The following is a 71168-nucleotide window of genomic DNA, read 5'->3' on the forward strand; positions in this document are numbered from 1 at the left end:
GTGGCATAGCTGGGTTTCCATTAGCAAGTGCTGGAGCTGAAGTCTGGGCTCTGTGGTCACACGTTGTTTTTTTTCATCAATCAAACCAGAAAATTCTAAGGCCACATCTTGTCCATGTTTGCTCCACACACACAAGCATGTGACTCTTTATTATACATGTACATATTGGATCACAGCATGTTCCTGCATTCAGTTCTCCGCTAGTAGGTCCTGCGGTGCTCAACCGAAAGGAAAGAGGACAGAACAAGCAACCCCAGAGAAAGAGTTCCAGTGATCGATCAGGCAATTCAAAGGTGCCACACAGAGGGCAGTCACACTAGATGACAACTAAGTGGACACAGTCAATAACAGTGAAAGTAAAACAAGACCTGTAATGGAGCAGCTATTGAGTGACTCAGTTAGGGATCTGTCGGGAACACATCTCACATTCTTTTCTCTGTTTTTCACTCTGCTTACCTGCTAATTCTATCACAGATGCCTTTGTGTTACACCCTTCGGTAGTTCTCTGTGCTTCCTTGTCCATTCAGAGAATCCACCCTAGCTAGTACAAATAGGTTAGAGTCCAAATTACCGGTGATGCACAATGATTTGGGAATCACATCGGAATCGGCAGAGAACTGCTTAATAAAAACAGTATCAGACCATTGATTCGATTTTTCAAACTGATATTTGACACAGAGCAGAACGTTTGGTGTTGAAGAATCACTGGCCTCTTTTCCACTGCAGGGCTGACCGGTCATGAGCACAGAGGGTAGACCTAACCGTTCCAGTGACTTTCCCACCTGGATGCCAGGCTAGAGGTCTGCACTCCATTGGATTCTCATGGGACCTGCCACAATGTCTTGAAGCGCAAGACTAGTTTTCAGTTTTGTGCAAAGGAGCGGGTGGGAAACCAGCCTACTACAGGCGGGAGCAGGACAAAGCGCATATGAAGGGAAACACTGAAAATTATTGGATAGCCTAAATAACGTACAATGAATACTAAATTATATATATAAACAGTATAAAAGGACAGCAGCTGTAGAAATGTACTGCTTTGTAAAGTGTTTAGTGTTGTGCTGTATGTCATTCTATTCAGTAGTGTGTGCCTGGACTGTGACTGTATTTAGAACATTCTTCTGCCTATTCACGCTCATCTCTACATGGTCATGTGTGTCACACCTGTCACCTGTCATGTATAGGCTGAGCCTAAGCTTGGCATCGGTCCTGCTATAAAACTGCATCAGCCCAGTGTCTTACGGGCTGGCTAGGTGTCTGGTACCGGCGCGCAACCGAATAAACTTCAGTTCTCCAGATATCAGGCTGGTCCCCTGGTTAAGTTAGGGGTGGATTCTTCACAGTAAAACAGCTAAAATGAATGAAGAGTGAAGCCAGTTGTGCTCTCTTGGCCTCCTGGCTACAGATGGCTTAGACGGCTGCGCCACTCAGGAGCCATTAAAACACCTGTTCTGAGGATAACGCTCATATCTGAGAGTGCAAATTTGAATGTCTGGTGTTGAAGTGACATTTTAAAAAAATCTAATTGTTCTGTGGTGCTTTGCGTTGTACCTGCTGGACGATGCTGATGAGAACGAATGCTTGCAAGTTAGTCAGCCACAGATTCAAACCACTGCAGTACAGGCTCAGCTTCAATAACTGATGCTGAAATAACACCAGTTTAGACGATGAATCTGGGAGCAGGTTGACTTCATCTCTGCTGTGAATATGGTTTCTAGAATTAGTTTTAGGTTGGTCTACATATAGAATTTGTCATTTCTTAAACATTTACATCCGTACTGAACATCCTGAACATCTATGTACAGTCAGTTTGTTTTTGCCATCCTCTGTGCGCTTCTACATTCTTCATTGTACTACTGAGCTTTTTAGTCTGTTATCAGAAGCACTAGAGATGCCACCTGGTGCTGATAGTTTGACAGATGTAGCAACAGTAACTAAAGGAGGCTGCACTTTTTTTCTAAACCAAATGATCCTTTCTCCCAGTCACTGCTTCTTCACATCCAGCTGTAAATAGCAGGCTTATCGAACCTCCGCCTGCATGGTTTAACATTGTGAATATGGAAGGTCGCCAGCCTTCAGCCATGCTTTGGGAAGTCTCAGTACACGCAACAGGAGACTAGTTAGTGCGTCTTGGCAGCTCCCTCCAACCCAGATGAAAGGCTAGTTTGACTTGGCTGAAGCACATCACACAAAACATGAAAACATTTGAACTTTGTGTGACCCCGTGCGTCTGCCACAGCGGAAAACAGAGCACACTATGACGGACGTCTGTGTTGCACATCCCATCGGAAATAATGCATTTGAAGCGGAGCGTATTCTGCAAAACATCTGCATGTGTTACGATACAAGCTCGTAACAATAGAAGAACCCTTTGTGGTGCTATATAGCAAACCTTTCAAAAAGGTTCTATAAAGAACCTTCTACAGCAGATTCTCCGTCAATCTTAAGAACCTTTTTAAGATGAAAAGAACCATTTAATCATGCAAATCAGTTCCCAAATCAGTTCCCAAACGCTTATTGAGTGTTAAAGGAAAGATGATGTAACACAGTGGGAAACACGCCCCTGTCCCAACTTCTCTGGAACGTGTTGCAGGCATCAAATTCAAAATGAGTGAATATTTGCAAAAAACAATAAAGTTTATCTGTTTGAACATTAAATATCTCGTCTTTGTAGTGGATTCAATTGATCATAGGTTGAAAAGGATTTGCAGATCATCGTATTCTGTTTTTATTTGTTTTACACAACGTCCCAACTTCACTGGAATTGGGGTTGTATGTTTCATATAATTTTGTCATATTCCAGTTGCTTTTATATTCTCGTATCATTTTATTTTATATAATTTATCATCCTTTTTTGACTTAGAGTCTTCTGTGAAGCATTTTGAGCTGCACTAATGATTATTATTAGTAGTAATAGTAGTAGGAAAAGAAAAGAAACTGTTCTAATTCAAAGGACAACCAGCAGGAATCCAGTTCACTTGTTACTTCTGCTAAACCAAACACTTGCACATTGAAGCCAGTTGCCAACAGTAATGAAAAACATCAGCTATCTATGAAAACAATCATAAATTAATGTGCCCCATAATCTTCTTCTCCCATAAATGATTCTGAAACACCCAAAGCAGCACAGCACTCCCACGGACTGAGATAAGGACATGCTGGTACTGACGGACTCTAATGTAATCAAGCCTGTATAAAATGAACACCTCTGCTCTGAAGTACTTTATTAATGTTGAATACATTGCATATTGCATAAAACCATGTTAAATGCAGATGTGGCCACTGTACTGTTCTCTATTGACGTCCCTTCAGGACAAAACGAACTAGCCTACATGTCTCTATTCATCTGTAAAGAGTGTGTCGGTTCTGCGCTGACAGAAGACTTGATCACTGAATGTTTCTGCTGTTTATTCTGTGGCTGACAGAGTCTCTGTAATTCTACTTTTCACTCCCACAGCCCTTTTCATATCAATGCCAGGTTTTTCTCTCTGGAAGGCCCAATCGCAAGTAGATTTGAAAGCCTTCTATTCCAAGACCGTTTAAAGTAGCAATGCAGGCCGACGCATCCTCATGATCCGGCAGACGTTCTTAGAAATGTCACCTCGTTCACACGGCGAACAGGCCGAGGCGTGCAGTCGCGTGCTGCATGAATACAATTAGATCTTATTGACGTTTTGTATTCACCACAAAAATGTACTACCAGTGAAGATCTGGCAAATCTTTCACTTACAAGACTGGCGTAAAATAAGCCATGTAGGAATGAAGTTCTGTAGCTTCCTTTTAAAATATATAAGAATAAATGTGGTGTCTCCACACTTTGCACTTTATTACAGCTTCCATCCTTTTGCTTTTATTACAGCTTCCACTTTTTCCCACAGTTCAGTCTTAGAAGTTGGCTAATCGTTCTCTTCTGCAGTGTGTTTGCCAATATTTTAAACAAAATATTGTTTAAATATTTTAATATGTTTATTTTCAGCTAAAAAATACATGTTAAAACCTACATTAAATCAAGTGATAGTCTCAAATAGATTTTTTTTATTACCCCCCTCTCTTTCTTTCTCTCTCTCTCTCTCTTTCTCTCTCTCTCTCTTTATCTCTCTCTCTCTATCTTTGCTTGTCTCTTTTGCATCTCACTGATTACTGTAAAAGCACACATTAAATATACGTTATAAAAGGCTGTCTGTACCAAACCCCAGATAACAGGAGAGGCAGCTACTCATACAGTTAATGAGACATACAGTCTAATGCACCTGCTGATTCCTTATTATACAGCAGTTCCGGCCACGCAAGCTGATTGATTGAGAGGCGCTCTAACCAGGTCTTTCACAAACACTGTATCACTCCAGGCAGCAGGGTGGCTTGGTGGGTAGCGCTGTCGCCTCACAGCAAGGAGGGTTCGATTCCCCGGCCGGGCAATCGGGGTCCTCTCTGTGTGGAGAACATGGAGGCATGTTCTCCCCGTGTCTGCGTGGGTTTCCTCCGGGTTCTCCTGTTTCCTCCCACAGTCCAAAGACATGAAGTCAGGCCGATTGGACATGCTAAATTGCCCCTGGGTGTGAGTGACTGTCTGTGTCTGTCTGCCCTGCGATGGACTGGTGACCTGTCCAGGGTGTATCCTGACTTCCGCCCGAAGACTGCTGGGATAGGCTCCAGCACCCCCCGCGACCCTGACAGAGAAGCGGCTTAGAAAATGGATGGATGGATGGATGTATCACTCCACTGAGATGCCGTTGCTAAGCAACGACTCTGACAGCTGTAGGAGACGCTCGAGCCATTTGAACATTTTCACTTCTTACTTTACCACAAACAGAAAACGGACGCTGTTAAGACCACATCTGACCGACAGCCGATTTGGTCCGACTCTGAAGACGAGACGACACTAAATTCCCAAACTGTCGTCACCACTGAGCAGCTTTTCAGTCGGCAGCTGTGACAGAAGAACAGCTGAACAACCTGCAATCAGCCAGAAATGAACCCAACACCATTCGCCAGACGTGTCTGATCTTCAGAGTCGGACCGAATCAGCCTGAGCCATAAAACTGACCCAATAAAAAACAAAGAAGCTGCTCAGTGGAGACGACAGTAGAACACAAGAGGTCCTGTGTTATCGCCAATAACATCACGGCTGTGATGATCTACAGCGATCAAATCACAGCCGTGATGTTATTTCACAATAACACACTCCCTCTTGTGGTCTATTGCTTATATAATATACCATCAATATGCTAGTTAACAGTGAACTGTCTCATGCCAGTTGTACTCTGTTATGAGCACATAACACAACACAACATTAATTTCTCATCTAATCACCAATATAGCCGACTGCGGAGCCTGTAGCATAACCTGAGCAGTTACAGGAACCAGACTAAAGCATGCTGATAAAGCCAGCAACATTAAGAGCAGCCCAAACAAAAAATGAAATACAGGGTTTGCATTTTATCATCTTAATGCGTTAATTGTGCTCATAAACTCTAAGCTAGATACGTTTGTACCATTGCAATGTTATAAGTTAGCCTAAAGCATGTGTGGTGCACCTAAATATCATAACAAGTCAAAGTTACTCTGGTTCTCTGGGTGGCATAGTGGCTTGAACAGAGCGGGCAGTTAAGTCTATGGCCAAGCCGCAGCTGTTCTGGGGTCAGCTGAGAAGCAGTCATTGCTCACTGGGAAGTTATGTCGCTTCTTTCCCTTCTGAAAACCTTTCCGAATCTTTCTGAAACTACCGAGGTCCGGACCCCGATGTCCTCATAGCCAGTTACAGCCATGTCAATGCTAGTGAGGTCTGGACTATGGAGTGGTCAATTCAATCGTTCTGAGAACAGCAGCAGCTTCTTTGTTTGATATGTACATCTTGATCTTCTCAGCAGTGTTGCTGGATTGTTATCGTGCTATAGAATTAATTTATTCCTAATCAAATGTTTTCCAGAGTTTGTTGCACGATGTATGACAATTTTGTTTATCAGCATTTGTGCCGCCTTCAAAAACAAATCAGCAACTCAAGATGATGTTATACATTTTCAAACTTGCACTGATGATCCTCCACCATGCTTGACTGGCCGCAGTAGACGTAGTTAGGAGAGTCATTTCTTGGACCCCATACTCACTGCCTTCTGCTACTTCTTCTAAGATCTCAGATTTAGACTTACCAGTCCATGACACCTTATCCAACACCTCAGATTCAGTTTCAGCGTTGAAGTGCAGTCGTTATTTTTTGTGTATTTTGTTTTTGCAATATTGGCTTCTTGACAGCTACGAAACCATAATGAATGGCTCTCCAGTGGTTCTTGATCATGTAACTAACAGGCTGGTCAATATAAGCATTTCCACCACGTACCAATAGACAATATGATAGAGTATCATTTGCCTTCAAAACAGATCTGAGTACAACACCCGCCCCCCCAGACCCCCCCCATGCCAAACAGTGCCAAACAGTTTTGCAGAGGGGCAAATTCAGTAGTTTCATTTGTAACTGTCTTACATTTTTAAATGTTATTTATTTTGTGGAAGGCCTTGTGTGTGTTTTTAACTTATTTATTCAAAGAATAGGAGTCAAATCAAGCCAGAGTTGTAGCACTTTATTGATGCCTAAAATCACACACAGCCACAAATAGAATATATATTTTACAATATTTACAATATTTAAATAATGAGCACAGGAGCACTCTTAGGAAACATAGGACGGGCATCACTAGATGGACATTCTGTAAGTGGACATTCAGCTCTGTTTACATAAATGACCTTCTGTAAGGGCACATTCAGCTCAATCACATTAATGACCCTCTATATGGACATTCAGCTCTTTTTATATTAATGTCATTCTATATGTGGACTTTGAGCTCAGTCCCATTAATGACCTTCTATAAGTGGACATTCAGCTCAATGACGTTACTGAGCTGAATGTCCACTTATAGAAGGTCAATCACATTAATGACCTTCTATAAGTGGACATTCAGTTCAATCATGTTAATGACCTTCTATAAGTGAACATTCAGCTCAATCACGTTAATGACCTTCTATAAATGGACATTCAGCTCAATCACGTTAATGACCTTTTATAAATGGACATTCAGCTCAATCACGTTAATGACCTTCTATAAATGGACATTCAGCTCAATCATGTTAATGACCTTCTATAAATGGACATTCAGCTCAATCACGTTAATGACCTTTTATAAATGGACATTCAGCTCAATCACATTAATGACCTTCTATAAATGGACATTCAGCTCAATCACGTTAATGACCTTCTATAAGTGGACATTCAGTTCAATCACGTTAATGACCTTTTATAAGTGGACATTCAGCTCAATCACATTAATGACCTTCTATAAATGGACATTCAGCTCAATCACGTTAATGACCTTTTATAAATGGACATTCAGCTCAATCACATTAATGACCTTCTATAAATGGACATTCAGCTCAATCACGTTAATGACCTTTTATAAATGGACATTCAGCTCAATCACGTTAATGACCTTCTATAAATGGACATTCAGCTCAATCACATTAATGACCTTCTATAAATGGACATTCAGCTCAATCACGTTAATGACCTTCTATAAGTGGACATTCAGTTCAATCACGTTAATGACCTTTTATAAGTGGACATTCAGCTCAATCACGTTAATGACCTTCTATAAATGGACATTCAGCTCAATCACATTAATGACCTTCTATAAATGGACATTCAGCTCAATCATGTTAATGACCTTCTATAAATGGACATTCAGCTCAGTCCCATGACCTTCTATAAATGGACATTCAGCTCAATCACATTAATGACCTTCTATAAATGGACATTCAGCTCAATCACGTTAATGACCTTTTATAAATGGACATTCAGCTCAATCACATTAATGACCTTCTATAAATGGACATTCAGCTCAATCATGTTAATGACTTTCTATAAATGGACATTCAGCTCAATCACATTAATGACCTTTTATAAATGGACATTCAGCTCAATCACATTAATGACCTTTTATAAATGGACATTCAGCTCAATCACATTAATGACCTTCTATAAATGGACATTCAGCTCAATCATGTTAATGACTTTCTATAAATGGACATTCAGCTCAATCACATTAATGACCTTTTATAAATGGACATTCTGCTTAATCACATTAATGACCTATAAATGGACATTCAGCTCAATCACGTTAATGACCTTTTATAAATGGACATTCAGCTCAATCACGTTAATGACCTTCTATAAATGGACATTCAGCTCAATCACATTAATGACCTACTATAAGTGGACACTCAGCTCTTTTTATATTAATGTCATTCTATAAGTGGACACTCAGCTCAGATCATTAATAACAATCTATATGCAAATATTCAGCTCTGTCTGCGTTAATGACCTTCTGTAAGTGGACATTCAGGTCAGTTCGCTCAGATTTAGCATTCACATTAGACGAAAGCAAAAACTACTACTTGTTCTACTTGTATACTAAATGTATATTCATACTCAGCAAAGTCCAGCTGGACACAAACAACCACTGTAAGAGTAAATTAACACTGGCTACATGAAGCAAATAGTACATTAAACATGACTGCCATTCATTTATTACAGCGTTGCACATTGGTCAGTACAAAGTAACACCTGTTAAACCACTGGAACCGAAACATACTGATGTAAACAGCAACTCTAGCAATAATAGTTAATATTTTACATGATGCACTTAGACAATGATGCGACTCCAAGTTGTCAGAATGAAGCCCAAACTCAGTGTAATGGCTGTTCACACTATGGGTCATACTTTCCCTTTGACTAGCAGGAGTAAACCAGGTGACAGTCCAGAGCCGCTACACCCACATTTTTTCGTTTTACCTACAGTCAGAGAGGCTTTTGAAGCTCAGGTAGACAGAACTGAGAATAGTGGCCTCTTCAGGCACCGAGAACTTCCTCTCTTTGCGTGTGAGACAGAGACAGTGTTCGGGGAGCTCTCTGCTGAACAGCAGGTAGATGCAGGGGTTGGCGCAGCTGTTCAGACTCGCCAGCAGCATCAGGATGGTGAACGGAGCAGCTGCAATTCAAAACACAGTGACATCAGGGGTCATTTCAGATTTCTCTCTGCCTTCATTCTTCCTCTGGAAGTGCATGAGGATGAACCGCTGTCGCTTCTCATGCATAAACAAATCAAGTTCGACATTAAATATAGCTGCTTGCAAAATTTGAAATAAGTCAACACATTATCTACAGCAAGCATGTCAAACTGGGGACCTTTCAGGCCAAAGTGCTGCACAGATTAGTGTTTACCCTCGTCTTACACTCTAAATTCAGTTCATGAAAGCCTCGGTAATTAGCTGGTGCATTTAATGAGTAGTGTGGTGAAATCTGCAGTGTTTTGGCCCACAAGGACCAGAGCCTGACGCATGTCCTCTACAGAGAGCACACATCTGCACGTTTTAATACACATTTAGTTTATTTGAATTTGCATATGGAAATGTACTATTTACATATAAAATGTGGCTTTTGCAAAAGTTTTATATTGTATTTTTTATTATATTTATTTCCAGTATGTCAAACTCAGCAAATGAATAGAAACTGTATTTAAATTGGTAAAGAATCGCCATATTTAAGCGTTCCCTTTAGAGGACATACTCACTTATTTTCACTTAAAAATGAACAAATAGACAAATCATTTAGATTTCATGCAGTCATGTTTTTGCCCTATTTTCAAGTTAGATCTGAAAACTATTTTTTTCTATCTATCGATCTATCGATCTACAGGGGTTGGACAATGAAACTGAAACACCTGGTTTTAGACCACAGTAATTTATTAGTATGGTGTAGGGCCTCCTTTTGCGGCCAGTACAGCGTCAATTCGTCTTGGGAATGACATATACAAGTCCTGCACAACGGACTTGCAGGATAGTGGCCAGGTCACTACGTGATGCTGGTGGGGGAAAACCTGACTCGCTCCTCCAAAACACCCCAAAGTGGCTCAATAATATTTAGATCTGGTGACCGTGCAGGCCATGGGAGATGTTCAACCTCACTTTCATGGTCATCAAACCAATCTTTCACCAGTCTTGCTGTGTGTATTGGTGCATCGTCATCCTGATACACGGCACCGCCTTCAGGATACAATGCTTGAACCATTGGATGCACATGGTCCTCCAGAATGGTTCGGTAGTCCTTGGCAACTTGGTAACTCTCCCGGATGTGGGGAAAACAGTAAAGGTGGACTCATCAGAGAACAATACGTTTCACATTGTCCACAGCCCAAGATTTGAAACCATCGAAACCGTCGTCTGGCATTGGCACGAGTGACCAAAGGTTTGGCTATAGCAGCCCGGCCGTGTATATTGACCCTGTGGGGCTCCCGACGGACAGTTTTGGAAACAGGAGAGTTGAGGTGCACATTTAATTCTGCCGTGGTTTTGTTTTTTGGATGTAATCCCGGTTAGCACTGAGCATCCCTTTCAGACAGCTTCCTCTTGCGTCCACAGTTAATCCTGCTGGATGTGGTTCGTCCTTCTTGGTGGTGTGCTGACATTACCCTGGATACCGTGGCTCTTGATACATCACAAAGACTTGCTGTCTTGGTCACAGATGCACCAGCAAGACGTGCACCAACAATTTGTCCTCTTTTGAACTCTGGTACGTCACCCATAATACTGTGTGCATTGCAATATTTTGAGCAAAACTGTGCTGTTACCCTGCTAATTGAACCTTCACAATTAATGAAGATTGGCCACCAGGCTGGTCCAATTTAGCCATGAAACCTCCCACACTAAAATGACAGGTGTTTCAGTTTCAAAGTCCAACCCCTGTATCTATCTATCTATCTATCTATCTATCTATCTATCTATCTATCTATCTATCTATCTATCTATCTATCTATCTATCTATCTATCTGTCTATCTATCTGTCTGTCTGTCACCTGTCTGTCTGTCTGTCTATCTATCTATCTATCTATCTATCTATCTATCTATCTATCTATCTATCTATCTATCTGTCTATCTATCTGTCTGTCTGTCTGTCTGTCTGTCTGTCTGTCTATCTATCTATCTATCTCTCTATCTGTCTGTCTGTCTGTCTATCTATCTATCTATCTATCTATCTATCTATCTATCTATCTGTCTGTCTGTCTGTCTGTCTGTCTGTCTGTCTGTCTGTCATCTGTCTGTCTGTCTGTCTGTCTGTCTATCTATCTCTCTATCTGTCTGTCTGTCTGTCTGTCACCTGTCTGTCTGTCTGTCTATCTATCTATCTATCTATCTATCTATCTATCTATCTGTCTGTCTGTCTGTCTGTCTGTCTGTCTGTCTGTCTATCTATCTATCTATCTATCTATCTATCTATCTATCTATCTGTCTGTCTGTCTGTCTGTCTGTCTATCTATCTATCTCTCTATCTGTCTGTCTGTCTGTCTGTCTGTCTGTCTATCTATCTATCTATCTGTCTGTCTGTCTGTCTGTCTGTCTGTCTGTCTGTCTGTCTGTCATCTGTCTGTCTGTCTGTCTGTCTATCTATCTCTCTATCTGTCTGTCTGTCTGTCTGTCACCTGTCTGTCTGTCTGTCTATCTATCTATCTATCTATCTATCTATCTATCTATCTATCTATCTATCTATCTATCTGTCTATCTGTCTGTCTATCTGTCATCTGTCTGTCTATCTATCTATCTATCTATCTGTCTGTCTGTCTGTCTGTCCGTCCATCTATCTATCTATCTATCTGTCTGTCTGTCTGTCTGTCTGTCTGTCTATCTATCTATCTATCTATCTATCTATCTATCTGTCTGTCTGTCTGTCTGTCTGTCTGTCATCTGTCTGTCTATCTATCTATCTATCTATCTATCTATCTATCTATCTATCTATCTATCTATCTATCTATCTATCTGTCTGTCCATCTGTCTATCTATCTATCTATCTATCTATCTATCTGTCTGTCTGTCTGTCTGTCTGTCTGTCTGTCTGTCTGTCTGTGCTCTTGCTTGGCTGGAATGATTGCAGTGATTGGAGATTAGACTGGGTGCCACTGCTTCTGTGCTGAACTGACACAGTCAGAAGTCAGTCAGTCAGATATTAAGTCAGCGGTAAGACAGATGACTGTGTTGTCTGAACTCAGATTGATTAGCGCACAGTAAAGACAGGGAGCGCTTGATTAAACGAGTAGAGCCCAGCACAGAGATTTAACATGAATGAACTCCAACGATCAAAAATTAAGCAGATTACCATTTAGAGTAAAGGCACTTTCTGCAGTAAGTATGCTATCTGTTATTATAATCCATTGTTGGTTATTTAAAACAAACATTACATTTATTTACACTTATACATTTAATATATTTGTGTAGACAAAGAAAAACTCTGTTTGGTGTACAAGCACTGCCACTGAGGTGGGACCCCTGAGAGTACATCTTCAGTAGGCCTGGCTTGCAAACATGATTCCAAGCTTTTTATTTTACATTCTCTGTTTAAAAAAGTGATGAAAGGGTGCAAACGTTGGCCTCTCCCCTCCTCAGGGAGAGTGAATGCAGTGTCGTCTGTCTGTCTATCTATCTATCTCTCTATCTATCTGTCTGTCTGTCTGTCTCCCCTCCTCAGGGAGAGTGAATGCAGTGTACTTGTACGACTCATTCAATGTGCACAGTTGGACCTTAAGGACATTGGTATGTCTTTGACATGTACGTTTGTACCTTGCTAGACCGAAATGTAGCTGGACAGGATCCTTTTTTTTCTGACAGTGTAATGTAAATACATTTTAGTAAAACATGCAGTCGTATATTAAAGTTTGGACGCCCCTCGTCAAATCGCATATTTCCGAGTGAAAATAAGTGAACACAGTTCTCTACAGTGAGCAAATTTAAATATTCTCCACAAATTTTAGTGCAACATTTAGAGTTATTTTCCGAATTTAACATATTGGAAAAACTAAGACATAAAAGTATATTTTTGTGTTTATTCTTTCCCTCCAGTCTGATCCATTCTAAACTACAGAGTAAATGTGCAATAAAATGTACATAAAAAGTGTCCTCTCTGTAGAAGGTGTTCACTTATTTACACTAAGAAAATCAACAAACGTTCTGGACTCTAAATATTTCACAGCAAGGCCAGTGCAGGTGGATGCAGGGGTGTGGCTAGATCTTTTCAAATGGGGTGGCCAGGTAAGCCCCACAGAATTTACTGGGGTGGCAGAAAAACAAAACTAAATAAATCAGCTTTACACTGTTAGAAATGAAGGTTCTGTGCAGGTACAGTTTTCATTCATCAAGGTACAAACAGTGTAGATGTTCCCTCAAAGCTCCAGCAGTGGTTCTAAGGTCTGATTGTGGAGCTTGAATCAGTTCCTCCAGGTGAAAAGTTGGTATTTGTTCCTTTTCATAACCGAATGTTTTAAAACAGAGCAGTAGAGTAAAAGCCTGGAGGCGAGGCGGGGTGTGTGGAGTCAGTCCAGCTTAGAACAGAACATCTCATTATGGTTCAGTTCTGTTCCCTGACTAAAGGCACTGAGATGGAGCCTTGAGGGAACCACCCCAGTGGCAAGAGGGGAACTGCCCCAGTGACAGTTTAGCACCTTTTTGAGAGAGTACTGCAGTAAATTAAGTAAAAGCTGACGTAAATAGTGACACCTTGTATTTTCTCAGTACATAATTACACTTGTTCATCATTTCCACATGAATAAAATGTTACATCAACACAATGATCACCGAACGTAAACCTAAAGAGAAAACTCGGTTGGTGAACGATATGAAATGTTAATGTGTTTGAATCATTCATGGGTTTGAACAGATTAAATTAAATCACTTTATTGTATATTAACTTTAAGAAAAACATTTGGTCCCACTTTATATTAAGTGATCATCAGTAGTTTCAGTGTTGTTTTATATCACTGCTGTCGGAACCAAACATCGTTTTTCAGTTTTTGACACATTTTGAAAATGCCTGTTGTTCTTTACATTGTGTGTAAATTTTGGGATGAATGGACCAAAACAAACGGCCCAATGTACCTGGAAATAATTCTGGGTTCCATTGGCTTCCATTAAAAGTAGAGTAGGTTTTATCCTTCTCCTGTAAAGTTACCGTTTTGGAGATATGAGGTTTTGTTCCGACAGCAGCGCTATACAACAGATAGATAGATAGATAGATAGATAGATAGATAGATAGATAGATAGATAGATAGATAGATAGATAGATAGATAGATTCAACTTTATTGTCATTACTCAGTACAAGTACATGGCAACGAAATGCAGTTAGCATCTACCAGAAGTGCAAATAGTAGCAATAGTGCAAAAAGACACTGTGCAATAAATAGACATAGTGCAACATTACTGTATATAGAATAAATTACTATTATAGATATGCAAAAATAGATTATAGGTGTGTAGATACATACATGAACATGTTGGAGATGTACACTGTATTGAATAACTGTTGCGATGTGTTATTTACATGGCAGTAGAATGTTAAATTTGTGCGATGGTAATAATAATGAATAAAACAACAGCTCTGATTGGTGAGTGTAGTATGAAAGGCAGTGTTCATAGTCCGCTGTGTGCAGTATGAGTGGTAGTGATATCAGTGAGGTGTGGAGTTCAGCAGAGCGATTGTGGAGGGAAAGAAGCTGGACCTGAGCCGACTGGTTCTGGCCCGGATGCTCCTGTATCTCCTCCCGGATGGAACAACACTGTAACTACTGATGATTTAGCCAGTGTTACAGATGGATTACAGCTTATGTAATTACACAGGTGTGTCTTCTACCCAGGAACTTTGCTGTAGTGCAGTGTTCACTGTAAACTGAGTGGACGGCTCCTGTGTTGTTGTTATGTAGGTACTGGGTAATAATAGAGGGGTAATATAGACGTTGCTTTGGGGGGGAAATGCAACACATTAAATTAATGTTATGTACGTTATATTTTAATGTAAGGGGGCGTCTGCTGTACCGTCAACATTACAGACTGGCTTACAGCTGAAACTGGTTACAGTGTCACAGCACTAGCAACATAAACACTCCCTAAATGTTAGGACAGCTGGCCGATACAGTGTAAGTAATGTCTTAATGTAAGTTATTACATATTTCATTCTACTGCTGAACAAAGCTGCTGTTCCAGTCTGATTACAGATGTAATTACATGTGTTATTACACCCTGTGTTTTTACATGAGAGGGAATCAACTGTTACAGCTATTAAGATAAACTTGTGTAATTACATGAGGTTAATGTCTGTAATTCATCTGCAACAGTGACCAAATGATTAGTAGTTACATGGTTGTTGCATCTGTTGTTCACATGTAACTACACAGTTATGAGAGATGCTATAAAGTGGGACCAAACAGTTCATATAGACAGACTAGACGTTATGAATTTATTCTGCCCTCGCTACAGGTCATACAGTGTCTAATGATTAGAAATCTCACCACACGGCCCCGGATGAGAGAGCCTACCACAGGGCGTGCGTGTTTTCAGCTGTAAGACGGGATCTGTGGGCACGATAAACGTTTAGAACTGACGGCCTTTATCTGACCGTTCAATACCTGCTTCAAAATGAGCTCACTGAGCAGCTGCTGGTGGGAGCCAGTGCACGTTCACTCACCGGCTTACCCTGCAAATGAACCTACAGCCGTAAAATATGGTTCTTCAAGGGTTCTTTAGTGAATGGAATGGTTCTATATAGAACCGTGAACATTCAAAAAATAATTCACGATCTTAAATGGTTCTTTGCTTCTTTGGTCTGACGAAGAACGTGTAGTATATGGTTCTATATAGCACCAGAAAGGGTTCTGCTATTGTTACAGTGTCAAGCTTGTAGAAGAAAAAGAACCTTGATGGTGCTATATAGAACCATTTTCAAAAGGGTTCTATATAGAACCACACACAACTCTCAAAGCAACCTTTGCATGATTATGTTCTTTGCATGGTTAAATGGTTCTTCAGAAAGGGTTCTGCTGTTGTAATGATGTCAAGCTTATGGTCAAAAAGAACCTTTTTGGTGCTACATCGAACCATTTTCAAAAGGGTTCTGTATAGAACCACATACAACACTCAAAGAAACCTTTGCATGGTTAAATGGTTCTTCAGACTGATGGAGAATGTGTCGTATACGGTTCTGCTATTGTTACGATGTAACAAACGAACCCTTTTCAAGAAGGTTCTTTATAGAACCTTATACAACACATTCCCCATCCATCTGAAGAGCCGTTTCACCGTGCAGAGAACCTTTTAAGAATATTTTTCTTTAAGTGTTATTGGTTCTATGTAGAACCACTGTCTAGACTGAAGAACCTTTAAAGAACCATCTTTTTAGGAGTGTATGATGCTATTAAATGCAGCCTCATCAGGCGCTTATAACTGACTGATAAACACCCTGGAGGCAGATTTTCACCATAAGGTGTAACTGATGCTTTACTGGTGGCTGACCGTCATAAGTAAATGCTTTAAATATCTGTGGTGACCAGAAAGGTGAACCCTGACCACCCCCTGCCCCCTGGTAATGGTCCCTGACCACCCCCTGCCCCCTGGTGACGATCTCTGACCACCCCCTGCCCCCTGGAGACGATCCCTGACCGCCTCCTGCCCCCTTGAGACGATCCCTGACAACCCCCTGGCGATGATCCCTGACCACCCCCTGGCGACAATCCCTGACCACCCCCTGCCCCCTTGAGGCGATCCCTGACAACCCCCTGCCCCTGATCCCTGACCACCCCCTGCCCCCTTGAGACGATCCCTGACCACCCCCTGCCCCCTGGCAACTGACTTTCATTTCATGCTGCAGCGATCCTGTTATGTTTCCATCCACTTACACTCAGTGGGCGCCTCGCTGTCCCACACTGACCACAGCTGCACGGTGAAGAAGGGCGCCCAGCAGAGCACGTAGGCGAGCACGATGACCACGCTCATCCTCACGGTCTTGACGCGCGCCTTGGAGATGCCAGACGCGCGTGGCTGAGTCTCGAGGCACCGCGCCTGGCCGCTGGCCCTCACGGCGCGGCAGATGCGTACCTGGCACGCGAGCACGGCGCCCACGGGCACCACGAAGACGGCGAGCGCCGTCCACGTGACGTAGGCGCGCAGTCCCCACGGCTCCGCGAACTCGGCCCAGCAGTCGAAGACGCCCGGCGCCACCTGCACGCGCGAAAAGATGAAGACCTGCGGCAGTCCGCCGGCCAGCGCCACGCACCACGCCGCGCACACGGGCGCCGAGCAGCGCGCGCGCACGCCACGCCGCAGCCTCGCCATGGGGTCGCACACGGCGCGGTAGCGGTCCACCGTCATGGCCACGATCATGTAGGCGGACGCGAACATGCCCACCACCTGCAGGTACTTCACGAGGCGGCACACGGGGTCCGGCCCCACGAAGCGGTCCGTGATGTCCCACACGAGCTGCGGGCACACCTGGAAGAAGGCCACGGTCAGGTCGGCCACGCACAGGTGCAGCACGAACACGCGCATGCGAGTCAAACGCTCGCGCCTCCGCAGCAGCAGCAGCAGGAGAGCGGAGTTGAGCAGCGCGGCGGTGACGAAGATGAGACCCAGGAGCGCGATCTCCACGCGCGCGAGCTGCTCGTCCCTCGGGTCGTCGGTCGCGCGCAGCTCCGGGCTGCTGAGGTTGCTGAGGTTCAGAGCGAGGAGAGACATTCTGGTCAGGGAGCAGGGCGCGCGGGACTGCGGACGCTTCGGGTCATTCTTCAGTCTTAGCGCGCAAACAGAGGTCCGCTTAGACTGAGTCTGACCGCTGGCACGGCGCAGGGCGGCCTCTGAACCATCACCTGAAAGCCGGTGAAGTTGGAGGGTTTGGCTCGTTTATAGGCTCCTGCGCGCGGTAGGAGGGACCACTCTCCCCCCAGTGCGCCACTACCTGTGAGAATGAACTTCCAGCCAATCGCAGTGCGAGAGGGCGGGGCTTGTAGAACATCGGGTGGGAGGCAAAATAATACACACAAGGAATCGGTGCTGATGAGTCACTGTCCAAACCAGACACGCTCACAGACTGGTCACAAACTGGTGTAGAGGGGTCTTAAAGATGAGGACCATGTGTGCCACCCCTTTGCTGTAGTTTTTATTATTAAGAGACCCTTTTTAATCCCACAACGGGGAAATTTCACCTCTGCATTTAACCCATCCGTGAAGTGAAACACCACATACACACACTAGGGGGCAGTGAGCACACTTGCCTGGAGCGGCGGGCAGCCCTATCCACGGCGCCCGGGGAGCAGTTGGGGGTTAGGTGTCTTGCTCATGGACACCTCAGTCACGTACTGTCGGCTCTGGGGATGGTCATGAATGTAGTGCAGACACATTTAGTCCCCGTTCCATTTGTTTTTACCCCACCCCTTGTTTTCGAGTGTCACCCTAACCCCTTGGAACGGAGTTATTTTTTATTAAATAAAAATAAAAGAGCATCACTTCATTAACAGCTACTAGCGCCGTTCTGTAGGCGACCCTGCCCGTCTGCAGGGACAGCAGAGGAGGGGAAAGTTCAGCTCCTCACTGCTGGGCTTTAGTTACATTTAGGGATCAGACGCCTTCAAAGAGGGGGGCAGTTATTTATTATCACCCCCCCTAATTCTTCAGTGATATGAAGCTGAAGTCAGAGATTCTCCAGATTCTTGTTCGAATTTTCCTGTTCCACCTTAAATGGAGCAGCAGTTACACTTCCAGCATCAGAACTGCTGCACTATTTAAGGTGGAACGGGAAAGTTAGCTAACTAGCTACAGAGACGTTAACATGCTTTTAGCGATTTTTTTGTGCTTTTTATGAAGAAAACGACCATAATACACTGAAATGACATTAAACTAAGCTAAAACAATGGTTATCGTAATTTTTAATAGAGAAAATCCTCACATTTGTGGGTTTTTATGGTTTCTTTTTCAGCCAGTTTTCCCTTTTTTTCTCCGTTTGGAGTGTCCCTATGAAAAACCTGCGTTTGGAGGGGCCATGTAGCCCCAACACTTCGCCCTGCCCCTCTATCTCAGCGAAAAGAGGACACCCTAACCCTAGATGCAGAACAGAGGGCTAAGGGCTAAGGGGTAGGGGCAAGGGGTGAAATGGGATTGGGCCTTGGGGTGGGAGGGGTACAGTAAAGGGTGTCAGGTTGTTGCAATTATGCAAATATATGTGGTTTTATATTTCTACTGTTCACAGTGAGGTTTAAGGCTGTCAGATTACAATGAACTGAAGATCACAGAGAACCCCGTTAGGCTCTCAAACAATATTTTACAGACAGATGAGTCAGAGATAAACACCCACCAGCATGACAGAGAAATGAAAGTGTGGATAAAAGAAGATGATATTTTCCTTCTGCCTCGAGCGAGGCAGCGTCTGTTACTGGCTTACCCGTCTTGGTGATGAATGTAGTTCCAGATTTCAGTGGCTTTAGAGGTGCTCAGACATTCAGTTTGCTTGCTGACTAGAACATTGCTGTCCAAAGTGGCCTGTGAGGACATCTGCCAGAAAGCTACCCTAACCTATTCATATGCTACAGGGTGATTCGAAAAGATCCATCCGATTTCTAAATGATTTATTTCCTTCGTCTATCATTACAAAGCAGTGAGCTGTAAACGGGTTAAATGAGCATAAAGTTTATTATGTAGTTCTACAAGGTCTCAGTCTGAACCTCCTCCAGCTGGACGGACGACATCAACACCACAGTCAGACTCATCCCAGACTGGACTGAGCGTGTCGGGCGTCGCCGCTCTCACGGCTCTTTCAGTGGGATTTCGGAGATCATCCAGTGCTGTGGAACCAGCGCCGAACGCTCTGAGCTGCTGGAGCTTCACTGCTGATGAAAATCCCGCTGCTCAGTTCTGACGGATTCACTCTGATTGACGTGGAGAACGCAGAACGTTCTGCTCAGGGGTCTCAGCTCCTCTCAGACTGAAGGAGCCAGTCAGAAACTCTATTAAAGAATTTTAAAGTTTTCGTCATAATGTATTTATAAAAGTAGTAAGTGACAAAATAGTATAATTTTATAAAATATATTAAAGTTGAAGCCCTCAAGACAAAACGATTGCGCACCCCTAGACTAGAAAATACCCCCCAGATCTTTGAACGATGCTTTCACAATACAGCAAGATCAAGATACAACACTGTTAGGCAACCATAGAGATCATTAAAGGGAAAAATGGAAGTGTCAATCAAATCAAGTTCCTAATTTAGGTGGAAAAATGACTAAACTTAAATAAAATAAGGAAAAGGCTCGGCAAAGGATCCTGAAAAATACTGACAGTGGTAGATCGAAGGCTGGAGGTCTAGAGGCTAAGCTACTGCAAAGTACTCTGAGCAGTGATTACAAGCCTGAAATGATAAAGTAGGAGATCATGATGAGAATGACAGCGTCCTGTGACCATTGATGAAGGACTAGAGGATGACCAACACAAACTGTGAGGCTACAGATTAACGTTTACATTCACAAGGTAGGAGTGTCTAATAGAGTGGACAGCGACTGGACTCCAGCAGCACTGTTGGGTCTGATCCACTCGTACAAGTTCAACATGCAATAACACACACGGTCACTGCAGTGCTGAGAATGACCCACCACCCAAATAATACCTGCTCTGTGGTGGTCTTCTGGGGGTCCTCACCACTAATGGATATCATGAAGTAGGAGGATAAACTATGCTGAGAAACAGATGGACTACAGTCTGTAAATGTAGAATTACAAGATAAGCGTTCCAATAAAGCGGCCAGTGATTGTACACACCAGCTTTTAGTCCATCTGTCCCAATACTTCAGCAGATCAACCACGGAACATTAAAGCACCAAAACTTTAAGGGACATTAAGGGAGGGGAGAGAACTCTGTTTGAAGCTAGAAGGCCAGACCCCCATAACTGCGGCAGGACTGACATAGAATAGACAATTACTGGGAAAAACTTCATCACAGGAAACAAAAAGTAGATGGGAATTTCATATGGCATTATTTTTGAAGGGGGAGGGGTTTCAGGCATGATCCTCCCCTCAAACTTCAGCTATTCCATAACTCCATTAAACGCAGATGCCCACAAACACCTGCCTCTGAAAAATAAAACATACTGTACATTTTATTAATGTATAAATGGTTTCAAATGAATTTATTAAATGGTTATAAATTAGAGTAACCATAAACACCTTAAAAGTCATTAATAAGCAGTTATAACACAAATAATAAAGGCAACAGTGGCCGGTTGGTTACTTATCTGTCTTCTCCATCAGACAGCATCAAACCTTTCAGCTGCAGCTATTATTTCATATTCATCAGGCAGAACAGCCCATTGCCGCCTTAGCTATTATAACTGCTTATTAATGATTAAAATGTTTAAGATGAAAGCGTTTCTGACCTAATCATGCACCAAATGATCTTTTCTTTCAGTCTACTTTCAGTTTTCAGTCGCCTTTCTCCTGTTATTTTGTTTTAAATTGTCTCACTATGTTATTTTCCATGTGTTTTGTTTTCCCTCACTTTGTTATGATTGCTTTTGTTTGCGTACTGAAGGAATTTATTGGTGTGTAATGTGTTTAGTGCTGTGTTATACATTATTATAGGCAGTATTGTGTGTGCATGCACTGAGGTTGTACTGCCTATTTTAATCCCTACATGGTCAAGTTTGTCACACCGGTCATTTGTTTTGTTGGTTCGTAATGTATAATATGTCTGCTGGACCCCCGGAAGAATAACAGCCATCACAGTCTTATTATTAGGTGGTACCATTCATCTGCTTTTGCCTGGTTTTCTCAACACTTTTGGAGGGCACTCTAGATCACAAACACAAAAGGTGACACCCAACAGACTTTGGCATTTTAGTTTTAATATGTTTTGAAGCAACAAAGTAAAGTTACATAACCACCTGGAAGCTTCCTGGATTTCTCCATCCCCTCCTTCCATAAAGAACCGATGTCTGACATTGCATTAGACAAAGAGGCAGCTAAAGTGCTCCAAATTACACCACCTCTTCAATGGATAAATGCACCAGGGCAATATGTCAATAAATTAAGAGAGCAGAACAGACTTTGCAGAGTCGCTGTGAAATTGCTGTCCAAAATGACATGAATAACAAATGAACATCAAATGCCAAACTAAATCACTGATAATAGAGGAGGAAAAAAAAAAAAGGGGGGAACCGAGGCAGAGATTGCTGCGGTATGAACAGGGCAGCATGCAGAGTTTCTGTCCATCATCTCCATGACTCACACACCTGGCATATTGCTTATTACTCTTGCTTATTTCTCCACCGTTTTCTATTTCTGGCCAGATCCTTGGAGCCCAGCTGTTCTGAGGTACAGTCAGCATTTCCACAAAGATGCTGGGAAACACAACCAGAAGTTTATTACCAACTTTCTTCACCCTCACGCAGCTGGGACAGCCAGGAGCTTAGCAACAGCCTACACAGACCTTCTGAGCTTCTAAGGCATGACAGCACATCAGTGTGAGAACACCAGCCCGGTCACTGGTTTCATTCATTTTAATTTAATCAGGACCTGCTGATGGTGCTCAGGAGTTCTTCCTTGCCCAGTTGGTAACGACTCTTCTTCCAAATGTCACGGAGCTCCTGCAGGGTTGTGCCGATCTCCTTGCCCGTGGTGATGCCCAGTCGACGGAGGTCGTGTCCACTGACAGGGAATCGGGGGATGGACCAACGCTTCAACTCAGCCAAGAGCTTGACTTCACCCTGGTACTTCAGCAGCTCCAGTACTTTGCTCTGGGCGTCCAGCTCTCGACTCTACAAACGCAAACACCGGCCTCATCGGTTAGTGTAGGTACTTCAGACAATCACTCTTTGCAAACTGTGAGCTGTTACAGAAGGAGAAATTCTCATTTTCCTTTAAAGCTGCACTATAAGACTTTTTTCGTTAAAAGAAACAGCATCACAGTCGGGAGAAACAAAGGCCCCCGAAAATATGGTGTGCATGTGCTCCTGCAAGTCACTCTGCAAAACGTGAAATTAAGATTTGAAAGTCACCCACTGGACGTGTTTAGACCACGGTTTTCTCATCAAACTCATCAACAGAGCCGGCTTGCCTTTTTCTTCTAGCAGCACGTCAGCGCTTTACTATCAGCCTGTTTTCCCCTCTGACTGTTTACAGTCTCTCATTGCTCATATTGCTCCTGCAGTTAGAGCTGCTGTTAAAAACGACAGATTAAGATTAAGATTAAAATTAAGAGATACTGTTTTGATCCCACAACCGGGGAAATTCCATCTCCGCATTTAACCCATTCATGCAAGTGAAACACCACATACACACTAGTGAACACACACACACTAGGGGGCAGTGAGCACACTTGCCCGGAGCGGTGGGCAGCCCTATCCACGGCGCCTGGGGAGCAATTGGGGGTTAGGTGTCTTGCTCAAGAACACCTCAGTCATGGACTGTCGGCGCTGGGGATCGAACCGGCAACCTTCCGGTCACAGGGCCAGATCCCTAACCTCCAGCCCACGACTGCCCCTAGATGAGCCTTAAAATAAATAAAATAACAGCAAAGATCTGCGTTTGATTTTTGAACAGGCACCAGCAACCGGAGTTAAATTGATAAACTAAGCAGAGATCACGTAAGGATTATTATCATTGTTGACTGTGATCCAAAAACGTGAGTGGAGTGAGCTTCATTTCAAATGAAGCGCTAAAACACTCAAAACTAAAGAGACCAGACCAAACAGTGACTCCTGTGGGATCTACAAATGTGTTTACAGTGAAAACGCCACGGACTGCAGCTCTTTCTTCTTTTTTGACATCCCTGCAAATGTGGTTTTTTTTTTTTCTCTACAGATTGAGGTTTCTGTGACTGAAGTAAAATCAATGTTCTGATCTTTTCAGGTGCTAATTCATAGGTTTTCAGTGCGCACATGAAGTTATCCTTCAAGTTCTGACCGAGTTCCCTTTAAATTCCCTTTCAAAGTGCTCACAATCATCAGATTCATCCGCCTGGGGAAGGGTCCCGAAGCACAACCCACAGTACAAAATGCTCTTCTGTGCACGGAACGTAATTGCATATCTCTGCAATAGTGGTCTCCAATCCCCAGACACTCATATTGTATTAATCTACTTATAACTCTCTGATTACAAAAACATTATTTCGTTATTTCAGTTTACTGCAACTGCTTTGAGCGTAGTCGTCACCCAAAGCAGTCTTCTCTGCTACAATGACACCAGTTTTGGACAACCTGCTGAGCTGCTGAGCTGCTGAGCTCTACCTTTGAGAAGCTGTTCGTGAAGGGTTTCATCGGCAGCTGAACATGCTCAGTACTGCAGACAGTTACATCCTTTATTACTAGATAAAAGACAAGAATCTACAAGCACAACCTTTACTGAAAGGTGCCATTATGTTTTCATTTCACAAACATCACGTTTCAACTTCTATGTTATAACCGTGTTTGCATACGCACCTGCTTCAGTGCTCCATCCCAAAATTAACAAATGTGGAAAGACTATGTGGAAATAATGGAATAAAACATAAAACAAAGGGGGGAAAAAAAAACCTTTCCCGATGGGAAGTCCTGGTGTAACCACATGCCACGGTTATTTTCCCCACAGTTATCTGAATAAGAGGATTCTGTTACCGACACAACCCTCCGTTTCAGCCTTCAAGCTTAAAGCAGAAGTTCGCCAGAAATCGAGGCTGAGATCTCAGGGTTTCTTCCCTCCTACAGTTATACAGTCTCTTCTCATACAACCACCATACAGCGATGGTCTGAACTCGCAAACACACTTTATTACAGAGTTTTTGGTAAATTTACGAAGGAAAACTCAAAGTGTAGATATTCAGAAACTGTAGCAGAGATTTTTTTTTTTGTGATTTTAACATGAGATTCTAATAAACGTTGTCCAATTTGCTAACAATGATACTTTACACTCGGAAATCTTTTTTGCCCACTGTTAGAAAGCTATTGAATGATATACGGATATTGGACCAACTTCACCACTAAGGAGTCACGGGTCATTTCATGTGCCAATAACGTTATCCTAGTTTTAATCTGGCCAATAAAAATAAAATATATCCACGGGTTACCGGGAACGGAGGGATCCTTCTTTGGAATTCTCTGCCGGCAGCAGACAAACCTCCTCCTTTCACAAAATGAAAAACCCACCAAATCTACACATGGCAAATTTCTCAACAAGACAAAAAGATGGCATGTATAACTGTGTAGTGCACCTCTGATTCAAGTCATGTATAATTTTCTGCTTGAACCAAACTGGACGTTCTGCCTGTTTTTGTCCTCTAGCAAAAATACCCAGAAAGAAGCTCATACAATGGGCGTACTCACATCTATAACAAAGTCTGTGAACGGCTTGAGGCCACCATGCTCATCTTGACCCTTAACAAGGTCTCGCCTGCGCCTGACAAGAAAAAGACCCAAAGTCTTCTCCTCTCTGGAGATCTTTAGCCTCAGATCCAGCCTTTCGACATCGTCTGGGCTGCGGAACAGCGCTGCGAGCACGGTCACGGGCTTAGGAGACGTGCCGTATGCCTTCTGACAGACCTGCTTCATCTCCTCAACATTGCCCTCTGCTGGCAGACCTGGACACAAAACACAGGATACAAATAGATTTAGACCAATTATGGAAGGCCTGTAAACAACAACGATAACAACCAGTGCATAATAAATACATACACTTCATAGCAACAAGTAGCTGATTAGAGGTCAATCCAATATGCCTTTATTTTGTGACTCAGATTTTATTTTCCTCGTTTCTTTTAAAGTATGAAATCTGTGGATGAGGCCAATGTGTGAACACTGAATTATAAAATATTATTCTAGTTATACACCTAATTTTTCCATAGCCTTTAATAAATGTAGTACAGTAGCAATATGCCAATATATTAATGGATATTGTGATAAATTACATCATAATATAATCAATATTAACCATGTTTAAATGAGTTTAGAGCAGCACAGCATATAAAATGTTGAATATAAATCTTCTAAAGCAACAGATCTGCTCAAACCTGTGCGCAAGCCCCAGGAAACGAAATGTCATGGTATATACTGCAACTTGAAAACGGTCATCAAGTGTTATTAGATTGTGACATCGCCCACTTTCTCACAATAAAAGCAGGGCATCATGGGGCTTTGTGAAAAGCGTCGCATGCCTAATCCCTACCTGTCAGGACATCTAACAGACACCCACAATTGGCAGGCATGGCACTGAACGGACAGGGAGATAAAAAGCAAGTATTCCACCCACACAATGAGAGGACAGCCAATTGTCCGTCTCCTGGATTCCCAGGTTCGATCTACAGTTACACTGGTGGAAATTGAGTGATAGGACACAACTTCTTTATGAGCTGGAGTGCTGTTTGTGATCCAGAACTGATCATCCAACATCTCACTAACACCCATGGGGAAGAATGCAATTAAATCTTTACAGTAAGGCCCGTCCCATTTCTTATATTTACCTCTAACGCTTGTTTTCGAGTGCCACCTTGCCCCTTGGAACTGAGTTACGATGGGTAACTCAAATGAGAGGCCTCGAAATGAGCCCCTCTAATAAAAGAGCATCACTTCATTAACAGCTACTAGCGCCGCTCTGTAGGCGACCCTGCCCGTCTGCAGGGACAGCAGAGGAGGGGAAAGTTCAGCTCCTCACTGCTGGGCTTTAGTTACATTTAGGGATCAGACGCCTTCAAAGAGGGGGGCAGTTATTTATTACCACCCCCCTTAATTCTTCAGAGATATGAAGCTGAAGTCAGAGATTCTCCAGATTCTTGTTCGAATTTTCCCGTTCCACCTTAAATGGAACAGCAGTTTCATTCTACCGCTTCAGGCGTCAGAACCGCTGGACTATTTAAGGTGGAACGGGAAAGTTAGCTAGCTGGCGACCAAGACATTAGCAAGCTATCAGCAATTTTTTATGCTCATTATGAAGTAAAAGACCATAATACATTGAAACAACACTAAGCTAAGTCAATACAGTGGTTTCAACAGAAAATTCGGACATTTGTGGGTTTCTTTGGTCACTTGTACAGCCATCTCGCCAGTTTTCTCATAACACTGGAGTGAGCATCTGAAAAACCTCACTTTGGAGGACCGTGTAGCCCCAACACTTCACCCTACCCCCTCAACAAAAATCAGGACGCCCTACCCCTAGGTGTCAATGTTCTGAACTGAGGGCTAAGGGCTCAGTGACGAGGGCAAGGGATGATAGCAACTGTATAACTAAGACAAAGTCTACTGTGTGCGCACATCTGACCTATGTACTGAGCCAGGCCAAGCTCATAAACGAGCTCCAGCAGGTGTGCCGCGTGGTTCCCCACCAGCATCTTCTTCAGCTCCACCCAGATCCTCTCTCCAGAGATCGCTGCCAGGCCGCTGGCATTCTCCTGGATCGCCTCCAGCGTGTCTGGATCATGCTGATCAGGCTCAGATGCAACGCGCCCATAGAATCTGCAATATGCTGGACGTTTGAATGCTTGGTAAAGCAATACTGAGAGGTAGACTTATTTATTGTGTATGTGCACAACTAAGGCTTCACAAACTACATGCTTTGATCATATTTTATAGCATTTCTCCATGCAAAAAGCTGAATATGCATATGGACACTGCAGCAAGTCAGAGTGCTTTAAGCAGAAAGACCAATGTCATTTGCTTGAACAGCGTTTGTCTTATGATACCATTATCATTAGGTGCTCATGCCATGTGGCACATACAACTATAAAGTAAACACATTACTGGCACAGCCCTATTACTGGTGAGAGAACAGCTGTTAAAGTCATCACTGATCTAATCTGATCAGGCAGAACATTATGACCTCTTTGATTTCTACACTCATTGTCCATTTTATCAGCTCCACTTACTGTATAGCTGCACTCTGTAGTTCTACAGTTACAGACTGTAGTCCATCTGTTTCTCTGATACTCTGTTACCCTGTTCTTCAGTGGTCAGGACCCCCATGGACGCTCACAAAGCTGCCCAAAGGACGCTGTTGGCTGGATACTTTTGGTTGGTGCACTATTCTCAGTCCAGCAGTGACACTGAGGTGTCTAAAACTCCAGCAGCACTGCTGTCTGATCCACTCGTACCAGCACAACACACACTAACACACCTCCACCACATCAGTGTTACTGCTGAGAATGACCCACCATCCAAATAGTACCTGCTCTGTGAGGGTCCATGGGGGTCCTGACCACTGAAGAACAGGGTAACAGAGTATCAGAGAAACAGATGGACTACAGTCTGTAACTGTAGAACTACAGAGTGGAACTATACGGTCAGTGGAGCTGATAAAGTGGACAGTGAGCGTGGAAACGAGGAGGTGGTCAGAATGCCATGCCTGATCGGTGTATAAGCAATGCACTGACAATCATGTAGAAGAGAAAGTTGTTACTTGCACAATATATCAAAGCCATTTAGAACAAACTTATTAGAGAAAAGTTGTTTTTATAGCAATTCATTCTTCTGTGACAAGGAAACACAAACACACCTGAAATATCTTAGGATGCGTAGGTAGTCTTCCTGGATCCTCGGCGCAGCACTTCCAACAAAACGCACCTTTCTGTTCTGTAGATCCTCATAACCTTGGAAATAATCATACACCGTCCCATCCAAGCCTAAAAGGACACAACGACATCCTGTCAAACACAGACCATCAATTTGCTTATGAAACCTACAGTTCAACACTGCATTACCAAGGAACATGGAGTTAATAGTGAGGTCTCTGCGTTCGGCATCTTTCTGCCAGTCCGTGGTGAACTCCACTTCGGCATGCCGTCCATCTGTCTGTACGTCCACTCGCAGGGTGGTCACCTCAAAGTTCTCATTATGCACCTACACAAGGAATAAGTCAGTAGTGCGACAGGACTCAGAGTCAGAGATGCTATAAATCAGAGATGTCAGAGATGTTATAAATAACTAGCACCATATTATCTATAATCTAGGTAACACTTCATTTGGATGGTCCACCGTAGATGCTTCGTAATTGCTCAGTATATCTTTAAGTAACATTCAAGTAAATTTCCAGTAAATACAACTGAACTTCAAGTTCGGTGTGAGTTTATTAAATCAACCCTTAACCCTAACCTCAAAGCAAAGACCTACACCTACTCCTAATCCTAAACCTAACTATAATGTTGTTGATAATCAACTGAAGACCACCAGAAAGTTGGCTCATATTTTAAGGATCTGTAGAGACAAAATCTAAAGCGGACATTCAGAACATCTCTGACCCGAGCAGTGATGGTCCCATGTTTCTCTCCTTTGTTGTTGATCATTCGGATCCCTGCAGCCTGGAACATGCGCTTCATTTCTTCAGGTGTTGCTGTTGTGGCAAAATCCACATCTTCGGGTCGCTGCCCAGACAACAGGTCCCGCACCGCCCCTCCTGCAATCCTCAGCTCAAACCGGTGCTTCTCAAAAATGTCTGAAAAAGAATCACCAGTGGTGGCTCTTAATGTCAGAAAATCACTGTTAGGTCTGTTTCACTGATTACGTTACATATGCAAGGAGTTTGTTTTGTTGAGCGCACACAAAGAAATAAACCAGGTAAGTATGTAAAATTATTAATTTAAATAAATTTATAAAATAGCCAAAAGGAGGAGAATATGAAAATATTTACATGTACACCGATCAGGCAGAACATTATGACTACCTCCTCGTTTTCACGCTCACTGTCCACTTTATCAGCTCCACTGACCGTATAGCTGCACTCTGTAGTTCTACAGTTACAGACTGTAGTCCATCTGTTTCTCTGATACTCTGTTACCCTGTTCTTCAGTGGTCAGGACCCCCATGGACCCTCACAGAGCAGGTGCTATTTGGATGGTGGGTCATTCTCAGCAGTAACACTGATGTGGTGGAGGTGTGTTAGTGTGTGTTGTGCTGGTACGAGTGTATCAGACACAGCAGTGCTGCTGGAGTTTTTAAACACTGTGTCCACTCACTGTCCACTCTATTAGACACTCCTACCTCGTCGGTCCACCTTGTAGATGTAAAGTCAGAGACGACAGCTCATCTGCTGCTGCACAGTTTGTGTTGGTCATCCTCTAGTCCTTCATCAGTGGTCACAGGACGCTGCCCACAGGACGCTGCCCACAGGACGCTGCCCACAGGACGCTGCCCACAGGACGCTGCCCACAGGACGCTGCCCACAGGACGCTGCCCACAGGACGCTGCCCACAGGACGCTGAGGTGTTTAGAAACTCCAGCAGCACTGCTGTGTCTGATCCACTCAGACCAGCACAACACACACTAACACACCTCCACCACTTCAGTGTCACTGCACCACCCAAATACTACCTGCTCTGTAAGGGTCCATGGTGACCGTATATTCCTAAAAACAAGCTGGATGAGCTGTTGTACTGTACGTAGTCTCACCTGCGAGGCTTTTCAATCCATCGGTGAACAGGGACTCAAACTCCTTGGTTTTCAGCTGCATAGTGAATAAATGTCTGTGACTCCAAGTGAGATGAATTCTGCTGAGTAGTTTGGGGCTCAGAAATATTCTCCCCCACATCTGACAGACAGACAGACAGACAGACAGACAGACAGACAAGTTAGCTGGTAAGGGCAATTTTCTGTCACTGCAGGTTTTCCTAAACCATGTGCTAAAATAATATCACTTGCATCCATCACATGATATAAGAGAACTCCATTGATTTGTTTTACATTTCTGCTTGGTTAAATGGTCAACATCATCATTCAGGTCGGCTTGGTGTTAAAAGCTCCGTTCTAGATAAACTTGCCGAGTCAGAACCTGCTCACAGAGGTGGTTCCCTCCTACAAGCTCCCTCACAGAAAGCTATTACATGAAAAGGTTATGAATGCACTACTGATGCTCGAGACATTGCTTCATAGTAGTTGTGCGACAAAGCTTTGGTCTAGAATGTACACCAAACTACGTATTGTAACCCGTTCCTGGTGGAGGAATAAACAGCTCCCGAATAAAACTAAGTTTAAGGTTTACCACTATTTATCCATCATAAGTGATTAAGTTAAGTGATACTTTTTTCTGATCCCACAACTGGGGAAATTCCACCTCCGCATTTAACCCATCCGTGAAGTGAAACACCACATACACACTAGTGAACACACACACTAGGGGGCAGTGAGCACACTTGCCCGGAGCAGTGGGCAGCCCTATCCACAGCACCCAGGGAGCAGTTGGGGGTTAGGTGTCTTGCTCAAGGACACCTCAGTCATGGACTGTCGGCCCTGGGGATCGAACCAGCAACCTTCCGGTCACAGGGCCAGATCCCTAACCTCCAGCCCACGACTGCCCCAATAAACATTACATACCGCTGCTGTCGAAAGAAAACCTTGTATCTCCAAAATAGTAACTTTACAGGAGAAGGGAAAAACATACTTCACTTTCAATGCAAGTCAATGGAACCAGAATTTTTCCCATGTCATTTTGGGTCATTTCTTTTAGGCCACTCATCATAAAATTTACAATGTAAAAAGTAACAGACACTTTCAAATAATGTCAAAACGATATATAAACCCAGAAGACACGTCTAGGGGCGCTGGTGGTTCTGGATGGTATATAAGATGGGTATATTAGTTTTGTTGATTTGTTGATATTGGGACTCCTGGTTCCTATCACCCTCGTTTTGAAGAAAATCTGTGTTGGTAAGTTTCCCTACAGTTGAATTACTTCGCAGCAGACCACACTGACTGACGTTGTTTATACATTTAGCCCTGACTAATGGAGAAATTTTGAAAAATCTGTGGAGTTTCCCTTTTCCTGTGTTTGTAATGTTAGCAGCAGTAACGTCAGCTAACGGCTACAGCTTCGCTGGCTGCTGGCTCGGCAGCCCCGCCTGCCGTTTACAGCGAGCAGTGAACCGAACAAGACAAAAGAAAATGTCTTTCAAACACAACTGACCTGTTAACACGAACAGACCCGCGGCTTCACTGAGCTGGAGCTGCCGACATGCTGCCAGTCCGGCGGCCATAAAAACCGACAGGAAGCGCGTTCCTGCTCTACGTCCTCAGACACGGGAGCGCGCCGAGCTCAACCGACCAATCACGTCACTCAATGTCACTTAAAGGGCGGGGACTTTGAGGAAAGCGCGTTTTCATTGGCTGACTTCAGTTATTCCCGCCCACACGTCTATTATCGATATCCCGGTTTGGAACAGCGGTATTTATGAGTCGAAAATAAAGGAAAACAAAGAAAATTGTACCACATTCCTGCCGCTTTAATGTTTTTTTTTTGTTTTGTTTTTTAAATTTTTGTTATTTAATTTGTTGTTTAATTTACACGCAAATATATTTTATCATCCTTTTGTGTTTTAACCCTCTGTGAAGCATTTGAGCGGGATTGCAAGCACGAGTAATTGCTATTATTACAGAAAAATAAAGTGTATTATTATTATTATTATTATTATTATTATTATTATTCCAGTACCTGGATGGTTTGTCATTCACTTCTCTCATTATGTGTGAATCTATTCTGAAATGTTTATAGTCCAACAGAAAATTATTTGTTTTTGTTTCTTTTTACTTTTTATATTACTTCACATTCGTGCTGCTTTTATGCTCCTGCCTAATTTGATTACGCATATCTTATTACCTTTTTTTTTAACATGGCATTTTAACCCTCACAGAAGCACTTGAGCTACACTGAATGTTTAAATGGTGTTATACAAAGAGTTTATTTTTGTTGTTGTTATGAATATATAATATCTTGAATTCATATGATTATGAGTTTAAAGTGTAAATCAACTTAGTTTTTCCAATTATTTGTAAATCCAATCTGATTTTTTTTTTGTGGTGCTGCCAGAGAGTGTAGAGAGGAGAACCGCCACTCAGTAACTTATTCCAGATTTGATGACCGCTAGGGGGCGCTCCTGAGTCCAAAATGAACGGGTTAATGTGGAGTATATGTGCAAAATCTTAGTTTGTTAACACTTAAACAGTTTTATTTTGAAGATCGCATTAATCCTGAACACAGAACAGCATAAAACATTTTAACACCACTGTTATATTTTTCAGTGCTTTGAACTTCAGTTACAGGACTTTATAACGTCACCTCATGCATGTTCATGGCGTCAGTGAGCACAAACTGTTTCACTCAGCCAATCAGCAGTGAGCAGCAGTAATGCCAACCAATCAGCGCTCAGTAGCAGTAACGCCAACCAATCAGCTCTCAGTAGCAGTAACACTAACCAATCAGCTCTTAGTAGCAGTAACGCTAACCAATCAGCTCTCAGTAGCAGTAACGCTAACCAATCAGCTCTCAGTAGCAGTAACACTAACCAATCAGCTCTCAGTAGCAGTAACGCTAACCAATCAGCTCTCAGTAGCAGTAACACCAACCAATCAGCTCTCAGTAGCAGTAACTCTAACCAATCAGCTCTCAGTAGCAGTAACACCAACCAATCAGCTCTCAGTAGCAGTAACACTAACCAATCAGCTCTCAGTAGCAGTAACTCTAACCAATCAGCTCTCAGTAGCAGTAACACTAACCAATCAGCTCTCAGTAGCAGTAACACTAACCAATCAGCTCTCAGTAGCAGTAATGCCAACCAATCAGCGCTCAGTAGCAGTAACGCCAACCAATCAGCTCTCAGTAGCAGTAACACTAACCAATCAGCTCTCAGTAGCAGTAACACTAACCAATCAGCTCTCAGTAGCAGTAATGCTAACCAATCAGCTCTCAGTAGCAGTAACACCAACCAATCAGCTCTCAGTAGCAGTAACTCTAACCAATCAGCTCTCAGTAGCAGTAACACTAACCAATCAGCTCTCAGTAGCAGTAACACTGACCAATCAGCTCTCAGTAGCAGTAACACTAACCAATCAGCTCTCAGTAGCAGTAACGTTAGGTAATGTTACGGTAACTCGTTGCTCTTTTAGTGAAAGTCTTTCTCTGATTTTCAAAATTTTGCTGGAGAATTTTTTTTTTGTTTGTTTTTTTTTAGAAACTATTTTAACATTTCGTTTTTCAGCCATTCACTGAGGACTCGCCCACGTGCGCCCTCTGGCGTTTCGGTGGCCAAGCGCGCCCCTTATATCTGCTCTCGTACCGCCCCCTGCCTGAAATCCTATCGCGAGGTTTCCAGGAGCGCTCACTCCTTCGCTGAGCGGCTGTCAGAAGTCGAGAGCAGCCCGATGGCCAGAGTGGAGCTGGCGCCCCTGAGGCCATGGCACGACTTCTTCCCCGGATCGGAGCGCTTCGCCAAGCCGGACCTGCGAGATCTGGCGAAATGGAACAACAGAGTGGTCAGCAACCTGCTGTACTACCAGACGAACTACCTGGCCGTGGCAGTCGTGGTGTTTCTGGTTGTGGGGTGAGTACATTAAGGGAGAGAGTAGATTAGATTAGATTAGATTAGCCGACTGTTAAACTGCGAGTCGGCGCTTTTAATAGCGGGTCTAATCTAATCCGAGCGACTTCTCGCCTGATTGGCTACTTCGAGCGTTCATCACATCCGGCTTGTTTCTTGTTGTTTACCTTTCTCAGTCATGACACATCCGGCGTTTTAATGCAGTGCGCTTAGAAAATGTGGTTCTTCAGGGGTTCTTTAGCAAACGCAATGGTTCTGCTTAGAACTATAAATTCCATGCAGAACCATTTCATGCTTAAATGGGTTTTGCATGGGGAACTGGTTCTTCAGACTGGTGAACACTGGGTTGTATATGGTTCTGTAGAGAACCCTTTTGAAAATGGTTCTATATAGCACCAAAAAAGGGACCTGCTATTGTTATGATGTCAAGCTTGTAACAGTAGAAGAGCCCTTTTTGGTGCCACGTAGAACCATTTTCAAAAGGGTTCTCTACAGAACCGTATACAACACATTGTTCACCGGTCTGAAGAACCGCTTCTTCATGCAAGGAACAGTTAAGCATTAAATGTTCTTGCACATTATCAATCCCTTTTTCCTGTATCGGCTCGCCAACGTTATAAATGAGGGCCACCCTCGATGTTCTCTGAGGATAAATAGAGGTTGATTGATTAATTGATTGAAATGTTCCTAGATGGAGTTCTAAATAGAACCCTTCCCTTTACTAAAGAACCCTTGAAGAGCCATGTTTTTCAAGTGTGAACTCACAGTACAGTCATTTCAAAGGTTCTTTGGTTCAGAAGACAGAGTTGTAGAAAATATCATGACCACAACGTCCAGGTTGCGTCCAGGTTGCGTGTCTCGTCTCTCATATGAACTTTGACTCATCACTATCACAACTCGCACACGTGACTGAGACAAACAAACAAGTGTTGATGTAAAGGTGCCCTCCAAAACTACCCTGCTGACCACCCTGTCTGAAGTATTAGGCTGGTTGCTGTATTGTCATAACATTTCTTCCCATTTAGGAAGCCTTAGATAATTATAGGGTGTAAAAATAGCCAAGCACAGGCCGGCTGCTTTAACCCTGATGACATGTCTACTTTGAGCTGCTTGGCCTGCCGGCTGCTGGCCAGGCTTAATACCTGATCCTGTGGGCTATAGCGGGCTGTGCTGCAGTCCAGCTGCTGACCAGCATTGTGCATGATTTGCAGACCAATACTGTCTTCAGTGCACTGCGCTGATGCACTGAAGATGAGTTAAATGGTTTATGAAGTTATTGAATCTGCATTTCTGCTTTTATTGTTGATTATATCTTTACCCAACTTCATAACTTCAGTCGCTTTTGAACGTGCTTTACTTTATCACCTCCAAATTTCCAGGCTCATTACATAATAGGGCTTATTATTCAGTAACTACATGGAAACAGCACTGGTGGGTCTAGGCCACAGATCTTTGGGCTAAACGGGCTGTTTCGAAAGCTGATATCAGTCCTCACTGGGCTAATTTGAGTGCAGTGAGACAATTGGCTGCATCGAGTTTGTTCTCCTTTATTTGGGCTTCTGTTTTCAACACTCTTAATATCTTTGTGGTCAGTTTGGCTCAATTCATTGTTTGACATCTTCTGACATCATTTTTTGCTTTATATTTAGAATCTTTTCCTAATTTAATAGGGAAAACTGGGTAAATATAAATAGCGCTGTCGCCTCACAGCAAGAAGGGCCTATTCTATTCTAGAAGGGGTTCGATTCCCCGGCCGGGTGACCAGGGTTCTCCCCGTGTCTGCGTGGGTTTCCTTCCACAGTCCAAAGACATGCAGTCAGGCCAACTGGACATGCTACACTGCCCCTAGGGGTGTGTGTGTGTGTGTGTATGTGTGTGTGTGTGTGTGTGTGTGAGAGAGTGTATGTCTGCCCTGCGATGGATTGGCAACCCCCCCTCCTCGGTTGTTTTGGGTGATATTGAAGTCGGGATAACATGCCGTGTTATACTCTTCAAAAACGTCGCTTTGCTTTAGGGCCCTAACCTAGCATAGTCACGCCCATAGTAGTGCGAGAACCACTGATATCTCCCACAGGTTCAAATGGTTGGGGTCAAATTGACCCCAAAGACAGAAGATGTGAGCAAATTTTAGGATATCAGGAAGATTAAAGCTGAATCACACCAGCTTTTCAAACTTTCCACATGATTACGTAGAAGCAGTGGTGCTTGAAAGTTTGGGAACCCTTTAGAATGTTCTACACTTCTGCATAAATATGACCTAAAATTAGATAAAGAGAACCCAGTTAAACAAATGACACAAAAATTTTATACTTGGTACTTTTAGGACTTGTGTGAAAATCTGCTGATGTTTTAGGTCATATTTATGCAGAAGTGTAGAACATTCTAAAGGGTTCCCAAACTTTCAAGCACCATTGTGAGATGTAACCAACCCATTCCAAGAGGTCTATTGTGAAATGCTCTATTGTAGAGAAACTTACTGAGTCAGATTTGTTCACAGTGGTATTGACAGGAACCAGACGGCTGAAGCGCTGCGCTGTTTGACGCCTGAGACGTTGTGTTACAGTAGTTTGTGATGAGGCTTTGACCTAAAACATATTTTTAAAACTCCAGTCATGGTGGAGATGCACATGCAGGACGTTGTTGGTTAAAGCAGCACCAAAGGAAACGTATTTTTCCTGACTGGTCTGTCAACATTACATATTGTTGCTGTCCTAAAAAGCAAAACCATGTCCAGTGGTGCTTCAACGTTTCTAACCCCCTTAGAATATTTCTGCATCAGTTTGACCTAAAACTTGATCAGACTTTCACACCGGTCCTAAAACTAGACACAGAGAAGCAAATGAAACAATAGAGACGGAAAATATTAGATTTGCTAACTTATTTATTGAGGAAAATGATTTTTCCTCAATAAATAAATCCATCCATCCATCCATCCATCCATCCATCCATTTTCTAAGCCGCTCCTCCGTCAGGGTTGCGGGGGGGTGCTGGAGCCTATCCCAGCAGTCTTCGGGCGGAAGGCAGGATACACCCTGGACAGGTTCAATAAATAAATGAAAATAGATAAATAAATAAATAAATAAATAAATGAGAAGCGGAAGATAATGGATGGATGGATGGATGATTTATCGAGGAAGCATCTCTGTATCTCAGCTTTTGTCAATTATTCCACGTTTTAAGCACAGCAAGTGTCATTTGCATTGCATGAAAATGTTGTGATGCATGGACTAATTAAAATGTTCCAAAATGACTTCAAATAAATCTTCAGCTCCTCGGGACCACCGGTGGTCCCAAACCGCACTTGGTCATGTTCTTCATAACGTTCATACTCCATAAGCTCCATTCAGAAGCTGGGCGTCGTGTGAGGCTGTAGCTCTTCTCTCCAGTCTAATAGACGGTGACGTCATTTTAAACCCTTATAATAAAAGAAGCTGAACTCAGTTTGTTTTTCTACTGAAAGTCGAGCCGTTTTTCCCCAAATCTGGGCTCTAAACTATAAACAGACGGCGTCTCTTCAGTGATCTGCTCTGGAAACATCACTTTTAGAGAACAACACAAAGAGCGGCGCAGATTTTTGGCTTTCAGCAGTGAATTGTGAGCGTATAGTGATATGTGGAGATCATAAAACATTCTTTTAATTTGAGGGGCTTTTACAATAAATAAATAAATAAATAAAAATGTCCATTTATTTCATGCAGTTACTGAATAACTTGCATTACGATTTGGTCACAGAAATTCAGATGGACAAACCAAAATATACCCTGGAGAATAAGAGGCTATCTTGCATTAAAAATGAAGAAAGCTTTTACTCTCTCCTGTAAAGTTACTATTCTGCAGATGGGGCAGGTTTTTCTTTGACAGTGTCTCTCTAATATGGTGCATTTTACTTCAGACGATTTTGACTTTGTTTACCTCTCAACCATTGAGTTATGCAGATATTTTGGAATTCCCCTGTAGGGCCAAAGATGTGTTATTACGCAGTATCCTCTAGATGGAGCTGTTCTCAAATCTGCAGTCAACATCCTCTGTGCCTCTGTTGTCAGGTTCATGAACCCCCTTGGCATGTTCACCGGCGCAGCAGTGGTGGTATCGGTGTTCCTCGGCTCTGTGTGGGTGGGGGACAACAAAGCAGTGGTCAAGAGCTTTAAGAAGGAGAACCCTACTCTGTTCGTCTGTTTAGTGATGCTAGCCAGCTACCTCCTCATGTCGCTCTTCGGAGGAGTCATGGTCTTGTTGATGGGGATCAAGCTCCCACTGCTCTGTGAGTTCAGCATGTTCTCATTTTCTGTCTGTCAGATGTTTCATGGTTCAGCTGGTAGTGAAAGAAGTGCTGAGTGAGGCTCTACACCCACTTCGGCCTATTGTTGCCAGTAAACAATGGTCCTGTGTTACATTAGGCGTACTTAAACTATTCTTATGCATGAGTGGAAAGTCTGTATCTTCTTAAATATCTAGTTCCTTTAAGCCCAGTTCACACTCCTTCTACAAAATGAGGTTGGAGTCCACCATTGGTTGAAGTTTTAAGAAGTTCATCTCATTTTAGGCCCATTTTCCAAACCCAATTACCAAAAAGTAGAGACAGTAGATAAAATACAAATAAAACACAGAAAGCAGTGATTTTACTATATATATATATATATATAATATAAACTCACCGGCCACTTTATTAGGTCCAGCCTTGCTAGTAAAAGACCCCCTTTTGTCTTCAGAACTGTATTAATTCTTCATGGCAGACTTTCAACAAGGTGTTGGAAACGTTCCTCAGAGATTCTGGTTGGTTATTTGAGTTCCTGCTGCCTTTCTATCATCTGGAACCAGTCTGCCCATTCTCCTCTGACCTCTCACATCAACAAGGCATTTTCGTCCACACAACTGACCGCTCACTGGACATTTCCTCTTTTTCGGACCGTTCTCTGTGAACCCTAGAGATGGTTGTGTGTGAAAATCCCAGCAGATCAGCAGTTTCTGAAATACTCAGACCAGCCCGTCTGGCTCCAACAACCACGCCACGTTCAAAGTCCCTTAAATCCCCTTTCTTCCCCGTTCTGATGCTCGGCCTGCACTTCAGCAAGTCGTCTTGACCACCTCTACACGCCTAAATGCAGTGAGCTGCAGCCGTGTGATTGGCTGATCAGCTATTTGTGTTAACAAGCAACTGAACAGGTGGACCTAATAAAGTCTCTCTCTCTCTCTCTCTCTCTCTCTCTCTCATTTATATATATATATATATATATATATATATATATATATATATATATATATATATATATATATAAAAATCTCGTATATGTCTCAAAGATGTTGGGACAGGGGCAACACCAGTTGTGAAGGTAGAATTTTCCATTCGTGTTTAATAAGGCACTTTAGTTGCTCAGCGGTCCATGGCCTCCACTGTCATGTACTGAACTTTGTAAAGAGCAACACATTTTCAGTGGGTGACAGGCTGACCTGCAGGCAGGCTAGTCACGCTGTCTTACTGAAACGAGCAGGAACGTCCTGAAAAAGACGTCGTCTAGGTGTGTTTGTACCAACCAGCGTTAATGGTGCCTTCACAGATGTGCAAGTTACCCACTAACGAACTGTCGTACCATGACAGACGCTGGCTTTTGAGCTTCGTGTTTGTAACAGCCGGGATAGACCCGGCCCAGAGAACCCAATGTCCATTATTTCCAAAAACAACCTGGACTCAGGTCAGGTCACTGCGCACATTTCCACTGAACCTCATTTAGCCCAGAGAAGTTGTTGGATGTTGATAAATGGTTTCTGGTGTGCGTCGTAGACTCTTAACCTGTATTTCTAGATGCAGCAGCAAACTTTGTTCCAAACTTTGAACCACCACTGGTGGTTCCAAGGAGTTTGTGGTTAAAAGGCAGTCCTCATTAATAGAAATCTTACATTAGAGGTGTTTGAGGCCCCCTTGTCTTGCCTGTTGAGTGTGAACTGGGCTTTATGTTCATAAATTTATATTCTGCTTTCTAAACTTAGTCATTCAGTGTCTATTAATAATGTCAAAGATGCAAACACAAGCCAAGCGATCCTGTCCTTTTTCATTCCAGTGATATTCGCTCACGCCTCCCTGCGTCTGCGCAACATGAAGAACAAGCTGGAGAATAAGATGGAGAGTGCAGGACTGAAGAAAACACCCATGGGGATTCTACTGGAGGCTCTCGGCCAGCAGGAAGAGAGCCTAAGCAAGATTCAGGAGTTCCTGGAGAACAAACTCAAGGAGTGACTCGTAGCTATGGGTGACTGTGTGTCTTTTATTTTGTTCTGATCCCGGTATGAAGGACGTATCTCCGTTTTCAGCCTATGCAATGAAAATCCAGCTGGATCTTCCAAAGACGTGGGAAAAAAAAAAATTACTGACATTGAAAAGTTTACACAGTATATGACAGGAACATTATGAAATGTTACAACGCTCAGTTTTTTCGGGCAGATGCTGAGTGGTCCTGTTAGTACCTTAAACTAAAGAAACATCTGTCGGATTTTGGAGCCGAATATTCTCAGAAATTCTGCTAACATGCTAACTCATAGTGAAGGCTGTTCCTCCTGTTTGCCCCATGAGGAAAGTCTGAAAAATGGTTTCTCATAAGTTTAATGTGACTCATTAGTTCACTTTTCTTTCCCAGTAGGTTTTCATATCCTTTATTTGGTGCTAGGTAGAGACCACTGATGGCACTTTTCCATGATAAACACATCCGCTTTGAGTTCTGACTTCTAGAAGAAAATGTAAAACCTCTAAACGAAAAGTTACGCCTTGGCGTGACCCTGTAATTGAGTCATCCAGTGCAGTAATCGCTGGGCTAACATGAGTTGAAACATGCTCTTCTGCTCACAGCTATGATTTGGCTGTTATGTGAAATTATACATAAATGTCAAAACTTTGAAGTTGATAATGAAGCCATGTTCTGTAATCCTGTGCCAAATGGTTGTACTTGAAGAGAATTGAAATATTTGTTCATGAAATGATAGTTTGCAAATTAAAAAAATCTGTGAATTACTGAGAGATTAAGAATTCCACCAGTGAAACCATCTCAAGTGCTGAGATGTAAACAATGAATGCACTTACATGCACATAATAATGGTTGGTTGGTTAGTGTAGTGGGTAACACCTCTTCCTTCTACACTGTAGACTGGGGTTCAGTCCCTGCCTGGGTAAACACCCCACACTATACCAATGAGTCCTTGGGCAAGACTCCTAACACCGCCTTCGCCTTCCTGTGTAAACCGATCAAATTGTAAGTCGCTCTGGATAAGAGCGTCAGCCAAATGCTGTAAATGTAATCCGATAACTGCAGAAAATCAGATAATGGGAAACTTCAGGTCTACACGAATCAGACACTAATCAGATTTCAACAAGCCAATAAACTCACAGAAGAAGACGTAACGTAAAGCTCAAACTTCAGGCCATGTTTACCTGAAAATATGATCATATGTCGTCTAGAAGATGAAGAATATTTAAATATTTAAATTTGGTTTCGGCGCCGCTCCAAAAGTGTTTCGCTGCGTCTCGCGACATCCACCGTCTGAGAGCGCATGTGCAGACTGAGAAATCTGATAGAAGTCAGAGTAAGAGTTTACATGCACTGAGAAATCTGATCACTGAGCTAAAATCCAGCCTCTTTATAGAGTTCTAGATTGGAGTATGGTGTTTACATGACCATTTGAATAATCTGAAAACTGCAGAAATCTGATTTTGATCACATTATTTAGTGCAAGTATATGCACTCAATGTAATTAAGAGTGCTTTGATGGGAAATTGCTCACTGTAGAGAATCTCAGATATCTTAACAGTGGTGGTGATAGGAACCAGGGGTCACAGTATCTACAATAAAATTAGAGCCTTTTTATTTACCATCCAAAACCACCAGAGGACCTACACAGGTCTTCTGAGTTTTTCTATGCAATGTCATTAATGGTAAAATAGTGGCAAATTTTCTCTTGTGGGACTATTTTGCCTCTTGGTGTCCTGCACATGCCTCTTCACCAGAATGAGTTATTAAAAATACAGTGCATTCGGAAGTCAGAGACTGTCTTTCATTTATTTATTTTCAGTGCTGGCAGTTGTGGGCTGGAGGTCAGGGAACCAGTTATGGACCGGAAGGTCGCCGGTTCAATCCCCTGAGCTGGCAGTACACAACTGAGGTGCCCTTGAGCAAGGCACCTAACCCCCAGCTGCTCCCTGAGCACTGTGGATAGGGCTGCCCACTGCTCTGGGAAAGAGTGCTCGCTGCCCCTAGTGTGTGTTCACTAGTGTGTATGTGGTGTTTCCTTGCTCTGATGCGTTAGATTGTGGAGGTGAAAGTTCCCCATTGTGGGACTAATAAGGGTCTCTTAATCTGATGGGGACAGGTTTGATGTCTACCAGGTCTTCCAGGTGGTTGTTAGGAGGAACATTCAATCTGTAGCTTTTAATCATTTTCCAGTTTTGGTGACTTCTGTCTGTCATTTGACTTTCATATTCCTTATGCAGGTGGATTATCTTCTTTTGTAATTCCTCAGAAATATCTTGTAAAAAAAATAACTTGTGCTTAATGGCTGTTTCAATGGACATAAAATCAATAAAGGGTGGACTCTGACTTTTGCAAAGACCTGTATGTTCAAGGCCTCTTTTGAACAATTGTCAATCAGTGTCCCAGACATCAGGCAGTGTGTTCATAACTATTTTGTCTTAGAATTTTCAGTGAGCCACGGACATCTGGTTCCTATCCCCACCACTGTGATCAGTTCTCATCCTGTAAGTTTCTCTGGAACAGAGCGTTTTTATCACGTCAAATGTTTCACAAGAAAGCTGAACTCACATTGGCTCCTTCCAGAGTCGACCTCTTGTGTCTGACCCCATGACCGCATCATGAGTTTGACTGATAAGGTCCCAGCCCTTGCTCACACTCTCTGACTCGCCCTCCTCCTCTCAGGCCTGGGTCAATAGCTGCAGTAGATCACGCAGTGCTGTAAGTGTTCTGCTGAATTTCAGCAGACTCATCTGCAGTTACTCATGTGGTCCTCTTCTGAAGTGCTGCGTCAGCAGCTCCACGCTTTCATGTGTTTCCAGTCTCTGTGTGCTGTGTCAAAAGTGCAGCACTTTCTCAATACTTCAGTGTGGTAAACATCGACGCACAGTACTCTGTTCTTTATTTAAAAGGGCTAATCCTAATTTGAATCTAATCTGCTGTCCCTGCAGATGGGGAGGGTCGCCTACAGAGCAGCGCCAGCAGTTGTTAATGAAGTGATGCTCTTTTATTAGAGGGTCTCATTTCAGAAGGAAGATCTCAACCACTGCCCCTTTATAACTCAGTTCCAAGGGGTTAGGGTGACACTCGAAATCAAGGGGTGGGGTAAAAAGAAGAAATGGGGTTGGGCCCAAGTATATCAAATCTACATTAGACTGTGAGACTTCGTTATGGGTTTGAAACGATGTGTAGCTGTCAAGAAGTTGTTTCTCAGAAGAAGAAACTGACAGAAAAGAATATTTGCACTAGAACACCAAAACTGGACATCTGAGATGTTGTGTGAGGTTTTATGGACTGATGAGTCTAAAGCTGAGATCTTTTGAAGTAAAAGAAATGTGTGCATCACTAACTCAAAGGAAGACTCTTCAAACCACATCTACAACCATCTGTCCAGAATAAGTGAAAACAGTTTTCAGAACATCATGCAACACCCTGGAAAGTGTTTAATCAGAAAGAAATTCCTTCTACAGCAAGAAAACAACCTCAATAATGGTAATAATAAATCCTCTCTTAGCCTTGGATACATCCCAAAAACTTTTAAACTTGCAGTAATTAGGTTAGCTTTCTTAATCAGCGGTCTCTCTCAAATCTCCCCTTTATATCTAAGATCCTGGAAAAAGTGGTAACCAAACAATTAAGCTCTTATTTGCATAGGAATAATCTACATGAAAAAATTCAGTCTGGTTTTAGGCCACATCACAGCACAGAAACAGCATTTATTTATAGCAATTTATTATTCACGGACCAAGGAAATGTGTCTCTGCTAGTCCTCCTTGACCTTAGTGCAGCATTTGACACAATAGACCACGAGATCTTACTAGATAGACTAGAAAACCTTGTAGGGGTAACAGGAACAGCTCTTTCCTGGTTCAGGTCCTACCTCACTGATCTCTATTAGTTTGTTAATGTAAAGGGTGAATCATCTGTTCTTGCAAAAGTAATGGATGGTGTTCCACAAGGCTCTGTTTTAGGACCTATATTATTCACAATATATATGCTACCATTAGGCACCATTATCAATAAACACGGCCTAAATTTCCACTGCTATGCCGATGACACACAGTTATATATATCAAGCAAACCGGATGATAAAATTAAACTTGGCAAGATTGAGGACTGTATAAAAGACATAAAAGACTGGATGTCAAGCAATTTTCTGCTACTTAACTCAGATAAAACAGAGGTCCTGCTTCTTGGTTCAAAATTAGCTAGAAACAAACTGTCTAACTCCATCCATCCATCCATCCATTATCTTCCGCTTCTCCGGGGATCGGGTCGCGGGGGCAGCATCCTAAGCAATGAAGCCCAGACCTCCCTTTCCCCAGCCACTTCCACCAGCTCTCCAAGGGGGATTCCGAGGCGCTCCCAGGCCAGCTCGGCGATATAGTCGCGCCAGCGTGTCCTGGGTCTTCCCCGGGGTCTCCTCCCAGGTGGACTCGCCTGTGACACCTCCCAAGGGAGGCGTCCAGGAGGCATCCTAACCAGATGCCCGAACCACCTCAGCTGGCTCCTCTCGACGTGAAGAAGCAGCGGCTCTACTCCGAGTCCCTCCCGGATGACTGAACTTCTCACCCTATCTCTAAGGGAGAGTCCAGACACCCTGCGGAGGAAACTCATTTCGGCCGCTTGTATTCGCGATCTTATTCTTTCGGTCATTACCGAAAGCTCATGACCATAGGTGAGGGTGGGAATGTAGATCGACCGGTAAATCGAGAGCCTTGCCTTATGGCTCAGCTCTTTCTTTACCACAACAGACCACAAGAGCCCGCATCACTGCTGACCCAGCACCAATCCGCCTGTCAATCTCCCGCTCCCTTGTACCATCACTCGTGAACAAGACCCCGAGATACTTGAACTCCTCCACTTGAGGCAAGAGCCTATCCCCAACCCAGAGAGGGCTCTCCACCCTTTTCCGCCTGAGAACCATGGTCTCGGATTTAGAGGTACTGATTCTCATCCCAGCCGCTTCACACTCGGCTGCAAACCGATCCAGCGAAAGCTGAAGTTCGCGGCCTGATGTCCCCAATAGGACCACATCATCTGCAAACAGCAGCGATGTGACCCTGAGGTCACCAAACCGGACACCCTCCATCCCTTGACTGCGCCTAGAAATTCTATCCATAAAAATTATGAATAGAATCGGTGACAAAGGGCAGCCCTGACGGAGTCCAACTCTCACTGGGAACGAGTCTGACTTACTGCCGGCTATGCGAACCAAACTCCAGCTTTGTTTGTACAGGGCCTGAATGGCTCGTAGCAAAGAGCCATGTACCCCGTACTCCCGAAGCACCTCCCACAGAATACCCCGGGGAACACAGTCGAATGCCTTCTCCAGATCCACAAAGCACATGTGGACTGGTTGGGCAAACTCCCATGAACCCTCCAGAATCCTGGAGAGGGTGAAGAGTTGGTCCAGTGTTCCACGACCAGGGCGGAACCCGCACTGTTCCTCCTGGATCCGAGGTTCGACTATAAGCCGGACTCTCTTCTCCAGTACCCCTGCATAGACCTTGCCAGGGAGGCTGAGGAGTGTGATTCCCCTGTAGTTGGAACACACCCTCCGGTCCCCTTTTTTAAAAAGAGGCACCACCACCCCAGTCTGCCAATCCAGTGGCACCGCCCCCGATGTCCACGCAATGTTGAAAAGGCGTGTCAGCCAAGACAGCCCCACAACATCCAGAGCCTTGAGGAACTCAGGGCGGATCTCATCCACCCCTGGAGCCTTGCCACCAAGGAGCTTCTTAACTACCTTAGCGACTTCGGCCTCAGTAATGGACAAGCCTATTCCCATGTCCCCAGACTCAGCCTCCTCACTGGAGAACGTGTCGGTGGGATTGAGAAGGTCCTCAAAGTATTCCTTCCACCGCCCAATGACGTCTTCAGTCGAAGTCAGCAGCACACCATCTCCACTATACAGTGCTAGTGGCACACTGCTTTCCCCTTCTGAGTCGCCTGACGGTTTGCCAGAATCTTTTCGGAGCCGACTTAAAGTCACTTTCCAAGGCCTCACCAAACTCCTCCCATACACGGGTTTTTGCCTTGGCGACAACTGAAGCCGCAGATCGCTTGGCCTGTCGATACCTGCCAGCTGCCTCTGGTGTCCCACAGGCCAACCATGCACTGAACTGTCTAACTCAACACTTAACAATCTCTCAGTTGCATCTCAGTTGCAGATAGACACTGATCTGTCCTTCGACGCACATATAACTAATATCACTAGAACAGCCTTCCTGCATCTCCGCAATATTGCTAAATTAAGAAATGCATGATCTCTACAGGACGCAGAAAAGCTAGTTCATGCATTCATTACTTCAAGGCTGGATCACTGTAATGTCCTGCTGTCTGGACAACCCAGCAAAAGCCTTAACAAGCTTCAGCTGGTCCAGAACGCTGCAGCCAGAGTCTCACAAGAACCAGAAAGTTCGGCCATATTAGTCCAGTTTTATCAGCCCTGCACTGGTTACCAGTTAAACTTCACACTGATTATAAAATCCTATTACTGACCTATAAAGCTCTAAACGGACTTGCCCCTCAGTACCTGAGTGACCTTCTCTCCCACGTTTTTCTTTCCTTTCTCTGCTGAGCTGATCAGCTGCCCATCCTGTGCGTCTGATGCTGTTGCCTCTTCTGCCTTGATTGGCGCCGCTGCTCACCAGCCTTCTGGACCGGCTTGACCACCACTGAGCTTCTTGCTGTACAGCGCTGTGCAGTCCTCACCCTCAGATCTTTCTTTTCCCACTTTACTATAAAACTTCATACTAATAATGTTTGCTATCCGGTGTTGACCAGAGGAGGATGGGTTCCCCTTCTGAGTCTTGGTTCCTCTCAAGGTTTCTTCCTCTTTTAGGGAGTTTTTCCTTGCCACCGTCGCCGCTGGCGACGCTCATGGGGGCTCGGACCTGGATTTTCTTTCCTTTTCTCTTCTCTCTGTAATCCTGATTGTTCTGTAAAGCTGCTTTGTGACAACACCTGTTGTAAAAAGCGCTATATAAATAAATTTTGCGTGTTTGCTTGCTTGCTCAAGCAGAAGGCAGAGAAGATCAACATGTACTTATCAAAGATAGAAGCTGCTGGTCTTCACAGAGCAATTGACTGACCAAACCAGAGTCCAGACCTCAACATCCCTGAATATGATGCAACCAGCTTCTAAGACTGAACTTTGGAGAGGTGTCTGCAGATTCTTGGAGAAAGCAAAAGTGAGTCTCCTGAAATGGATGGAGGCTGTAATAAAGGTGAAGAACAGACGCGGTAAACACTGAAAGATTATTAGATGTGCTGGTAAAGGCTTCTGTGTAATTTTCCTGATGCTGTAAAATGCACTCAAACTTGTTCTCAATGGCATTTTTGAATGGAAATTAATTAAAAGAAGGGTGGTCTGTAAAAATTGGAGGTATTATTTAAGTTCCAACAATTAGAAAATGTTCAGCCCATGAATCATTCGTTTGTTCAGACGATGACAAGTGTATTTCTAATTTTTTGCTTTAGTAGCATTTTGGTATGACGCATATTAATAGGGGGATCGAAACGTTTGCTCTTGGAGGGCCAAGTAGAATATTTGTAGGGGACTGTGGGCCAAAAAGACAAAACAACTAAGCAAACTCTTTGTCAGTTTGTTAGCTTTACATTTTTGTGTGTTACCAATATATAATGTCCAAAATACAGGGGGTCCTGCGGGGGGGGGGTCCTAATTAATCCCTTGGACCATCTGAATGTTTCCAAAAGAAGAACTGATAGATCAAACTTTTTGTTATAGTGGCATTTCAGTGGCAGCAACATGTTTGGTGGGATAGTTAGCAGCTAGTCAATGCTGGAATAGCCAGCCAACATCATCATCATCATCATCATTGTTGACCACTAGTCCAGACAGAGTCGCGGTAGCAGTTGGGAGAGCAGAGAATCCCAGATGACCCTGTCCCCCGTAACTTCCTCCAGCTCATTCCCGGGGACCCCAAGCTGTTCCCAGGCCAACTTGGAGACATAATACCTCCAGAAGGTCCTAGGACGACCCCGGGGTCTTGTCCCGGTAGGCCGTGCCTGGAACACCCAAACCGGGAGGCGTCCAGGGGGCATCCGGATCAGATGCCCGAACCACCTCAGCTGGCTCCTCTCAATGCAGAGGAGTAGCGGCTCTACTCCGAGCTCCTTCTGGATGACCGAGCTCCTCACTCTATCGCATAGCGTGTAGCCCGCCACCCAACGAAGAAAGCTCATTTCTGCCGCTTGTATTCGCAATCTCGTTCTTTTGGTCATTACCCACAGCTCATGGCCATAGGTGGAGGGTTGGGATGTAGATCGACTGGTAAACAGAGAGCTTCGCCTTTTGGCTCAACTCCCTCTTCCCCACTACAGTCCGGTACAGTGACCGCATTACTGCTGCCGCCTGTCCCAGCCTGCGGCCGATCTCACGATCCCTCTTCCCATCACTCGTGAACAAGACCCCAAGATACTTAAACTCCTCCACCTGGGGCAGGTCCTTTCCCCTTACCTGGAGTGGGCATGCCATCCTTTTCCGGGCCAAGACCGTTGCATGGACCTCAGGAACAGTACCCTTGGACTGGGGTGGTGGTCCCTATTTTTAAAAAGGGGGACCGGAGGGTGTGTGCCAAATATTGGGGTATCACACTGCTCAGCCTCCCTGGGAAAGTCTATGCAAAGGTGCTGGAAAGGACACTCCGACCGATAGTTGAACCTCAGATTGAGGAGGAACAATGTGGATTCCGTCCTGGCCGTGGAACAATGGACCAGCTTTTCACCCTCTCACAGATTGTTGAGGGGGCATGGGAGTTTGCCAACCCAGTCTACATATGTTTTGTGGATTTGGATAAGGCTTATGACTGTGTTCCTCGAGATATCTTGTAGGAGGTCCTCTAGGAGTATGGGGTGCCGGGGCTACTACTCCAGGCTATCCAATCTCTGTACTCCCGGAGTGAGAGCTGTGTCCGTATACTCAGCATTAAGTCAGACTCTTTCAGTGTTAGCACTGGACTCCGCCAGGGTTGTGCTCTGTCTCCACTCTTGTTCGTGATATTCATGGACAGAGTGTCAGGGCGTAGCCGGGGTCAGGAGGGCATTATGTGTGGAGACCGGAGGGTGGCGTCTCTGCTATTTGCAGATGATGTTGTTCTTTTGGCGGAATCACTTGGATGCCTCCAGCGCTCGCTGGAGCGGTTTGCAGCTGAGTGTGAAGCGGTTGGTATGCGGATCAGCACCTCCAAGTCTGAGTCCATGGTCTTGATCTTGGCCAGCCAACATGGGTTCCCAAAATGCCAGGGGGTATTTCACGTGCTGCCAGTATATATGTAGACACTATATTCTTTAAGAAATCCAATAGTTAATTTGGCACACTGCATTACTATTAAATCCAACATAAAGAACATTTTCCTTCTGAAACTCCTCTTAACTGTGTACCATTGCGTTATACTGTATTAGCTTGTACCTGCTAGCTACAGCTACATTACTTTCAAATTAAAAAAAAAAAAATTAGACACTATAAACTAAAAAGTTCTTTAAAATTGCATGTTCTCTCATTGAGATGTAGAGGGAAGCTAGCAGGCTTTCCATCAGGGCCAATCAAACGTCCTTGCGGGCCAACTTGGGCCTCTTAATCTGGTACTGCACTTAGTATTGCTGTCAAAGTTCTGGTATCTAGACCGCCCTAAGTGTGTTGTGGCCAGTTCTTTTCAGACAGAATACTTGCTGTCGTCTGTGATAGACATGCTAAGACATACAGCTGTCATATACACAGTCATTTTACAGATGCAGCTCACAGCCTTATAAAAGTTCAAGCTGGTGGGAGGGAGGGAGTTGCTAGAAGTGAGGAGCTTCAAACAATCGCAAGAGACAGAGCTGATAAGGAGAAAGGGCAAGTCTATGGAACTCTTTACTCATGCTGACTCCTGCATCTGACAAGGTGAGTGAGCACTGCTGGCTATGAATGAGTAACGCTGTGTCTATGGGAGTACCAGCAAGGCTGTTATGCTCTCCCAGCAGCAGCTGTTACAGGAATCTCTCCGATTGGTGCTCTCCAACAGGCGTATGGTTTTGATGAAGTGTCCTCAAATGCCCTGGGGAGGGGGGAGGGGGGTAGGGGTGAGTTAGCAACTATTCTGGTGGCTCTACGACTTACTAAAACAATTCATGCAGATTTTTCCTTTACTTTGTCACCCCTCTGCTCACTGTGTGTTGCTTCTTGCATGTCTCACTGCAGGTTTAGCCAGTTTTACGCAAGCAGCTGGAGCTTCATTAGAGAGCCTTCAGTCTTTCTTCAGTCTAGAAAGTGTTTAAAGAGATGTTTTACAGCTGGGGCTGAATGTGAAACGGCCACACCTCCACGTGGCCTTTAATCCTGTGGTGTTAAAGCTCTTCACTCTCTTCCAACCATAAAAGTTAAGCATGACCTCATCAGCAGTGACCTTCAGGTGCATGAGCTGATCCTCACTGCAAGATTCTGCACCTTTACAGGAGTTGGGCTCCGAGAAGTTGTGGACCGTGTTTAACTTCAAAACAGCCTTTTATTCACCTGACTTCACCTCATCATACTTAATTAATATTTTTATTTTATTTTATTTTGGTTAGAAACAAAAGAGGTCAAATCTAGAAGCGGCCAATGATCAATTAGTATTTTTTTCCTGTGGTATCTAGGAAGATACAGCCAAGCGAGCTCTCCCATTGCTTAGGACTTCAGGGATTGACCTGAAGGCCTGATGTATCAGATTAACCACTAACATAATAATAATAATAATCTTTATTTGTATAGCACCTTTCATACATACATGCAACTCAAAGTGCTTTACAGAATAAATAAAAAGAAAACAAAGATAAGCAAAACACATTAAAACAAATAAAGATAGAAGGAAACAAAATAAAATAATGAAATAAACTGAAAAAGATAAAATGAAAGAGATAGAACAGACAAAAGTTTCTTAACTAAAAGCAGATCTAAACAGGAAGGTTTTAAGATTACTCTTGAAGCTGTACAGGGATGTAATGCCTCTTAGCTCCTCAGGAAGAGAGTTCCAAAGCTTTGGGCCGTAGTGGCTAAAAGCACCCTCGCCAATCTTTAACCGCGTTTTAGGAATCACCAGTAGATTACTGTTTGAGGACCTGAGAGACCTGACAGGAACATATCTCACCATCATTTCACTGAGGTAAAGAGGAGCAAGACCATGAAGACATTTAAAAACCATCACCAGAACCTTAAAATCTATTCTAAAACTGACAGGTAACCAGTGCAGTGAGTGGAGTGCAGGTGTAATATGATCTCTCTTTCTTCTCCGGGTCAAGACCCTTGCAGCAGCATTCTGAACTCGCTGTAGGTGAGAGATAGAGCTCTTTGGGAGAGCAGATAAAACAGCGTTGCAATAATCTATCCTTGATGTGATAAATGCATGGACAAGTTTTCCACTATCAGCAGGAGAGAGCATATCTCGGACCTTAGCGATGTTTCTAAGGTGAAAATAAGCTGTCTTGCATGTAGTCATGATGTGTGATTTAAAGCTGAGCTCATTATCAAAAGTGATGCCCAAGTTCTTAACACATTGTTTGGCCTTCAGATTCATTTGATTTAAATAAGTCTGAACATCATTCTTTTGTGAATCACTGCCAATAACAAGAACCTCTGTCTTCTCTTTATTTAATTGCAGAAAATTGTCTGACATCCATGTCTGTATATCACCTATGCACTCAAACAGTGAGCTAATTGATTTTAGGGCTTTAGGTTCTAAAGAAATGTAAAGTTGAGTGTCATCTGCATATTGATGATAACTAATACCATGTTTGTTAATGATATGCGGTAATGGAAGCATATATAGGTTGAACAGTAAAGGCCCAAGAATTGATCCTTGGGGGACGCCACAAGTTATTTTTTGACGTGTGGAGGAAGAGGTACCTAATGCAACATAGTAATCGCGCCCAGTTAGATACGATCTAAACCAGTCTAAGACTAAGCCACTAAGGCCTACCCAGCTCTGTAGTCGATCAATAAGTATTTCATGATCAACAGTGTCAAAAGCAGCGCTTAAATCTAGGAGAAAAAGGACTGAGAGTTTGCCTGCATCTTTATTCAATCTCAGGTCATTTACTACCCTAACTAGTGCTGTTTCAGTGCTATGGAGAGCTCTGAAACCAGACTGAAAAGTGTCATTTATTTGGTTTACTTTAACATAATCATTCAACTGGGTTGACACAACTTTTTCAATGATTTTGCTAAGAAAAGGAAGGTTAGATATAGGTCGATAATTATTGAGAAATGTGGGATCAAGATTTCTGTTCTTTAGTAGTGGTTTAACCACTGCAGTTTTAAGAATATTAGGGAATTCTCCCAGTTGCAAAGACTGATTAACAATCATTAGAACTTCATTAGATAATGAGCTCAGAACCTGCTTGAAAAAGCATGTTGGTAGAGGGTCCAGTTCACATGTAGAGGATTTAAGTGATGAAATCACGTCAAATAGTGTTACCATGTCAACTTCCTTGAAGTAAGACATATTACAGTTAGGATGACTAACTGATATCAGGGCTGGTAATCTATTAGTGCTTGTTGCTATATTCTGCCTTAAATTAGTAATCTTGTCCCTAAAAAATATTGCAAACTCATCACATTTTTCAACTGAAACGGATTCAGGGAAGACATGGGAGGTGGGGTTTACTAGCCGATCTATACTTCTGAACAGGGCAGCTGAGTTATTACTGGTTGAGTCGATTAAGGTAGAGTAATAGTTCTTCCGTGCTGATTTCACTTCACTGTTGTAAGTCTGTAATGTTGTTTTATAGATATCAGAATGTACTACCAATTTTGACCTTCGCCAACGTCTCTCAGCCTGCCTGCAGTCTTGCCTGAGTTTTATAATAGATGTAGTGTTTCTCCAGGGCATCTTAATTCTTCCAGAAATAGTTTTAGTTACTTTTGGTGCCACAACATCAATACAGCTCCTAACTCTGTGTATGAATGTTTCAACTTACTCATTCCCATTTTCTGAGAGGGGAGGGAGGGACTGCATCATGTCTGTGAAGGCCACGGCACTGCCAGCACTGAGATAACGCTTGGTTATTGTGCGCTTTTCACAGAGTGTTCTAATAGATAATGACATATTGAAAAATACACCAAAATGATCAGAGATTGCAACATCTATGCGTTTAGAGATGATCAAATCTAAGGTGTGGCCGTGCCTATGAGTTGGACCTGATACATGTTGTGTGAGACCAAAAGAGTTAAGCATCCTCATGAATTCTGAAGTGACTGGATTTGTGGGTATATCCATGTGAATATTAAAATCCCCAGTAATTAAAACAATCAAAATCAATTAAAATCCTAGAAAGCATTTCTGCAAAATCTTCAAGAAAGTCTGTATGTAGTCTGGGAGGATGGTATATAACAATCAATAGAACTGGATAAGTACTGTTCAGTTGTACTGCTAGATATTCAAACGTAGATTGTTCCCCTAGTGAGATCTGCTTACAGCAGAATGCTTTATGGTAAAAACAAGCAACACCACCACCTCTCTTATTTACTCTAGAGACGTTAAAATAGTTAAAATTGGAAGGAGAAGCTTCATTTAGTACTATTGCTCCGTTACCATCAAGCCAAGTCTCTGTTAGAAAAAGGAAGTCCAGACAGTAATCTTCAATTAATTTAGCTATGATAAAAGACTTGTTTGTGAGTGAGCAGACATTTAGTAAGGAGACTTTCAGGACTTGATGTGGTTGGTCAACAAAGCTTACATTACTTGTGCATTTCACCGGGATCAGATTTTGTTTGTTACAATGTCTTGTACTACTACGTTTTCTTCTGGCTACATTTTTATTCCGAATCTGAGAGCCATGCAACCGGCTATTTACAAGAACTGGAATGTAGCACTGACTAGGAGCATGGACTCCAGAGTGTCAGACCTGCGAATTCACTGAGTGTGCAGGAGAAGTAGGTGAGTTCCTACAAGACTGCAGACTGTAGTGTTGCAGAGATTCTCTGACAGGAGATGGTGAACTCCTGTGACTGACATTACTGCTGGCGGTTGGGTGCAGGTTCCGCATGTGAGTGATGCCATACAGTAGATTATCCACTAGCATTTGAGTCCCAGCCTTGTTAGGGTGAAGCTGATCAGGTTTAAAAAGCTCAGGACGTCTCCAAAAGATGTTGAAATTGAAATAATCAGGGACAAAGGAATCCCAATCACATTTTGATTTCCAATGGTTGGGAACAATTTTGTGAGGTAAAGCATCACTCTAGGCCTTCTGCAAGTTCTAGGTTCTAGATACGTCACTGACTCTGAATATGAGCTGCAGTCTTAGCCGGTTTCAGCTCGTGTGTTAGGAATGGAGGGCGGTGGCGGCTCTATGCCAGAACTCTTTACTGAAAGATTCCCAGTAAAGGCAAACGAGCTGTGATGTTAATGTCTTCTACAAGCTTCAAATGTTAGTGTTTAATCTAGAATCTACCAGAGTCACATTCTGTGGGAGGTTTGACATTTATGACCTGAACTGAAAGCCTCCATCCTATACGCGAGATTCGCCGCAGTCATCGTTAGAGGATGGACGAAGGTGCTGTTCAAAGCCCATTTTCTGACCTGAAATGTCAGAAAGGTCAGGCTGTAACCTTCAATTTGAAAGAGTCATTTGGTCATTTCTATGTTTTGTTTTAAAGGAAGATTTCAGTGTTTTCCAAACCCAATCTCTGTCTGGGTCATCGTACCACTGATTTGACTGAAGTGCCCTTGAGCCAGGAACCTAACCCCCAACTGCCCCCTGGCCGCTGTGGAGAGGGCTGCCCACCGCTCCGGGCAGGTGTGTTCACTAGCGTGTATGTGGTGTTGCACTGCATGGATGGGTTAAACGCGGAGGTGGAATTCCTCTGTGTGCAAACTTTTGATTTTAGCATGTATTGCGTTGAGGACTATTCACTTCCAGTGTTTGTTAATGCAGCTTAACGGCTCCAATTCTAACCTAAAGAAACTAAACTTTGACACCAAAAATGTCTTTGCTTGACTGCGTTTGGAGTAGAAAATCATGTAAATGAGATTTTTGGTCAAATTCTCCTTTAAAGCTGCCGCAGACAGAGTCTAGGTTGAAAAGCACGAGTTCTTTCTTTAAGAATCATATTGGCAACTGAAGAAAGGTTACTGACATGGTTACTGTCACTTCTGCGGCGAGCAGCATGTGCCTCGGGGAAGAGCTGCCCGTGAAGGTGAGAGACAGATAGAGGACCATTGTTTGCTGTAAGTCCAGTGTCAGCTGAGGTTGCCCTTCCAGATATCTGCGCAGCTGGTGTCCTGAAAGAGGGGGGTGGACAGAGAAGCACAGCTGCAACACACACATCCCAGTACACAGTGGAAGAACTCGAGGAGCGCGCTGGACCAGAGTTCACTACAGTACAGCTCTTCTCTCTCTGCTGCCTCGTACTGAGAGCCTGCGTGAGGCTGACTCCCTGGGGGAGAGCTAATGGAGCTGTACTCATTAAGGATGAGCAAATAAATAAATAAATAAATAAATAAAATAAAAATATTACAGATCGATTATTTACTGCTCCAAAACAGAAAAGGTTACTGTCTAGACTGTGGGCTGCTGGGAAATGCAGTTTTAATGGCATTTAAACAGAATTTGGTAGAGCGCTTTGAACACCAACAGAGGGTCTGTGAGGGTCAGTGCTACGCAGTTCTCTGCTGATTAGTTAGAAGTACAAGCATTCCTATAGGACACGTATTATAAAGGTGGACTGCAGGGGAGATTTACTCTTACTCAGCTATGTAAACACAGCAAGCCTGGGTCTGGCTCCAGTGAGGCTTTGCTGATCTTAAAGAAGAATGACTGCTGTGGTCTAAGTGGGTGTGTCACCTATTTTACAGGTTCCTATGGTTTTACGGCACCTGCTGTGACCAAAGTTGGGGCATTGACAGCAGATATGACCATAAGTCTGATATGGTTTAAACATGCCTTCTTAGAATTGGTCAGTCTTTAAAAGGAACCGATGACCGCCTTAGATGTGTTACAGTTCAAGTACATAATGAGAGCACGAGTTTTGCTGCACAGGCAATAAAGTACAAAACTGCGCTTCATTACAGAAAGAAACCGATTCCAGTCCAGGAAGACTATACGCTCAAGAGACAGGCTAGATTTCCTTTGAACGTTATCAGAGAGCCATCTAGACGTCTTTCTCACGTTACAGTCAAGTTCATAATTTGTTAGTGTTCAGAGAAACAAGAAATAAAAAATTAAATTAAAAATCCAATTATATTTTGATTCTAAAGATGTTTGAGTCATTCTTTCCAGTATCCTCTGCTGAATGTGTAATCTACCACTAATATCTATGTTCCTGGAATTTCAGAGGAGGAAATGCCAATTTATCCAGAAGCTGGCAGGTCACCATGGATTTCCATGGAAAAAAAAAAAAAAGCTAAATTTCAAAGCTGTACTTAAAATAGGTTTTTAGTTAGGACTCTTTAAAAGGTCCATTATACTACATTTTCATCCCCTGTGGTTCACAAATTATTAAGCCATAATTAATTCTTAACCACTGCCCAAAATCTCTTCATTCCCAAAACAGCCTGTTATGTGCCTTTATTCCAATGAGCTCTGTTCTGATTGAGGCACGGCCCAGGTAGCCAATCAAACTAAACCAACAGGTGGGTTTGTAAACGTGCTGGTTTTAATGAGATCACAAAAAGCTGTTTTTGCAGCTTAGTTTCTATAGACTCTATGAATTAGGGAGTCAATTGGGGAGTCAATGATGGCTTTTAAAAATCTAACAAAAGCTCTTTTAAAATTCATTTTACCATAAGTCCCCTTTAAAAGTTGCCAAAGCATTTTAAATTTCTAACAGAATGATGCAACTGAGCTGAAATATTAACCAGGTACAAAAAAATCAAGCACTATATTTTAAATGAAATCAGCGGCTTTCATGTTAATAAATGACCAAAACAAGCTCATTATTTAAGGGGGGACTTTTTGTATCGGGTCATAAAATCTGTCTCAGCATTTCACCTCAGTTCATTTTGTTGCCATTATGCAAAAAAAAAAAAAAAAAAAAAAAAAACCTAATTAATTTATTACTCATATTGCAATCAGTCAAAAACCTCTCCAAAAAGAATTTTTCAGAAGGAAAAACATTTATAATTATTATATAATAATCCAAATGTTTTGGAGCACTTCTAATGTTCCTTTCATCAGGAAATGTTCAAAGCACACAGAGGACAGCTGGTGTTTTCAAACGATGTCCAAAAATACAATGAAAAACAGGAATGGAGATATGAGGTTTCGTTCTGACAGCAATGATATCATCGCTGTCCAAGGAAAAACAAGCATCTCCAAAATAGTAACTTTACAGGAGAGGGCAAAGTGCTCTTAACTTAATCTAAGTCAATAGAAAGAGATTTTTGTCTGAGCAGTTTTACAGCATTTCTAATGATCCAGTCATCATAAAATGTCCACACAAGAACAAGTGCTGAGCTCAAAAGATGTAGATTTAAAAAAAAAAAAAAAAAAAAAAAAAAAAAAAAAAAAAGAAAAAAAAAAAAAAAACCCCACATATTTTTCTTTGCACAGCGACTTGCCAGTAGAACAAACACTAAACTCTGATCCAATCTTTTGGAACTTTTAATTCAAATGCATTTTGTTGATACAAATTACTAAGAACCAGCTTAACAAATTCGATTACTATATATTACATGCTTTGCAAAAAACACATAGAAAAAAATTCTCTCTAAAAATGACAACAGTAAGAAAGTCTATATACAAAATTCACATATACATAAACAGCTCTCTGCTGGAGAGAGACAGCAAACACCAGGCCCTGGTTTCCAGTATCAGATGCAGTCAGATATTATAACACGGGAGAAAATGTGTAGTGTAAAAATCCACACAGGTGTAATATTTAAAAATAGTAGCAGAAACACAGTTTGAGCTTCGAGGAATGAAAGTAATGTCAAATCAATTCAATGAAAGTTCCGGTACTGAGCGGCTAACGCAGAGTAGCTTCATGACTCGAAGATGCCATGCGAAACGTTCAGGAATGAGGAACTCGGCAAAAGCACCAAGCAAAAGCAGCATTCCTCCTTTAGCTTCCGCCATGCCGAACGTGAACGGGTGCAGAACAGCTGTCCTATCATGGCAGATGTGTAAAGCAATACAGTGTCCTGTTCCAAAGAATTCAAAAGTTATGAATAATTCAGCAACCTAAAAGCACCTATTAAGGTGTTTACACACCGAGTGAGGTTTATTTGAGCAATTTATTTGGACAAAAATAGAGCCTGGGTACAACTAATGATATCTTGCACACCATGAACAATTTTTCCCGTTGTGAAATTGCAATATTATTTCATTCACCCTGTGCTCAATTTTTCTGACATTGTCGGTAACAATAAGTCACTGACTGATCACGGTCGTGTCGGATGTTGGCATGGCAACAACCAAGATGATGCACTGGCTGGGTCCCTGTAAATGGAACCTTTCTACAAACGTTAAAGGGGTTAGAATCTCAAAAAGCAGCTTAAAACAGGGCTCAAACTGGGCTGCAAACATTGAGTTATATGTGGAAGAACAAGGTTTTTAGCTGTGACATGATGCAATAAAGCTCTTTGTGCTACTTTCACATTTCCAAATTGGAAAGCAGCCCACGGTCATTGTTGGACTGTTTGCACCAAGATCATGTTCAGCCTGTTTGTTTCGTGCTTCGTCACGTGTGAAGACGCATCTCCAAAAGCAGCTCAAACTCAGCTGGCATCCCAACTGTGAGCGGAAGCGTTCATGAAGTTTTAACTCCTGAATGAGGACGAAAAACACACTGTTCTCCTTTCGCTTTTCCAAAGCGGACAGCATCCAGCACAACGTCAGCTTGCCTGTTTCATAAGGAACCTTCCAAGAAAATTATGCCCCTTTTTCACGGCAAGATGGTTTTGACACTAATGTCTCCTCAAATCGCGCTCGGTGTGTAAACAGCCTTTTACTGTCTGGAGTGATGGAAGAGAAAACACTGAAAGAACAAGCTACTTTTTCATAGCTGTGTTCAAAGCACTTTTGAGTATGTGGATTTGTTTATAAAAACTTTAGAATAATATCCCAAGACAAAAGATAACCTCGGGAGCAATATAAGGGGTATGATCAAGTTATTTAACTAAAAAACACAAAAAAAAAAAAGACTGCAAAATGTCCATGTGGGTTTTTTTTCACACAACAGAAACCACCTGGGTTCAATCCTTCATATTAGTATTTGCATGTGTGTCCCGTACACAGGATTTACTAGTGTAATATCCTTCTGTGGTACAGGAAAACTTCAGGCTGTTTGGCTCAAATATCAATCAATATTAAGTCCCGAAGAGAAAACTGCAGGCATTTCCAAAGGGTAGATAAAGTCCTGCAACACAAGTGCTAGTGCCAACCGCACTCAAACATACACAGCTTTCTGGGCCTGTTCCGGGTCTGATCTCAGAGGGAATGCGCAGGGCTCCTCTCTCCAAAGAGTCACACGGCTCTTGCCTGGTAACATTCCTTTGCTTTCGCGGATTTGGAACAGGTCGCCCATAGAAAAGCAAACTGAGACGGACTTGAAAAAGGCACGCGGAAGCATGAAGAGCAGCTGCAGGTGGCCTCGCTCAGTCCTTACACTATAGTTCCAGGCTTAGAGTCCTCGTGCCAGTAAAGTGTCTGATCTTCAGAGTCGAAACTGTCCACTGGGCTGCTCATGTGTGCGTCCGATTGACTCACATCAACGTACGACCTGGAACACAGAAGAGAGTGATAAGAAGTTTGTATGAGGAGTTTGAGAAGAACAGGAACATTTTAACCCCCGTTTCTCTGCAATAAATCACAGGAAATGTGGGGTCAGAGATACCGTCCCACAAACGACTGATTACGTTCGTTGTTCGGCAAGCTTGTTTCTCCAGATGTTGAGAGACTGAGTAAATGTGGCCAACACAGGAAGAACTGAGAAAGCCAGATCTGTTCTTATGGCCTTATATCGACCGTCAGGCCTGATGGGGTTAGACCGTTGACCAATTTAAAGGGCGCATATCATGAAAAAAAATTTGTTTCTCACTTCTTTGAAATGAAATGGTTGAAAACAGTTTGCGTATTCTGTATTAAAACATTCACTCCCCTGTCCATATCTGGAAACTAAGCGGTCAGTTTTGAATTCTTTGTTCTGTGAGGTCATGAAAACCCCATTTATATATACACATGCAAAAGTTAGGACACGCGGTCAAATTAGGTGTTGAAAACAGCACATCCTCTACAGGGAACAACCAAACACAAAGCAAAACAATTTTGATAGTTTGACACCGGGGTTGGCGGCATGTGGCTCAAGAGCCAAACGTGACTAATATTGCTGTGGAGCCAAAACGGGGCAGTAATATATTAAGGTAATAATAAAATAATCCTCCTTTACAGTAAAATAAAGCTCATAACAATAAATGATCTTAAACGCTGGAGTTAATGTAGAACTGCTGATTCAGCCTTTAACCCTGAAGTTAACAGACTGCTGACCTCATCAATGCAGACAACAAATCTCAAAAAAAAAAAAAAAAAAAGATTTAAGACAAACGTCAATAATTTAGAGACGAATGGACTTGTATGCATTGAGAATCACTCCAGCTGGTTTACTGATATGTTTAATCTGCAGAGCGAAACGGTCAAACACTAAAATGTCATGAAGCTGATTTTCACTTTCCACCTTAAACGGTCAAACGGTTAGCTACATTCTCGTGCCTCAGGCATTTTTTTTTAAAGGTGGAACGAGAAAATTCGAACAAAATGAGGGCGAATTGCAAGCCGACTTCAGGCTTGTAAAAAGACCACCTTTGAGACATAAAGAAACTAACTTTTGTGGGAAAGTCTCCTGACAGAGATGCGAGAAAAGGAGCTGTAGCTGAGCTAAAAGTTAGAGCAGAATAGAGTAAATCTGGATTTTCATTTATATTTTTCATATTTTAGCCTATACTAGTGAATTGGCACATAGAGGCATATTTCTAGCCAAGATGGTAAAACGTTACTTCAATTAAATTATAAATAAAAACTTACACCCCCCCCGCCTATGTTAAATTCAGCAAATACACAGTAATAGTGCATTAAAAACGTGCAGAAGTCTCTGTAGAGGACGTCTTCAACTTATTTCCACCTAAAACGGCCAAAAGCAGCTGCTCACTCACTCGGAGGCCATCAGGAACGTTTCAGTCTGGACTGCTTTCTGAACGAGGCACATTATGAAACAGTTAATCATGACGGAGCTCTTTTACACGTCAAGGTACAGTAACAAAAACAGCCCGTTTTAATCTAAGGGGTAGAGAGAGGTTGTAAAAATAAATTATGACCGTTTCTGATGAAAACCCCACCGTTATAAGTGGATCTCGATAGAAATGTAGGATATGAGCCCTTTAAACCTTTTTTTTTTATTTCCATAGACAAAAGAGATTAGCAGCTTGGTCAACACGGGGTTAAAATGTTCACACACCTGAAGCAGGACGTGCACACACAGCAAGTCATGACACACACCCCCCCCCTTCACACCAAACACACAGAAACCGACCCACCACCAGCGAGCACACAAATCTATCCAGCAGAAGAAACAAGCTAGAGATAAAAGGGCTGCCGGACAGGTTTGGTGCGTCAGGAAATAAAGTGCAGTGAGTGTCGATGGTTGATTGAGCACCCTAGTTAGAGAGTCAGTGCGAGAAGGTTTGGTATGCAGCTCACCACATTGTTTCGTGCTGTGAATCTCACACTAGCACTGAGTGTAATAATAGTCCTGGTCATAACCACTGGCAACAGCACCAGGCATGTTTAAAGGTCCTGGAGCTGGGCTCCTCCTAGCAAACTCAGGTGGAGCTCTGTCCATGAGAGGCCCTGGGGGTGGAGCTAGCAGATGGGGATCACGGCTACATGGAAGGGATGGTGGTTAGTCAGATAAAAACAATTGTGTCTTAATTTGTGTCTGTGTGCTCAGTGTGGACAGTATGACAATACGTTATGATTAGGGACCCATCAATACGAGACCTGAGGGCCAGTGCTGGTATCTGATGTTTTTCCTGTACATATTTCTAATGCTGATACATAAACACCACCAAATGTAGAGTCTGTGCCTAAATCTACCTGCATTAGCATTACAAAGCAATCCAACATTCATTTGGAGAGGGTTACAAATACAGTAAAACGAATAAAAGGCAGATATTTTACCGCAGTGATATGAATATTATGGATCCAGTATCAATGTGCATCCCTAGTTATTATGAGAAGCTTAACGTCATGTGAAGTTTTTCCAAGTATCCAAGTGTATACATGCACTCAATGATCCGATCATAAGATTTCTGCAGTTATTCGATTATTCAAAGAGTCATATGAACGCCATACTCCAGTCTAGAAATCTGATCTAGAAATAAAGAGTCTGGATTTTAGCTCCGTAATCAGATTTCTCAGCGCATGTAAAGTCATATTCCGATTTCTACTTCTATGCATGCGCGAGATCCGACGGTGGAGGTCACGAGACGCAGTAACACGCTGTTGGAGTGGCGCTGAAACCAAACGCAAAATAAAGGATTTAAATATTCATCTTCTAGATGATGCATATTCATATTTTCAGCTAAAGTGGCGCAATATATTAAAAAAAAAACAAAAAAAAAACCAAACAAACAAACAAACAAACAAACAAACAAACAAAAAAACACTGCATGAATTTTACATTATGTTTACATTACGCCTTCTTCTGAAATCTGATTACTCATGCAGACCTGGAGCTTCCCCATTATCTGATTACTCAAGTGCATGGAAATGTGTTGATCGGATTCCTGATAATTTGATTTTCTGTAGTTAAGAGATTATTGAGTGCATGTAAACGCAGTCGCTATGCTTTAAGACAGATTCAGAGCAACTACAGAGCACCAAAAACTGTAACGGCACAGTGCAAGTTATTACCCTATTATGGGCGCTTTTCCACTGCACATTACCAGCTGGGCTTTAACATCGAAATCGAAATTTAAGTGCAATTTTCACATCGCAAGAGCTGCAATTTTCACTGGCCTACAAGGTTAAAAAAAAAAAAAACAACATTTCTTTAAAAAAAAAGAAAAAAAGATGGCTCTTTATTCCAGACAGTCATTCTATACAGAACCACGAACACTCGACAACCCACGCTTGACTCCATGCTTAAACGCTACTTTGGATGGTCAAATGATTCTTCAGATTGATGGAGAAGGTGTTTGTGGTTCTATATAGCACCGCAAGGGTTCTGCTATTGTTATGATACCAAGCTTGTAACAGTGAAAGATCATTTTGGTGCTATAGAGAACCCTTTTCAAAAAGGTGCTACATAGAACCATAAACAATACAGTCTCCATTAATCTAAAGAACCATTTCATCATGCAAAGGAACATTTAAGCATGTAAATGGGTTGCTGAGTGTTCTTGGGTCTATACAGAACCATTTTCTTTACTATTCTACCACCACCCTTTACTTCATGTATGTATATTAGCAAAAAAGTGTTGTTTTAAGAAGGGAAACTGAAATGCCTGTAGAAAAGTTCGACCAATCACAGGCAAATCAACAGAACATCGACATCACAACTTCCTGGCAGTTTGGCTCACTACACTCAGGGCTCAAGCCTCCAGCCAAAAAGACGGATATTCTGGTCTTCTTGGCCAAAATAAATCAGGCCTGAATCTCAAACGTTCAGCCCTAATTCGCAGTCAGGAATCAATGGAACTTGTGATTCTAGCTGTATTTCTTTGGTCCACTTGCTTGAGAGACAGTTGGGAACTTTAACCAAAACTTGACTAAAGGTATTAACTCCCAAAAGTACTGCCTTCAGCCTCGAGACACTCGAGTGCCATCAGGTCTTATCGGTAATGTTCTTGAGCGGCTACCAAAAATCATGAAATTGGAACCTTCTGTACTGGACTGATGACCAGTGGAAAAACGCCCTGTCGATCTCTCACACACACACACACGTATGCATGCATGCGCGTGTGTGTGTGTGTGTGTATATATTCTTTATTACCAAGTGTTTGGTTTTGACTCCTGTTTCTTATTAAATAGTCATTTTTTAATAGCCTTTTTATGCAGTATCATGTCTTGTCAGTGCCTTTTATCTGTTGTTCCTAAACAAGAGAAATCTAAACATTTAATAAAAAAAATAAATAAATCTAAATCCACAACACAAACACAATAGAAAACGTCTTCAAATATCATAAGTCATGATATTTTTGCCATATTGCCCACAGTTAATACGTTTTCTCTAATCACGCACAATCAGAAATGTGAGCCGTAGACAGTTTGTTAGGTTCTGCTGTCAGGAGAAACACAGACATTATAAAAGCCATGCAGTTATGTTTTTCACAGGAGGATAAACTGAAGAAAAAAAATAAATAAAACCTCCACAAACAGCTGAGACACGGAGCACGAACGACCCTCCAGAAACTCACTTCACAAAACCTGAGCCAAAACACACCAAATGCAGAGGAAACCACCACAGCTGGCACACCTTTTTACTTACTATCAAGGGCTACACTTAGCAAAGGAAGCTTTATTAAGCCTTTCTTTTCTGGAGCCAGAGGGATGCAGGACAGAGCCCGACTGATCCGCCCGATAGCGGAGAGAAGAGGGTGGAGGAAGGGAGGAGAAAGAACAAGCATGAGGAGAGAAGGGAGGAGAAGGGCAGTGCCAGGAGGGTTTAGGGTGTGGACCGGAGACATGTCTATATGAGAGAGAAAGAACGTGAGAGAGAGTAAGGCAGGCATTGGGGAGAGCACAGTGTGAAGGCAGGGTCTATGAGGACGGTCCTAAACTCTTCTGACTACTAAACCAAACACAGGCAAGCAGCCAATATTCCGGCCCATGCCCTACAGCACCTACAGCAGAGCAATTAGCCTAACAAAACCACGTCTTATTACACAGTAATAAAACAAAGCAATGAGTAAGGTTGCGTTTACGAGGACATTTCGGTATCCATAATAAGCACATCTACTCCCGGTGATCTCAATTACAACTCAATATATCGCCGCTGTCGGAACAAAACCTTGTTTCTCCATTTTTGTTGTTTTCACAGAATTTGAAAATACCAGCTGGACTTAAAGCGCCAGAATCTCATGATGAACGGACCGACAGAAATGATCCAAAAGTGCTTGGAAATGAATCAAGTTCCATTAAATTCCATCAATTTCCATTCCATTTCTTCCTTCTACTGTAAAGTTAACGTTTTGGAGATACAAGGTTTGGTTTTCTGACAGCACTGAAAAGTAAAACACACAGGAATGAAGAGCAAATGTGTGAAAATTAAGCTGCTGCCCACTGAAAAAGTTTACCAGAGTTGAACTTTTGACAGGACATTCTCTGACATAACTATGCGTCAGCCAACCGGACATGGTCGCTTGTGAGTCAGTCAGTCACGTCAATGTTGACCAAGATGGAAAAGGAACCACTGCACTCGGCTCACGTCCAGAGTTGTGCAATCCAACTCTGAAGATCTACACGGCGAGCAACGTCGCTTCTGTAAAAAACTGCAACTACCAGCACAGTTGGGTAGCTCAAGTCGAGCTACAGCTTAAACCAGCAGCAGAGGCATCCAGACGGGTGGATTAATGAATGTTCACAAGCAGTTGTGGGTAAACACTGAAAAATGTCTTCTCCTACAAACATGACAACAAACCAGCAACGTGCATCAATGTGTTTTTATGGATACCAAAGACATCCTTGTGAACATGCTTTAGGAATGACAGTGGAACCATCCAACATGACTTGATCTTCATGGAGTCCATTGATGACGGAGCTGCCTGACCCTGTGGTTAAGACGGATGATGTAAGGGATAAGAAGCCGAGAGGTTAATAGGGCCAGAGGGTCCTACCTGCTGTGTGCTGGGTGGCTGTACTGGACTGAGCTGTAGCCGTATGTGTGCTGGGGGTGAAGAGGCATGTTGTACTCTGATAAGCCCACGGCCAGGTGACTACGCCAGTTGCTCGCATTCGCTGCTGAAGACACTGCAAAGTAAGAGTTGTGGAATTAACACAGTGTCCTTTTTAGAATTAAAAAGGACCCAGAGAGCCACAGACTAATAAAACATGCTTCCATACACTAGTGCTGAACAGCTTGGGGGAAATATCTGAGATTTTTGTGACCAGCGCTTTAAACGTTCATTTTCTATAAAAAGTTCTGCACCGTTTTTTCCTCCAGGACGACTAAACTGTGATTTCAATATATAAATAAATTGTTAGCTCTACCATAGACAGCATTATGACCGAGTTTCAGTTTCTCATGCATCTGTGTACAGGAGAATGAACAATACCAGCTACGCACTGAGAGCCTTGATGTAGAAGTTGTCACATAATATATTAAATTATATAACACATGCTTGGACATCACACTTGTACAAAAACAAAGGGCTTTGAAACATAATGCTGAGACTAATTAGACTGAATTACATTCAGATCCACTGAAATGTTCAGACTGTGTGAGCAGCCTTACCCGACGAGTAAGAGCTGGCACGGTCAGTAAAGCCATAAGCGGGAGGGGCAATCCTGTAGGCCAAGCTGTGCTGTGCTCCCCTGTCGTAGTCATAGGCTGCCTGCTTTTGTCCGGTGTTCCGGTTATACCAGCCTCGCAAGTGCTCAGCCACTATAGCCTTTTGCATGTTTTTTGTTACGTTCTCATTTCTGGACGGCGGGCGGCTCCTCGATTGCCTCAGCGTGGCGTACGGGTTCTGGCTCATGCCATCTAACTCGTCCTGCCCGTAGCCCCTATAAGGGTCGTGCGTGGGATAGGCTGGCACGTGGTATGAAGGATTGACGTTATAGTGCCCCTCCACTTCACTTTCGTACACGTAGCCACTGCTGACGTACGTTTCAGACTCCGGGTAGCCGGGGTATCCGGTAACATAATAGGCTGTGGTGGTGGGCCGTGTCCGTGACTGGTAGGCGTAACCGCGAGTGTCGTTCTGTGCCAGGTTCGGCATGCTACCCGTGTTGGCATAGACGTTGCCTTTCTTCCGCCGACAGCGGTCGCGAGCCCGTGAGGTGACGCAGTATTCTGAGCTGGACTGGCTGGTGTGCGAGGAGACGTCGTCCAGGACCTCTGTGCTGTTGCTTCGGCGGGCCGGGGGAGCGATGGTGAAGGTGGGCTCGGGGCCGTCCGTCTCTGACGGGAAAAGAGACTGAGACTCTAAGCTGCCGCTGCGCTGACGGAAGTGATGAGAGGCGTCGTCCTCACACCTGCAGACACACAGCCAAATCAAAAAGTGCTCCAAGTAGGAGTTCAAGGGGTGCTTTGGGTTTGAACACTGAAGGTCTTGAATGACTGACTGCATTTCTGCATTTGGACTAAGCGAAAATTCCCTTTTTACTTTAAATCATCCCAGCCCTCGAGCATCCCCTCCTTGATGTTTTTACTTTTACTATTTCCTTCATTACACATCTTAGAGAAAAGAAATAGAAAGAAAAACGTAACATAGCCTGTGCAAAAGACACATTCAACACATTCTTTTATTGTTTCACTTAAACCCAGCAGTTAAATAGAAATTGTGCTAAAATTTGCAGAAAATGTACATATTTAAGTTTATTCCATGTCATGCAGAGGATGTACAACCATGTAACTTGACCAGCAGTGTTCAAACTTTGACACACAACTGCATGCGCTGAGACGGTCAGGAACACCGTACCTGAGCTGGATACTGCTGAAGGCATTGCGGGTGAGTTGGGGGGTGGGAGGCATGCTCCGGGAGTCATGGAGCTGTCTGGAGGTTTGGTAGTAGGGGCTACTGTGTGTCGATAAGGCATCGCGGTGCATATACGGGTAAGGTTCCTGGACTTCGCCATGATTTATTCTACAACAGAGATAAGGACAATGCTTTCACAACATTTACTTCCTCAGAGGTGGAGCTCTACTCGTTAAGGAAACCACCCCCAATTACTCACAGGGACAAACACAGAAAAACAGCCGACCCTGCTTGCTGGCGCTTTGATTAGCTCCCAGTTGGATAAGTTTCAAAACTCTATGAAAAACACCATGACGGAGTTAAACCTCAACTCCCATTTAAAACCCCTTCCTTTTTTATTGACTTACTGGAAAAAAGGCCCGTGTCCCCGTGCAAGACTGTACATTTTCTCTCCACCCTCCTTTGTGACTGTCAGCCATGCTACAACTTGCTTTACTCCTCCAGCTCTATTTTTAACGCTATGGTCTGATAACAGACGTAAGTGGAGGCCCAAGCAGGAATGCAGGGGTGGTTTCTTATATGCAAGCCTCAACTAGCTCGAAAGAGGACTGGACAAACTGAGACAGGCAGTGAGAGGAGAGAAGCCAGGGAAGGGTGTCGCTGCTGGGCTTGTCTCACCCGTTTGAGTCCTGCTGCTCGTCGTTGGCAGAGGTCCTGCGATCGGCGTGGTAGGGAACCTCCAGGGCGTCCGAAGGGCGAGGGGAATACTGAACCGAACGGGATCGCTGCCGCTGCGTTCCCAGAGCCTCATCTGCCCGAGAAGGGATTTTAGACAATGTTTGTGAGGTTTCATGTTCATGTTTAGAAATGATGTTTACACTGCATCAAACTCTTATTTAAACAAAAAAAACCTGAAGATAATTCAGTTTTCCATTATGCAAGCCGAATAAACCGTGTTAGCCTTACCATCTTCCAGATTTAGGCTGTCCGAGAGGGAGCTGAGGTCTGCCGTACTCGCATCATCTGTGAACAGCAGACGGAGACAGTGAGCAGGTTATAATGTATTTAGTTTCCCTGAAGTCAAAACCTTTTAAAAGTTGTCATCAATACTGAGAAAAATTGTTGCAACAGCTACAACACAGTCATAAGTCATCATTACCATAAACATCAGTCATATCCGTTATGCAAGAACATTTTGTACGCTTCATAAGGCACTCCAAAGCCCAAGCCTGCAACCACCACATGTTTTTATACTTCCTAAAGGCCAATAAGCTGCTGTGAAGCAGCAAATCAGACCAGTGCAGACTTGAACCAGGAGCCCCAAACTCATTAGGCTGTTAAATGAACCTATATAAATCACCTCCCTATACCCATCTGGATGTTTAATAACAAACAAGTCTGTACCAGCAATGATGAGGGAAGCTCTCTGTGTAGGCATCTTGCCAGTCTTCACTCTGTAGTCATTGATCTCGTTCTCAATTTCCTGGAGCTTCTTCATGGCATCTAAACAGTTCCTCCTCCGCTTTTTCTTCACGGTTTTACAGAGCTCGGCTTCGTTGGCCAGCTTCTTCGCCGCTTCTACGATCTTCTGCTGCAGAGCAAACCTGCTTTCTAAGTTCCTTAAATTAGGGTCCTGAAAGCACACCCATCTCAAGTCAGCAAAGAGCAGCACAAGATTACATAATTATAATAAACTGCTAACAAAAACTGCCTGAATATCATTTTATGCGGTACAATCATACGAGAGGATTTTAAAATGGTATTCGAGGACTAAAAACTAGATCAAAACAAGTATAACATACTGCGTCATAGGGGAACAGGTCATCTAGTTTGAAGGCAGTCCCTACACGCCTTCGTACAGTAGGGGGTTTCTCTCCTGACGCTAGAGGGTACTCTTTAGGCAGTTTCCCAGTGAGCTCCTGCAAAAAATAAATAAATAAAAGTTTGTAAACCTGATTTGAGATACAATCGACTATAAAGAGGTCAAGTAGCTTTAACATGAACCACTCACTGCTTCTCTGAGGCAGATCTTCTTAAGCTCATTGAGCTTCTGGGTCAGAAGATCCTGAAGGTTCTTCTCCTTCTTCTTCAGCTCTGCAACTTTCTCCTTCTTCAGCTCTTCACTTACCTCAGAATCTGCAGAACCTGACGGCACCAAACAAACTCAACTTAGATACGATCTCCATGTCAGGGTCTATAATTAGGATAATCATGTTGGAGTTGGTCCAAGCTCAGCTGATTACTTCACCACTAATGAGAGGGAACCTTCAAAAGCTTTTACAAAGAAGAATACAAAGAGTCAGTGAGTTCATCACCTTCAGAAACCAAGCTTCCATTACTGGCCATGATGAGCTGGTCTTTGCTCTCAACACTGACCATCCTGCTGATCCTGGGGGCTCCGATCTCAGTGAGGTCCATAGCGATGTCGCCCAAACTTTTGGTTGTGGCTATTTTAGCCTTTACATGAAGATGAAAAAGGGAGGAGAGAAAGAAACAGCTGAGGACGGACTGCCATTACATCACGTTAATGAACTCTGCAGTGCTATAAAAAGTCCAATCACTGTGCCAATGACAGAGCAGGGGTTCATCAATCTGCTGAGTGACTATTCCTGGATCAGCACTGCCCATTAGGAAAGCTTGCAGCTCGCCGTAATAAGACTAATAGCTTGGAAACGTTCATCAAGCTCTATTCAACATATCCCAACACATATGAAAGAAAGTCCTCCATGCAGAGCTTGATGAGTACGGTGTGATTATTGGATCAATTAAGATTTACATTTTCAATTAAGCTGCTTAGTAATTAGTTTCAATGATGAGCAATGTGGGAAGTGAACACCATTTGCTCAGTGTTAAAACACAAACGCTAGTAGAAATTGGCACTACTGAAGCGGTGGGGGGGGGTGCTCAAAAGAGCATGACCGATTTATCAGAACAGACTTCAATTAAATTAGCAGAGATCTATATTTTTCCAGAATGAGTTTTATTTACATTATTTATGTATGAAGCATTTTCAATGCCTTCATTGTGTCTTTTTTAGTAGAGTATCCTGGAATCTGTGAAAAGCTTAACCGTTAAAGTTGAGCCCGTTTTTAAAAAAAAAAAAAAAAATTTTTAAAAGATACAACTTGGTCATTCTCCATTTGGAGTGGGCATTCAGGTGGATACATAAAAATA

The 71168-nt window shown here is 43.0% G+C and overlaps 4 protein-coding genes across 6 annotated transcripts in view; 1 reads left to right on the forward strand and 3 right to left on the reverse strand.

Annotated features, from left to right (window-relative positions):
• Positions 1-6599: 6599 nt before the first annotated feature.
• si:dkey-178o16.4 (vasopressin V2 receptor) lies at positions 6600-17713 on the reverse strand. The gene is made up of 4 exons (XM_037535095.1): positions 16753-17713; positions 8135-9032; positions 6930-7747; positions 6600-6851 (listed from the first exon to the last, which is right to left on the reverse strand). The coding sequence occupies exons 1-2, from the start codon at positions 17585-17587 to the stop codon at positions 8833-8835; spliced, it is 1035 nt and encodes a 344-aa protein (XP_037390992.1). The 5' UTR covers positions 17588-17713; the 3' UTR covers positions 6600-6851; positions 6930-7747; positions 8135-8832.
• Positions 17714-21714: 4001 nt separating this feature from the next.
• On the reverse strand, positions 21715-38846 carry trnt1 (tRNA nucleotidyl transferase, CCA-adding, 1). 3 transcript variants are annotated; one of them, XM_017691921.2, is made up of 9 exons: positions 38806-38846; positions 38063-38255; positions 30234-30372; positions 29087-29280; positions 28550-28688; positions 28345-28471; positions 27115-27308; positions 25188-25441; positions 21715-22646 (listed from the first exon to the last, which is right to left on the reverse strand). In XM_017691921.2, the coding sequence occupies exons 3-9, from the start codon at positions 30370-30372 to the stop codon at positions 22398-22400; spliced, it is 1296 nt and encodes a 431-aa protein (XP_017547410.1). In that variant the 5' UTR covers positions 38063-38255; positions 38806-38846; the 3' UTR covers positions 21715-22397. The 3 variants fall into 3 exon arrangements, with proteins under 3 accessions (XP_017547410.1, XP_017547411.1, XP_017547409.1); XM_017691922.2 differs by lacking the exon at positions 38806-38846 and adding an exon at positions 38348-38462; XM_017691920.2 differs by lacking the exons at positions 38063-38255; positions 38806-38846 and adding an exon at positions 31744-31884.
• On the forward strand, positions 33894-42172 carry arl6ip5a (ADP-ribosylation factor-like 6 interacting protein 5a). Its single transcript, XM_017691923.2, has 3 exons — positions 33894-34153; positions 38194-38411; positions 40207-42172. The coding sequence occupies exons 1-3, from the start codon at positions 33975-33977 to the stop codon at positions 40380-40382; spliced, it is 573 nt and encodes a 190-aa protein (XP_017547412.1). The 5' UTR covers positions 33894-33974; the 3' UTR covers positions 40383-42172.
• A 17158-nt stretch (positions 42173-59330) lies between these two features.
• frmd4ba (FERM domain containing 4Ba) overlaps positions 59331-71168 on the reverse strand; it is a 58903-nt gene continuing 47065 nt past the window's right edge. The window contains exons 14-23 of the mRNA XM_017691918.2: positions 70310-70451; positions 70006-70139; positions 69797-69913; positions 69399-69627; positions 68961-69017; positions 68673-68805; positions 67998-68162; positions 66809-67551; positions 66192-66324; positions 59331-60082 (exon numbers count right to left, since the gene is read on the reverse strand). Of these exons, the coding sequence (XP_017547407.2) occupies positions 59965-60082; positions 66192-66324; positions 66809-67551; positions 67998-68162; positions 68673-68805; positions 68961-69017; positions 69399-69627; positions 69797-69913; positions 70006-70139; positions 70310-70451 (1971 nt within the window). The 3' untranslated portion in view covers positions 59331-59964. The remainder of the gene's footprint in view (positions 60083-66191; positions 66325-66808; positions 67552-67997; positions 68163-68672; positions 68806-68960; positions 69018-69398; positions 69628-69796; positions 69914-70005; positions 70140-70309; positions 70452-71168) is intronic.

The sequence above is a fragment of the Pygocentrus nattereri genome, chromosome 26 (genome assembly GCF_015220715.1).
Source record: "Pygocentrus nattereri isolate fPygNat1 chromosome 26, fPygNat1.pri, whole genome shotgun sequence".
Classification (NCBI taxonomy): Eukaryota; Metazoa; Chordata; class Actinopteri; order Characiformes; family Serrasalmidae; genus Pygocentrus; species Pygocentrus nattereri.

Excerpts from the sequence above, each read along its gene's own strand:
- si:dkey-178o16.4 (XM_037535095.1), bottom strand. The coding sequence starts at position 17,587 with ATGTCTCTCCTCGCTCTGAACCTCAGCAACCTCAGCAGCCCGGAGCTG. Across the intron at positions 9,033-16,752 it reads CAGCGAGGCGCCCACTGAGT|CTGCTCCGTTCACCATCCTG; the intron begins GTAAGTGGATGG and ends TTTGAATTGCAG.
- arl6ip5a (XM_017691923.2), top strand. The coding sequence starts at position 33,975 with ATGGCCAGAGTGGAGCTGGCGCCCCTGAGGCCATGGCACGACTTCTTC. Across the intron at positions 34,154-38,193 it reads GTGGTGTTTCTGGTTGTGGG|GTTCATGAACCCCCTTGGCA; the intron begins GTGAGTACATTA and ends CTCTGTTGTCAG. Across the intron at positions 38,412-40,206 it reads GATCAAGCTCCCACTGCTCT|TGATATTCGCTCACGCCTCC; the intron begins GTGAGTTCAGCA and ends TTTTCATTCCAG.
- trnt1 (XM_017691921.2), bottom strand. The coding sequence starts at position 30,372 with ATGTGGGGGAGAATATTTCTGAGCCCCAAACTACTCAGCAGAATTCAT. Across the intron at positions 29,281-30,233 it reads TGGATTGAAAAGCCTCGCAG|ACATTTTTGAGAAGCACCGG; the intron begins GTGAGACTACGT and ends ATTCTTTTTCAG. Across the intron at positions 27,309-28,344 it reads CGCATCCTAAGATATTTCAG|ATTCTATGGGCGCGTTGCAT; the intron begins GTGTGTTTGTGT and ends AGCATATTGCAG.